Below are 54,661 nucleotides of genomic sequence, written 5' to 3' on the forward strand. Positions count from 1 at the left end.
AATACAATGCAAGATGAAGAATATTAATTACTTACATTAAAACTAAGTGAGCATTCCTGTTGTAAATATTAATGGTGTGGCAAATGTACATATCTAATTTAAAACATTAAAATTTCAATTACGAATGCCTTAAAAACTTGACTATGAAATTAGATAGGTAGTTAAAGTACATCTATTTTTAAGAATAACAAAGAACATATTTACAAACTATACATTGTAGGCATATACTTAATTACTAAGCAGTGTTTTACGTCTTAAGTACTTTATATCTTTTAAATATGTTTTCGTGTTAATATTGACTTCTAATTTGCCGAGTATTAGGGTCAAATATTAAAAATATATAGCTATTACTAAACTGTTTATAGCAGAGGTATGTATATAAATTAACAAATCCATCGTAGTTAACAGGAAATTAATCTGCACTAGTCTACAGCTACACACGTCTTCGTGTAACATATATAAAAGGTTCACTGACGTTTGCATAAATTTATATAACACAACTTAGACATTACAATTATAATAAAATGCTAGAAAAATAGTTCATTAAATTTGGAAGTTATAACTGTAAGTACGTCCCACTTAAACAAGGGGAAAGATAACCTTCGCTAGTTAACACTTTACTGCTGAAAAAGAGTTATGATTTATATTTTTCGAACGTATATTTCACTTTACGATACCACGAGAAAAATACATCAATTAATAATGAAGACTGCATCGACCGTCCAGTGGCGCCCTCACTGGAGGAATTGTGTTTTCTAACAAACCAAACGAAAACTAACCAACCAATCACGAAGGTATTTTTGAATAGTTCATTTGTAGTTTATTGATTAATTTTATTTATATACTTTTCAGTTATTAAGGATTGTATATACCATTAACTACGTTATTTGCTGAATTAATTTATTTATAAATAGTATACTATTGTTATTGTTCTCCAACTTTTGGTATTTGACACATAGTTTTATTTTGCTTATTTTTCGCTTTATCAATTAAATGGCAAATGGTGGCCAGCGGTGGCCACATTTATCCGTTTAGGTCAGGGGCCGGCAAACTTTTAAGAAGAATCAAACGCAGTCGAAACACCCGTTTTTGTAACCTCAAAGAGCTGCAAATGTTGTTTTCAGTGATGTAAGAACTCTCAAGGGTTAATTTTATGGGTGACTTAAAGAGCCGTAATTGTACATACTTCCAAAGAACCGCGGTTTGCCGACCCCTGGCTTGCTGGTGCTTATAAAGCAAAAAATAAGCAAAATAAAACTATGTGACAAAGACCAAAAGTTGGAGAATCAGTATTAAGACAACAATAATAGAATATGTACTGATTTATACATAAACTGGTTAATTCGAAAACACAATTCTCCCAATGAGGGCGCCACTGGACGGTCGACAGCTTGCGAAGGTTATCCTTATTTTGCACAAGGCAGAAGAATAGCATCAAGGATTCAACAGATTTGACAACACAAATAAATACTCGTATGTTTACATGGGTTGTTTAGTGTGTACCTACTCTGACGTATCTATTGATGCCATACTACTACCAAAAAGGCAGCAGCTCCAATATCCGAGCTAAATCACGATTGTACAACGTTGTACAAATAAATAAACCTGCTCTAAACAAGGATTGGCGGGTCCTGGCGCTGCGCCGGTTCTGTAAGGTAAATGGTCAAAGTCGTCAGTAAAGGGCTTTACACTTGCACCGTTTTTTTTGCACCACTAAATATCACAGTTATATCACAAATGTTTTTCCAGAGTCTATGCTCCGTCGCTGCTCGCTTCGTCCTCCGACTATTCTTATAATACCTCTTTTTAAGCTAGAACCTAGTCTAAAGACTAGAACACAAGACTATATCACAGGACCACAAACTATATAGAACCCCAAATATCCCAGAAATAACAGTGGCTTCAAATAGTCTATATACCTTATCGACGCAACATACTCATCGCTACTGTGTTGGATTGTAATTTCAAAGCCGAATATATTGAATAACTTATAAATCGCGTCACGTTTAATACCTACTTGAACTTATACATTATATTAGGTAATCTTGAACTGAATGTCTCAAGTCATTATGTGCCAAAAATATTATCATTACTGTAAAATCCAACAAATATATGCATTAATTTTGAATGTAGGAGAATCTTACTCAATTACTCTACGCCTCGATAGTTACTTTTTAGTCAACTTCGAATAATCATAATTTGGAGCACCTACAGCAATGATGAAGGCAATGGTAATAACATAGACATTTCATTCTAGGGTCAAGACAAGATATATAGATTATTAAACAATCTAAGACATAAGAAGTATATGCTGTCGAGCCTGTGAAAAAAGATTCGTTAGACAAGTAAGCAAATAGACTTTACTCACCGCGGTGCGCGGGCACGGCACACGGGGCGGCTCGCCATCTAGCGTTTAAATCAGAATCACACAATTAGAGAACAATCAACAACACCGCGACTCGACCGTCCATTTGGAAATCCGTCTTGGCAGGTTTCATAGTCAATCAATATTATTGCACTCAAGAGCTGTTAATAAACATCGTAACACAATCCCTTAGCACCCAATAGGTATTAGTCTAATCAAAATCCCTTTTTACCAAGTGTCATTTGTGAACCGAAATTCATGAAATTTGGTACCAAAAAAATTATTAATAGACAATCATCTGTTTCAAATTTTGCACATCGATAAAAATGTTATAATGATTTACCACTGAACCACTTTTTAGTTGTCTAAATGACAAGTGAGTTACCCAGCCTTCGTCAAACTGTTTTGCTCTTTGTGCTAATATTTTACTTTACTTGAATATTTGTAGATAATGACGGGAGAATTATATACATATTTACATTAATGGAGGCAATAACCACTGTAAAATAAAGTGATATGAAAAAACTCATTTATTCAGTGCCATGCCAAATATGTCCAACTAAGATTAAGGGGATACATCAATTAGGTTAGCGACTTCAATAAATATTGTGTAGGTACCTATGCGAAATAAGGCATCATTTCTGATTGTATTCAAAGTATCGAAATTATTTAATTAATAACAATACTATTTTATAATTTTATATTATCAAATTAATATCTTACTCAGTTTTTGGGAGGGTTAAATAACTGAATTAGTTTTGCGTCGTTCCCTATAAATAAACTTACTTTCGATGTACCCACTTAAGTATATATATTGTATATTAATATACAGTACAGTATTAACATAGAAGACAATGATATGATAATGTATGTACCGAAATATGAAACCCAAATACATATATAATAGTCAATAGGATAAATATAAATAGAACCTGGAAAACTGTTCGCGCCCCAATCCATTTTTACTAACATCAAATATAAAGAGGAGCTCGACGCAAGGTTGGAAACTCCTGAAGTACAGGTAGTACTAGCAGCGCCCTTAGCTGACCAGAGGGCCTACCGCGAACCACGTTCGATGTGTTGCCTCTCTGTCGCACTTGTAAATTCATACGTAAGCGTGACAGGGAAGCAACACGTAGAACGTGGTTCGCGGTAGGCCCTCAGAGCCATTTAGCTAGTTAAGAACTAAGGTAAATCGTCATTGTAACAACTCGTACGAAAACGTTTAGGAAACAAATTATAAATTAAATGTAACGAAACATAACATCGGTAGAAGTTCGAAAGACGAGAAACACTTGTATTCAAAGATTTGAATTTTTGAGTTCATTGAGGCAGAACACTATATGTATACTTAACACAGAAAATAAATTTGAATGAATAAAAGGAACCCGAAAGATTTTAACCACGCATTTCAGAGGTCAAAAGAAGGTAAATTTGATCCACGAGTTTAGGTCACCTTTGCCAAAAAAATTTTTTTTTTTTCTTTTTTAGATTTTTGTATTGTATTTGTACATAAATGTAAAAGTACCTAAATGTTGTTGGTAAAACTATCACTTAAAATGAACCGGTACTTTTTTTCGTAAAATCTAGCTTTTGCAGTGTTACTTGTCACTTTTTGATATCTGTCAATAAGGATATTTTATACTAGGCCCCATAGAGTGGCAACATCGCCATCAAAAAGGCATTTTGCACTTTTAACAATGAAATAATGTTTTGTTTTTAATTTGTACTAACTATGAAACTAGGCAAATTGCAGAAAAAAATTTAGTCTTTAAATATGATCAGGAAAGAAATACACTGTTAAAAACTTCGGGTTCCTCGTGAGCACGTTATATATCTTTGTTGCCAAGATGCTGCCCCTATTAATACCCAAAGAAGAGGTGTCAATGTATAAAAGAAATAAATAAAATAATATGTATTATTGCACTAACCTCAAATCCTGAATCTGTAAAAGAGATATTAGTAGTAATAAATAAATCAAAGATAACCCACCTAATTTCCCTCCTCTTGACCGACGACTTCCTTGTACCGCGCAATCATAAGCTTTTTTACAGTGTCGCGATATGTCTCCCCAGGAGTAGGTGTGTAAATGCCTCTCTTCTGCCCAAGACCTGCCAAGCTTGGCCTCTGCTCTGCCTCAATGGGAGCTATCCGCCCCTGTTCCGTTTTGCCCAAACCTCGTCCAGCTGACCAACCCATCTTCTGAAGCATTTTTCCTCCAATGGTATCAACAACGGATGGTGGTGGAGCGGCCTGTATGGGGGGCTGCATAGGCTCTGGTGGCTCATACCTCTTTCTGACCGGTGTCTCATCCTCTCCGAACTTCATTCGGCGCTCAGCTGCACGGTCTCTATACCCATTCATCTGCGGTGCTGAATCAGACTGTTTCCTGTGCGCTGCAAGATTCTGTTTATGTAGGTCTGAAAGAGTCTTGTGCTTTGTAAGAACCTCTGCAGAAGGGAACTTTCTTTTACACAGTAAGCATGTTAATTTTGTCCAATCAATAATGCCATCATCATTGTCAAACGCCGGTTCGGCTACTCTCTTAATCAAAAATTCATCAGGAGCAGTTGGGACAACAGTTGGAGGTGGGGATATTTCCCTCACATGTGTTAATGATGGCCCGGCTCCAAGCACTGAAAAGCCAATGTCTGCAGAGCCCTTGCTAGGCCCCGTGTCTTGAGGCTGATCCATAACATAGTTGCTCTTTGCATTTTCTTTCTTTTGATTCAAAGTTCTAGCCCATCTTTCCATATCTTTGGCTATCTTTTTTGCAACTTTTACTTTGTCCTCTTTATCTTTTTTCTTTTTCTCCTCCGGCTCTTTAATAATAGTGTTATCTGTGGTGACTGTTGGTGGACTAGGCAACTTAGGCTGATCAGTATTTTGTGTGGCTTGTGTAGCTGCAATATAAGTAGAACTAGTAGCATCCCAATACATATATTGATTAATTTGGCTATTGTAAAAGTATTGTGTGGTTCCATCATAGTACAGACCTGAAGAAGGATCATAGTAGTACCCAGATGTCTCATCATACATGAATGTCCTTACATCAGGTGCATTATACACTGTTGTTCCATCACCTGTGGGAGCCTTGATATTGGTTACTGCTTGTGCAGCTGACGTAACAAAAGTAGGGGCCGATGGAGTCCATGTGAGCTGCCGAGCCTGAGCTGCTGTGATAGCTGACTGGGCAACTGCTGCTGCAGCATTAACTCTGTCTGCTTCAGACAAAGCTGAACTGTTGGTGTATGTGGTCATTTGAGAATAATAATTAGAATAGTCTACTGGATTTGGAGCAGGTTTTGGAATCTTCTGGGGCTCATTGTAAAATGATATCAAAACTTCCCGGCTATCAATCTCAAGTGGAGGCGAAAGAGTCATCAATTCAGAATGAGCAGCAGTGGAATCTGCTATAGAATTAAAGTTTATATATGCGAGGCACTTGGACGCTCCAGTCAAAGTTTCTCTCCCTATTGTGATCCCTGCTATAGAATCTAAAATAGCCTTTGAGCACCTCTCTTTCAATGCCTCTAATATTTTTTCTTCGGTTGTTAAAGCATCTAATCTTCTAAACAAAAGTCTTTTTGTGATACCCATGCCTTCTGTCAAGCCATGCCTCTCGGCATCAGCTCCATAAACTGTCCCTTCTGATCGCTTTCCATTGCAGTTGCGTCTGTAGCATATTTGACGCCTTTTAAAATTGTATGAGCCACATTTACAAAACCAGTCTCCCGGGGAAGCATTGACGGCTTGTTCGTCCTTATTGTCATATGTAGAGCTGACACTGTCGAGTTCGCGGCTGGCAGAACGGCTACGCGATCGTGCGGTGGGCGGTTCAGGTGCACTGATCTTTGGCGGCGAAGGTGGCGCTGGGATGTCGCAGTCACGTTCGCGCTCGTGGCGGCGCGGCGAATGTCGCCGTGATCGAGAGCGAGAGCGCGAGCGCGCACGTTCGTGCCGGTCCCGCGAGCGCCCGCGTCGCTCGTCCCGCTCGTAACGGTCACCGCGATCACCGCGGTCGGTGCGGTCGCGCCGGTCACGGTCCCCGGTTCGGTCGTACCGGTCATAGCGGTCGCGGTGATGGCGAGGAGACCCTCGCGTGCGATCAGGAGAATCGCGGCGCATGTCCCACACGGGCGAACGTCCACGCTTCGCCCACGGGTCCGGCCGATCCTGAGTCTCCCACCGCGAGCTTCGGTCACTGCGGTCGTCTCGTCCACGCCACGACATCGCTAATCCCTGCGAACATCCACATAGATCAACAAACATTACTCACGAGCCTTCCCACGTCGCCGTCGCCGCCGATCCAATGGAGCCCTAAAAAATTCTTCGATCAATGACCCCTTCCACATTTTGTTTACCTGTAGTTGTCACTTGGTTAATATATCGTGATTCTGCGCTGTGAAACGATTTTTTTTAACACGGATTACTGATTTTCATACAAGTACTGTTACTTTAGGCAATATACATTTTATTAAATTCCGATTGGCAGACTAGAAAACCAGCAAGATATCGCCATATTGATTTCTTTTTTTAACTACGCAGAGCGTATGCGTATCTGCGTTTTGTTTCATCAAGAAAATCTGAATTAGAAGGTTTAAGTCAGTTTAAGTAGACTCATACAGCCAAGTGTAATTTTTTTATTATATTTAGTCAATTCAAGTCTTTTATTTTTAAACAAATATTTTGGTAACTATTATGGGTAAAAAGGCGGCTAATTTGAAAAATGTAAGTGCAAATTTACGGACATGAAACAAAAAAATCATTTCAGAATTAAATACCTTACGGGAATATAAAGAAAACTTTTGAAATTTGAACCATGAAATTTGTTTTGTTTCTTTCTACAGTTTTCTGCTTAAATTTAACCAATAATGCAATAGTTAGAATATAGCTTTATCAAGCAATAATGATGGCATATTCTACCTTAGGTAGGGCCTATACACATAATACAAATTGGCTTGCGAATTTTCGTTGGTCATTCCCAGGCCACGGTGCGCCGCACCAAGGTCGCGATGCGGTGCGGTAGTGTGTTATGGCTATAAACTCCACCACACTCCACGCCCAATAAGTACCCAATAAGTCAAGGTAGCAGATCTGCGAAATCGACTCCACACTTGCTCCATACTCGTATTCGCGGCTTCGCGCCGCGATTCGCGCACGAGTGTGGAAGAGGCTATATAGGTCCCTCCAGACTATGCGACTATGAAACTACGAGACTAAGAATCGCGGGCGAAGCCGCGAACGCGAGTGTGGAGTCGATTTCGCTGTCTGTATAAGTGTTTTGGCATTATCTAGAGCTGTAAACTTATACCTGTATTTATTTAAAGAATAAAGAATTAGCGATTTCATCAAGATGTAGCTTTATATATTTGAGTGTTATAAAGTTAGAATGTAACTGTGAGATCCTCGTATTTCAGCCAGTACAAGATTAGAACCTTTTTCATGTAATGTCATTGAGTTTTTCTTTATTGATTTAAATGCCATCTAAATGAGTGGCCATCTAAACCTTACGGTCACGTGATCGCCTTACGGTCACGTGATCGCCTTACGGTCACGTGATCGCCTTACGCTGTCTCGAGTTTATCATTTTTCCCACCTCAAAAAGTGCCCAGCGCCGCTAAAGAAGTTTTCACTTCAAAAACGGGCTTTTCACTGCACAATCGGCGGTCGAATTCGGAGAGCCAAATGGCGTTTGTGTCCGCACGGACAATTTAAGTAATCAGATTGGCGAAAAATTGTCTTCGTCTGGACAGGCCTTATTTTTTGTTCACTATTTAGCTTCCGTCCTACATGTCGGCTGCGATGTGTTGTCTCATTACAATTATCCCTCCATTCCAACCTGCTAGCTCGACTGGGCTAACCGTAACGGTAGAGTAAAAAAAGTAGAGGAGGAAATCAAAACATACACTAACTAGAATTAAAATAAAATTATGTATATTGGAAACAGCTGTTTGTTAAATGTATGTTACTTACGCTATTAAGAACATTCTATAAAGTATGAATTTATCAACCGATTAACATCTAATAGGGCGCAGCAAATCTTATAGCTTAATACGCGATTTCACAACATGGTTCTGCAGTCGCATTTATTGAAGCACGGAATGTTGTACTTACATATAAGTTTTATTTTCATAATTATTGAACACTAATTGCGCCGCTACTTGTCTGATTGTCTTGATCACTAACATAAAAATACGTTTTCACGAAACCGAACATCTTGGCCTTAAGCGCAACAAAATGTGTCTAACGCAGTAATCTGGCATGCCATGCCTTCCAATCGTAAATATTAGCTTCTATTGTTTGTTAGCTTGGACTAATTCAAGAGATTATGTGCCTCATGTTGGTCTTCCTTCGAGTTTACTCCTGTTGACCTGTGAGCAGGTGTTCACGTAGAGTGCAAATTTCTCGTTCAATGTTTTCACGCGCAAGGGGCTCAAGAAACTCGAACTCTGGCGTGTGATATAGCTTAGGGATCTGTGAGAACTGGTTCAGTACCTGTAAACAGAGACAAAGATTTCTAGTTAAAGTAAGTTACAAAGAATGATGAATGACACTAGTGCGAATGACACATGTAAGTAATTAAACTGATTTTTTTCAATTACGTCTTTTCATTGCCTTGTACCATTTGCATATTTTAACAGAACTAAAAAAACCTTATGCATATAGTAAATTCACATTTTACACACCCATAAAATATAATACATTAAAATATGAAGTGAAGTGGCTCGGTTGTCAGTTTTTATATTGAATTTTAACACGTTTTAATCGAGGGTAAATGCCACGAAAAAAACAGTCAGAAACTAGACTACCTATATTTGCGAGGGCTAACTATAAGCAAAACCTTAAAGTTGGCTTGATAGAAAAAATCATGAAAACATGTCTATTTTTCATTTATTTTCAATTGTACCTATATCGTAACCCTGCATACCATAGCATTATAATTTTATTATAAAATAGCTAATGTTACAGCCAAGGGACTTGATTAGCAAAACTTTATAAACGTCTAAAGCCGCGCGATCGCGTAATTTTCCATCGCAAGTCTCACGCGGCGCGCCGCGCGCCTATTCTTTTGTTCCTATGTATTGTAATTTCCTGATTTTACACTCCCTCTTAAGATACTGTCCCAGATTGAATTGCCTTCGGTCGGTAGATATTTTTTAGTTACCTTAATCCTTAGTTCCACGTAGTTCTTATTGCTCATTGCTGCGTATTCTGCGCGGACCAGCTTAGCATGGGCCTCGTACTCTTCACGGCTGGCTGCGAGGATGGAAAGCTCGCAATCACCAAATAGCTGTAGGTCTCTCAGCGGCGCAGGGCCCGGCGTGCCGCCGCCCGGCGAGCCCGCACCACATGCTCCACACCATGCGGCCTCGTCGTCTGTCAGCAGCGCCAGCACGTATGAGGTCAAGTCTTGCTGGATATAAGTATGGAAAGTTTGATAAATATATATGTTAAATATTCTCAATACCTGTTAATAATAAAGAGTTTAAATTGTTATGAGAACACCTATTTTGTAACAGGTGTGAAATAATCTCCTTGTATGATGATATTGATGATGACGATGGATCTGAGCAGATACATCGTCATCAATTCATCATCATTATCATCTGCTATAAACTGTTTAGGGCTTGGAGTTGTCCGAAAATTACGTAGCTGTAACGTATGTTAGCTGATATTTTTGCGATTATCTTGAGAGCTAAAGTCTATTTTTTTATTCGGTAGACTAAAATGACATTTCATAGTATGAGATGACACATGATGTTCATACTATGAAACGTCATTTCAGTCTACGGAATAAAAAAATAGACTTTAGTCCAGCCAGCCTGAATATAAAGGCGCGAGTTAATTATTGAGAGGAAATACTTACAGATTGTGGATGAAGGCGTAATAAATCTGCCAGCAGGCGTACGGTGAGATCTGTAGGTGTGTGTCTTAATACTATAGCCAATTTAAACGCCGCAGGTTGGATTACATCATCTATGCCTTTTGCTAGCAAGTTCTGCCACACACCAGCCTGAAAACGATGTATAAATAGAAGTCACAGATTAATGAAGAGACTAAAGTACCTACCTAGAGTTAGACCAAGCTAAATTGGCAGCGATTTTGATGGCCTGTGAAGGTGTTATATACGTCATAATTTAATAGAAGTTTGACGTTTAAAATAACCCTTGCACAGACCAGGCTATCAAAATCGCTGACAACTTAGCATGATCTAACTCTATTACAATGTACCTACCTATGGGAGACACAGAGAAAGTACATCTGTGGTTACATTTACATGTAGGCTTTGTGTGTAACTAGTACGAGAAATTTAAGAATGAAAAAGCAAATTTAAGTATACGCACTTGATATGCAACACAGTTGCGTAGGGAGTGCCAAACAGTGTCTGGTGGCGCAGTGTCAGAGATGCGAGTCCAAGCGGCATCAGCGTCGGGGCACACCAACACGCTGCAGGCCGCACGCCACATACGTGCTGCCGCGCAGCCTTCGCGCGCGCCCGCCGGTACTGTATGTTGTAATATTTAAGTATGCGTGTTTTGTATTGTCTCAAAATGTTTAATGCAAAAGATCAATTTAATTCGTTGATCGTACTTAATCGCTTCACACACCTTACTACATTCAATATCTCACGACAGGGACGCAGCAATACGTAGAAGTGAGATATAGACATATCTCTACTGTGTCTAATGTATAGCTGGCATAGCTGCGTCCCTGTCGTTTGTTACTGAATTAAGGAAGGTTTCGCCAACAATTATATAAAATCCATATAAAATCGCATGTCATTTGTTGAAACGTACAGACGTTTCAACAAATGACATGCGATTTGATCGTTTTATTTAATAAGATAGAAGCTTTAAAGAAACAAGTCTACTTAAACTTGTCATTAATCAAAACCTTTGCAGTGTCTGTCTACAGCTACACTAGTACTAAAATGGTAGGTTTATTTTTTTCATAAAATAAGTAGTTATATAAAATAGTACTTAACCGAGACCGGCCTAATATCAATGACTCACCTCCAGTATCTGGTTCTTTCCACCATGCCTTCGCCAGCTTGAATAAAATATGGCCGTGAAGCCAAACCGTCAGCTGTGAATCACATGGAACAATTATAAAAACTACCTACTAAGCTTACTACTAAGTATTTCTAGACAAGTGTTTGACAATCAATTTTGCATTTTATATATACAGTGCAATAACAAAACGCACTAGAAATCGGTCAATGTACTGAATGTACAACATCATGATTTACAACATTATTTACAAAGGTGACAAAGATTACTTGTCTTGTATTGTCAAGATAATTATTGCTTTAATTTAATTGTATAAAAAAACAAGTTCTACATTTTATGAAGATTAGATTACTCACTTAAAATTCACACGTATTTGATGGTTTAAATCGTACTTGGTTGAAAGAAATTTGTTTGTTTGATTACGGCGAACGAGGAGGGGCGCGCGCGACTGTCATGGTCGCCGAGGCGCCAGGCCTTTCTCATTGGGGAGGCCTATATAGTGCTGTAAAGGGCTCGATAGGTTTTTTCGATAACTGCTTACTGTGTTTCTTTTTAGTTGAGGGTTCCGTACCTCAAAAGTAAAAAACGGAACCCTTATAGGATCACTTTGTTGTCCGTCCGTCTGTCTTGTCTGTCAAGACCCTTTATCTCGGGAACGCGTGCCGGTAGCGAGTGGAAATTGAAACCATACTTATTTATACTCAAGTCTACGGTCCTTTGAAGTTAACGTAAAAAAAGATACTACTTACCAACTATGAAATTTGGCAAGTAAGTAATATCGTCTTACACTATAAATACAGGGAAAATCTGACAGGTACTTAACTGTAAATTTGTAAATAAAAATAAAGAAATAGTTAAATTTGTACGGAACCCTCGGTGGGCGAGTCCGACTCGCACCTGACCGGTTTTTTTGTTAAGTAAATTCGCTTAATAGGTTACCCATTTGTCGTTATCAAAATAGATAAAACCTGTGGTAAAGCCTGTCCAGTAATAGGGTCATTGCGCTAGTTTTCGTCCAGCTCTAGTTTTCGTCCACTTGACGAAATTTGAATTTAAACTTAGATTGCTGCACAAATTTGGACTTATTGCAATCCTTAATGTCTAAACCAGGGATCGGATACCGGTATTTTTGTATGGGAACGGAAACGGTATTTTTTCGTTCTTTGCTAATTACTTCATTTCTAATTGGGCAATTTAATAATACGAAGTCGTAACCTAAAAACACAACTGAGTCCTACATTTCGAGTATAAAATAATTCGAAAAATATGGTTATTTCTAAGTTTTGCAAAAAACCGGTTCCGATCCCTGGTCTAAACAATATTATAATATATCTATCTACATAAAAATGATATTTTTCAATGTAATAAATTATTTGCTAATCCGTCAAATGGACGAAAACTAGAGCATGGACGGAAACTAGCGCAATGACCATATATATGATCATTGTCAAGAGGGCGCTGTTTATTCTAATGTATAATGTAACAATTCAGTATAGTATGAAAAAAATTGTTCCAGTGAAATTCCGCAATATGGTGATCATATACATATATATTCCGCGCATATATATATTGCGCGTGGTCGGGCTTTACCTACCTCAATGTTTTTAGGTACCTACCTACCGACTGATCTAAATATTGCCTACCTACCTTAGTAAGGTGTATTGGGGTAGGTATTCGGTAAAGACGACTTCGTTCTCTTGCAACCGTTCGCATTCGCAATACGTCATGAAGGGTCTACCGCGAAAATCTAAAATAGCAATTTCGTTATCTGTCTCACTACAATGTTGTCAGGAATGTTAAAACGTGTTTTTAATCTTGTCACTTTGCGTATGTTCTGTTCTGTCCCTCACGGGCGCACGCGTACCTTATAAGTAGCTCATCTATAGGATCCTACCATCTATGCCAACCTGTCAAAGTTTATAACGAACTAACCAACCGGTTTATAGGACTACCTACACAGGGTTCTCAATTATGTAATCGTTTTATTTAATAAATAAGTTTTGCTCGGAACTCCAAAATGCGCGTTTTCCCAGAAATAAGACCTAGCTAGATCGATTTTTCGCCCCTGAAAACCCTTATATAGCAAATTTCATCGAAATCGTTAGACCCGTTTCCGAGATTACCGAAATATATAAATAAATAAACAAGAATTGCTCGTTTAAAGTATAAGAATTGCACGTTTAAAGGTATAAGATGTATACAAGAATTGCTCGTTTAAAGGTAAGTATAAGATTGTCTAACACGATAAATACATTAATTACTTATTGCAGTATCGCTCTTTCACTCGATTGTCGTAATAGCGAAAGAGATGGAGAGAGCGAAAGCGAAAGATATGGCATTATTGAACTAATTTTCTAGGCTTTCTTATTCTAAGCCTTTACTTACTTTTTTTACACAAGGTACCTCGACAGCGTGACATTTTGTAATATGAATATGTTTCGCTATCGATAAATGGAATGATAATTATTCGCATCACTAAAGCTCGGGGGATGGAAAAGCAAATACCAGCACGCATGCGCCCCCGCGCGTGAAGAGCCATTTTCATTTAGGTACCAATTTAAAAGAGTGCTAACGAAAAACACTCTTATTTCCATGAAGTATGGTTCTGTATACATGAAGAACAAGAACTATAAAGCCATAATTAAACCGACAATGTTATAGGGTCATTGCGCTAGTTTCCGTCCACGCTCTAGTTTTCGTCCACTTGACAGATTTGCAAAGAATATATTTGATAATTTTCTACTTGCGAATTATTAATTTGATGCAGATAGATATATTATTTTGCCATTAAGGATTGTAATAAGTACAAATTTGTGCACCAATGTAGGTATTCAAATTTCGTCAAGTGGACGAAAACTAGAGCTGGACGATAACTAACGCACCTACCCTACATATTATGTGTATGTGAGCATTATTTGCATAGTAGTAAGGTTGAATATATACTTTGGATTAGTATTTTTTTTTTCGCGTTTTCATTAGGTAGTCGTAAATTAGCGCGGGCGTTAGCGCCAACCGCTTTAAGGATCTTACCGACAGTAGTAAACACAATAAAACAATTTAATACCTATAGGTACATAATATTTATTTATTCTTAAGCCCTTGCTACACGGTCGTCGACAAGCCCTTCAGACCGCGTGGCCTTGGTCTGGACGGACCGTGTAGACACTAGACAGTTGTTTCCAACAAAATTTGACCAAAACTGACCAAGGTCAGACCAAGGACGGACGGTTAGAAGGCTTGTCGGCGACCGTGTAGCAAGGGCTTTAGATGTAGGCACATCCTGAGTTCGTGTCATAGTCAAATACAAAGATTTTAAAACTGCATGGGGTAGAGCTCGTCCCAGACTCGCAGCCGGTTCTCGTGCAGTTTCTCGTGCACGGAGAACTGCTGGTCCACCTTCAGGTACTTCCTGTCCTCAGGCTGCATGGCTGGCCAGTGCAGCGAGCACAGCTCCGGCAACTCGCCTTTACGAGGATTTGGATTGCTGGGAGTGGATAATCAAAATGTTTTATCTTAACAATAAGCTAAATAATTGTTATTTACGATACAAGTGCGAATTACCTATTCGCACATATATCGGACAACGTTTTACAGTACATATCCTGGTGTAGTAATATAGCACCAGATGTACTGTAAAACATTATTATGTACTCGTAAGTGGCCTAATAATCCTAATTATAACGAAATGGAATTATAATTACCTTCTTTAAAAAAAGGAGTAAGTATACAGGTTTTTAAAGGATCGGCAACGAACATGTAACAGCCCGGGAGTTGCAGGCGTCCATAGGGTACGGTGATCGCTTACCTACAATCAGGCGGGCCATATGCTTGTTTGCCACCGACGCGGTATTTAAGAAAAAACTACTTTAGCAGAATGATACCAGTTTGACTGACTATAAAAAAAAATATCCACAACAATTCACATGTCTAATTTGGGATGCTTATAGTTTACACACTTCGCATAAGCCATAAATATAGCCAACCAACTTATCCTCAATGGGGTTGACCGGTCGAAGTAATATATCAGATGGCGCCATCATAGCTTGCCCTGTCAATCTATAGAATTGTGTCAAAATTTTGTTTTTTTAATGCCCTGGATACCAGCCCTTTAAGCCAAATCTCATAGAAAAAACCGGCCAAGTGCGAGTCGGACTCGCGCACGGAGGGTTCCGCACCATCAACAAAAAATGAAGCAAAACAAGCAAAAAAAACGGTCACCCATCCAAGTACTGACCCCGCACGACGTTGCTTAACTTCGGTCAAAAATCACGTTTGTTGTATGGGAGCCCCACTTAAATCTTTATTTTATTCTGTTTTTAGTATTTGTTTTTATAGCGGCAACAGAAATACATCATCTGTGAAAATTTCAACTGTCTAGCTATCACGGTTCGTGAGATACAGCCTGGTGACAGACGGACGGACGGACAGCGGAGTCTTAGTAATAGGGTCCCGTTTTTACCCTTTGGGTACGGAACCCTAAAAAAGGGGCAAGCTATGATGGCGCCATCTATGCAAACCTTTGACAGTTGCCAACCCCTATGACATGAATAAACATCCGTACAATGTGCTTACCCATGTTTGGCGAAGGTGTACCAGATGGCGGTCATGCGCTCCACCATGACATGGTCCTGCGGCGCGGGCGGCGGCGGCGAGCGCGCCTTGATCGGAGTTCGGAAGTAACTCATGGAGAACAGGTAGATCAAGTCGTCGTGGTGGGCCGCGCCTGTAATTAACATTGGGATGAATTAAACCTACATGTGTCGTCAGGCGGGACTCTGCCTTCATACGCAGAGAGAAATGGAACGAAAGCACTATCGTTCTGTGCTGTGCATGGCTGTTGCGCCGTCGTGGTGGGTTGGGAACTATACATTTTATTATTATTATTTATTTGTTATTATTAATACATGAAATAAACTTATAATCTAATACAGTTCCCTGCAAAACTTTTTGCACAGTTTGACTGCAGGCGCGAGTCTCTGTAGTAAGTACTTACATAATCAACGTAACATATTAAAAACAAAAATGAAAACTAACATCGTAACTTCACTTGAGTGACATTTGCAGGCACAGGCATACAATTGTTACCCAAGTGTTTTCAGTAAGTGCAGCATTAGTGCTTTTTTCAATTTAATTTTATTGGGCTCGAGCCTGATATTTTCAGGCAGACTATTTAAAAAATACGGCAACCTTTTTCTTAATGTTCTGTCTCCATAATTAGTTAGTAACGCGGGGTATTTCATATTTTTGCACAGTCACTGATCTTGTATTATGTTTATGTTCTAATCGTGTCGAGATATGCACCCTATTGCTATGGTTGTTAATTGCTAAGAGATATTTGTGTTTTAAACTGACCGGGAGTATTTTACAAATTTTAAATAGTTTATTATAATTACCTTTACAGCTGTTTCTAGTTTTTTTATTGACCAGTAACTTTAAGAATCTAATTTGTAGCGCTTCTACTTTATCCATGTACGATTTAAAAGTGAGACCATAGCAATCAAGAGCATAGCTTAACACGGATTCAAGCAAAGCAAATGGTCAAGCAAAGCTTGTCAGTAGAAAAAGGCGCGAAATTTTAATTTTCTACATTTTTCAAATTTGCCGCTTTTTTCTACTAACAAGATGTGCTTGATCATCTATATATTTTATACTACTCTTTGGTTGGGACCATAGATTTATCCATACTAATATTATTAAAGGAAGTCTGTCTGTCTGTTACCTCTTCACGCTAAAACCGCTGAACCGATTTAGATGAAATTTGCTACAGAGATTGAGTCCCGAGGAAGGACATAGGATAGTTTTTATCCCAGGAATCATCCCTTAAAGGGTTGGAATTGTTTATGGAGACCCAACAACAACTGCATAACAAACTTTGTCGATAGGAACTGTCTCGCCCGTGCGGTCATGCGGTGTCGCACCGGCGCTGGTGCACGATTTAGTTGAAATTTGGTACTTACAGAGATAGTTTGAGTCCCGGAGAAGGACAAAGGGTAGTTTGTGTTCAAGAAATCGCCCTTTAAGGTGAAAAGGGGGGTCGAAGATTGTATGTTTATCAACAAAATGCAGATTGGATAAAGTAATAGCTACCTAAATTACTAATTCCACGCAGACGAAGTCGCGGGCAAAAGCTAGTAGCATATAAAGAACTTTTTTTTTATACGTCAGTGACTGGGACACATTATGGACCAAAGAGTATATCTAGTAAATATTTATGGACACATTAGTTATCTGCTTGGAGGATATATATTTTTTTTATTCGTCCTTCTGGACAGGCTAAGACCATAGGCCTTGGAGGATATAATCAAACGGAGACGCCATGTCTGTAATTTTCTGTACAAAACAGTCTGCCGATTTTTGCGGGGGAGGGGAACGTCAAATGTATGCGTAACGTAAAAATAGCCATGTCAGATAAACGTCAGTCCATACATTGTGTATGACCGTTGGCCGCCTATTTTCGACAGAGGGGAAAGCCTGTTAATGGCTACTCCGTTTGTTATCTGACACTTAACAGATGTCAAATAGATTGAAGGTATTTTCGTATTTTCCTAAGAATCTTTCCATTTTTGTCTTGACACGCTGTTCGTTTTCGCCACCTGGGCCTAAACCCGTAAACGTGTAAGTACATATATATAGTCCCGTTAAACCAGTCTCCTTCCATGGCTTTAGAACTCACCGGCTGGCTTGCCAGTGCGCGGATCCTCGTAGAAGCTGTTATTGCCAATGTAACTGAAGACGCTGTACCATACCGGCTGCGGTGAATGTCGACACATCAAGTTCGCCATTCTGCAACAGAACATTATAATTAACATTATATGTAGTAGGTCACATGCGCCGGATCTGCATTTAAAGTCATGACTCATGCTCCGAGACGGGATACAGGAATGATAACCTACTCTGTTCCGAGCTGCTGTCAATTACCCTCATAAGGCCCAAGGTCCTACCCATAGTACTTATTAACTTTGTTATTCAGACAGCTCCTTCAACAATCGTGTAGTCATAGCGTACCACGGTCCTACCAGTAGGACTTAATATAAAACCCATCATTTTGTTTTCACATTTCGTGCTAATCGAAATTGGTGTGTACGAACTTCTAAAGGACTGTTTTGTTTTGCCTGTGAGCCCTTTAACAAGTTCGTAAAAAAAAAGTGCTGTACAAGGTGCAGTAGGTATAAGTACAATAACATTTAAAAAAAAATCTTCTAAAGTACTTGGGTCTGAGTGAGTATAAAACAATAGTACTACTGGTAGGTACTAGGGGCCGTACTGACTACATACTCAATTTTTCGTTGGGCCTTAGGAGGTTAAATACATTACAGAAGACCGGTTAAACCTGTGCGTATTAAGTCCAATCCAGCTATCCCCATACAACTTCCCTAGTCGTTTATTACTGTCAGGGGTGTCTGCAACTGGTTTGCCGCCTAGGTACGCCTCCTTGAGACGACGACTGGCCGCTGCGGAGTTCTTATCCGGAAGAGCAAAAGAAATCGGCGCTATTTTCTCCCATTCGGCATTCATACGATCACGACGAGTTTTGTTTCTTGTGACACCTGTGAAGAAACATGACGTATAGCGACATAAGTGTACACAGACTTGTCATTCTCGCGCTCGCGCTTGACAGACAGCTGAAGTGTGCGAAAGGGAAGCCATCACGTATATGAACATCGCATGAGTGCGAAAGAGTCAGACTACAAATGAGAAAACGTGACCATTTTTGAGTTTGACGACGGCCGCGGACGGCCAAGAGCGTATCACGGTAATTTTCAATTTGAAAAATATACACAAATTCGACAGAAAACAATTTGATAAAGTAATACAATGAAGATAGTGTCTTGTAGTGTACCGGATTTCAGTATGACAGGGCCAAATAAACCTAGCAAATACTCATTTCAGAGGAATAATGATATGATTCTATGTAAGTGTATGAATATTAGTTTCATGTCTGAAGCTAATAGTCGCATTCATACCTACTGATATAAGCATATCTCGCTAATCTAATGCAAATTAATCTAAAGAATGGCGAAAATCTGGATGAAAGATTGCAGTGCGGGTGTTTTCTTTAAGTAGGTAATTATTTTGAAAAATATGACATTATGTGTCTGTCGTAGTCAGATCGTATAATCCGCCGTATTACATTACGGCTAGCCGTTTTACAAAACAGGGGCGTTTTGAAATGCGGCGGTTCGACGATTAGCCGGATTGTCATTGCGATACGTTCTTCAATAAGGCGGCCTACGTTTAGCCGCATCGTATCTACTATTTAGATTGTAGAGTGACCAGTTCTTTTGGTCGCCTACGTAACCGGAGTTTGACAATGTTTGCAATTTAATTTATTTTTACCATGGTCGCACCGCACTACATGTGATTCTTTTCCAAAACATTTCCTTTACAACTTAAATAGACGGAGCCCCGCAAGCGGGGCTCCTATTTCTGGGCGGTTTGCCCTTCGGGCGTCTAAAGCTACCTAACGAACCTAACCTACTTACCTACCTACGCTTTTTCCCCAAAGTGTAATGTTTTCACGGACATCTCACTAAATCAATAGGTAGGTAGAGGTAGGTTAGGTTCGTTAGGTAGCTTGAGATGCCCGAAGGGCAAACCGCTCAAGTTGCGATGGAAATGTTTTTTGAAAAGAAACAGTCCGACGAACTCTAGATTTGATGGACACCCCAGCATTTTTCATAGTTTGTTGTTGTTATGCCAGGCAGCGCCACGAGTGTTAAAAATGGGAACTAAAAACTGTCAAAGCGGCGGCTAATGACTCGCTGTATTACATTACGGCTAGCCGTGTTGAAGAACGTATGGCGCCGAATACATTCCGGCGGATTTTCATTCAGCCGCATTCAATCCGGCTAATCGTCGAACCGCCGCATTTCAAAACGCCCCTGTTTTGTAAAACGGCTAGCCGTAATGTAATACGGCGGATTATACGATCCAACTGCGACATGTGTATATCGAGTTGACTGTTACATATATTCTTCCTTTGAAAGTGTAACTTACTGAATGCCAGCCAGTAGAACTCATCCTCGGTTTGGCTGATAAGCAGCGGCACTGCGTGCATGTGTCCCTTGCGTACTGCCTCATCAGGCTGCACGGCGAGGAAGCGCGGCTGGCCTACGTCCGGCTCCACTATAGCGTTCCAGAAACCTACAACATCGAAGGTGGATTCCTGAAAAAAAAAACAACGGGTTGCACTCAGGGAGTGCCGGCAGAAGTGTAAACTCAATGACTAATTAACGCATTACTGTTAGTACTCTAGTTATACTAATAACAGTTAGAGCGAAACTCACTAGATGGCATTTAAATCAACAAAGAAAAACTTAATGACATACATGTAACAGTTTTTCGATCAGGTCACGTGTCCGTTTTACGGTCACGTGATCGTCTTACGCTGTCTCGAGTTTAACATTTTTCCCCACCTCAAAAGGTGCACAGCGCCGCTAAAGAAGTTATCACTTCAAAAAACAATACCATAATTCATATAAATAAACCCTCCCAATATCAGTAGGAACTCAATTAGATAATGGCTAGAAAAATACTAAAAATACAAGTCAATAGAGCAATTACGATTAGGATAAAAACATGTGAACTGACATCCCAGAATTCTGTAAGTGAGTTGCCGATTTCCTGCCAGGACTTGGTCTTCAGACAGTCGACAATGGCTCGCGAGGAGTTGGTAGGACAATTGAGGATCTCTGCTTGCTTTTGCGCCAAATGCATTTGGTGCGAGGGTAGTGGTTCCTTTCCCATGGGGGAGGCGGACATGGCAATACCTCGATGGAACAATCCTGAAAAATATCATAGAAATATTAGATGTGTTGTTATCAGCCAAACGAAACCCTGAGATTCTATATTGGATCAGTATCTCTTGGCGATCGTTAACGATTCTATAGTTTGCATTTGGAGTTTAAATTACATTGAGCAGTGACTTGGTTGGATTAAATAATTCCCAAAATAAAGCCTTGAGGGGTACCTTTAGACATTGGTGAAATCATGTGTAACATAACACTGATGGATCCAGCACTGCATCCAGCGATGGTGACTTTTCCCGGGTCACCGCCGAACGCAGCAATATTTCGTTTCACCCAACGAAGCGCCGACACTTGGTCCTTGTAACCGTTGTTACCGGGCGCTACTGCATCACCAGTGCTCAGGAAACCTGAAAAAATAAGCGAAAAATAGTGATTTGAAAAAATATCGTACCTTTGAGGCACACACCCACCACAAATCAGTACCTACATAGTTTAAAGCAACCTTTACTGCATGTAATAAAAAATATATGTTTAAATTTGAACTTTAATAGCTGATCAATAGAGTTGAATATCATATCCGCCATATATGGCTCTGTATGCGGTAAGGGGTTATCAATGCGCGAAGATACCGCTTATCTTACCTTTATACAGGTGTATAATATTTTTGGTCTTAGGCCTCAAAATTCAGTAATGCAATCAGTTATTCTTGCCACAAATACTTTAAATTTATTGATCAGAAAGAAATTATGTAAATAAATATTGTGGTTACCAAGAGAGGCCAGTCGGTAGTTGATGGTAACCAAAACGATGTTTCTATCAAGCAGGTAATGAGGCCCAAAGAGGTCCGAGCGTCCCGTCATCGAGTAGAACCCTCCCGGGTGGATGAAAAATATTACTGGCAGCTTACGGGACCTGGAAACAAGCACAACCAGATTAGCAGTAGCAGCAGCAGGAGCAGTTCAACTCTGGAAAGGTATGGACTAGCGAAATAATCGCTCCAATCCACCGATTAAAGGAACTAAATATGTTATATAAAGAAAGGCCTTTGGTAAAACTAAAAAGATAGTGTTCCTTATTACCTGTTGTTTTTTGGAGTGTAGACATTGATCCGGAGACAGTCCTCGTCGACGTAATACTCGCCGGGTGCGACGGGCAATGGGCACGCCGGTCCGTCTGCGCTGGCGTCTACTTCTGATGGGTATGTCGTCATGTCGACTGGGGGCTGTAAAATAGAGGGGTTTTATGGTAAAGGAAAACGGGACTGACGGGATTGTTCCCGAGTTTTCTTCGTGTCCATATTAAGCGTTTAGGCCCCATATGTTACCTAGGTACCTATAGTTTTTAGTTTGTTCATTATATAAAGTCATAGTTGTGTTGGTGACACAGATACGACAACAAAATATACTAAAAAGTCCACTCGCATTCGCTACACGCTACAGTATGTAAAGTTACCTAGAATAGGATAGGGAGCTAGGTGTATCATGCATGACGTCGTCATTGTAGGAAAACCAAAGTACCGTAAACCGGGGTGACTTTCAAATGCAGGGGCGACTTCGATATTTCAGTTTTTCAGCCGTTACATATTTTTATTCGGATTTTTTAGTAGTAGGTAAACAAGTATGTATAATAATCTAACTTGTTACACGAACAGTTCGAGAAAATAATGAATAATGATAATTTAGTGGCAGTTTTAAAACTATCAAAGTATCCCCAAAATTTCCTAAAGTCACCTCGTTTTACGGTAGCTATTCTTATCGGTTAGGTGAATTGTTTTTTACCTTTTCTTACCTACCTACCTAACGATTTTCTGTAGGTACTTAGCCAACCTGTTTTATTTCAACTGAAACAATACCGGAGTTCACCAAGAACAGTAGACGGAGAGCTAGCCATACTATACCACCTATATTTTATAACTTTTCTTGTCACCTGACAGCTATTCAGCGGTGGAGGTTCTAAATCTACACTGACTACTACTACCACAGGAGAACAAACCTGGAATCGTAGCTCTCCTACGGGTGGTAGCGCGTAGTGAATGCCGCGGTAGGCCTGGAAGCGACGCCCGAGCCGCGAGTCCATCCACGAGCCGCGGATCGCGCCCGCCGGCGTCACGGTCACGGGGCCGGGGGCCGACGGCTTGGTGGGAGACTCGGGTTTAGGGGTGGGCTCGGGCTTTGGACAGGCTGGAACGTATTGCACAACATTAAACAAGGGAAAGGAAATATAGATAGGTACATAATTATCCTTCAATTTTCTTTGCAGTTGGATCCATTATCAATCAATACAATTGCATCCAATATCAATATCATATAAAATTATAATAAGTCTTCCCATTATTAAAACACTTGTAAATAATGAAAACAAAGGTTTATTTTTCAACCGCTAGACTATTAAGTAATACCTACGTACTTTAGTGAATATAGAAATGTATACCTAAACTGTTAGGTACCTACTGTTAATTATTTACACAACTAACTACGCATTTGAATGGTATTTATTATTACGAATATTGTTATTGTTATGCCATTTTATTATTTTATTATTTATTTAGGGTTCGATCTAAATTGGACATTTCATAGCCTAAGTATTGAACTACCAATTTAGCTAAGACCTTAAATGGCTCAACAACCACGGAGCGTGACTGTAATTACTAGTAGGTATTTTGTATGAGTAGGTTTGGTTATTTATTTTAACTTTATTGCATAAACAAAAACAATGTAGAGATGGCAGACGTAATGCCATATATTTTACCAGTTAATCATAATGATTTTAAAATATACAATATCAACATATACACCGTGGGCGTTAATAACCCGAAAGATTTAAACAAACGATTTTAGAGCCTAATTAGAGTATATAAAGTTATATAACATATAGTCCAAAAACCCATAATTTAAGAGATATTAATTATTTAAAACAAATCACAAGTTAAAAAATCTCAATTCTAACACACCCTTATGCAAGACGTAGCCACCAACTAATTTTACACGCAGACGCACTAACTGCATGGTTTTTAGCCAGTTCCACTTAATTAAGTTTGGTATCTATCCTACAAAAAGGTTTCACTACCGAAATTTTGTTCTGTTCTCAATCGCGAGAGTGCAAACTATTTACCTTCACGATAACTGGCTGATAGTTTGAAATTGATGTCAATAAAATGACATATTTCATATTATTATTGATTGTCACGCAAGATAAATTTTAAAAATTTGATTGACTGTAATAAATAATATTCGCCATGCCGCATTATCCTCCGGCTCATTTAGCGGATATTGACATTGTGTACGGATTTAGAAACCCGAAGAACTATGTGGTTCCGGCACGACGTACCCACTTCAGTCTAGAAGTTCGTAAATTGGCTAGGCGAACAATAGTATTGTTATTGTTACAATACCCTGAGAGGTGGATTGGCCGTGGAAGCAACGTCCTAACCTGGCCCGCCCGGTCACCCGACTTAACGCCATTGGTTTTTTTTTTATGGGGAACTCTGAAAGATAAGGAATACTCAACACCAGTGAACTCTGGAGAAGAATTATTAATAAGAATTTAAACGGCTTCCGAAGAAATAAAGAACACTTTTGTAAACCTAACTAATTGTGCTGAAAACGGTGGTACACACTTCGAAAACCTAATTCATTAAATTAATAAAAAAGCGTAATTGTTTAACATAGTTGTTTATTTTACTTTACTCAATATAAATCAATACATCGAGAATTTAAAATACGTAGTGATAAGCATGATCGATATTTTAACAAAAGGTCATTGATTTTAACAAAGTAATCATCCCTTTCCAGCTGTAGTATGAGTTAAAACAATAAGAGGCATGATTTCTTTCGGATAGAATCATAGTTAATGGCTTTGGTTACCTCAGTCAAAGGAAAAGATTTTATCGCAAAGTTTCTACAATAATAACTGCACTGTACTGTTGTAGTAACTAATGAAGTTTTGATACAATTTGTGGTATTTTGAGGTGCCATTAAAATTGAAATATGTAATTTCAACGTAAACATCATCCTAGACATAACTTGACACTTCTTGTCATGGAACACAAGTCACTGCATTCGCCGTGCATCGTATGATATCGGAGTGATTCGTGAAATGTCATACTCGTTCTCTGTTTCTCTACTTGAGATTGAGATTAATTAAACTCGCTCACTCTCTGGAGTAAAGGTTTGTTCACAAAGAAGCGGTAAATTAATATGATTTAATTTGTACTGAAATAGTAGTTTAATTAAAACACATAATTGGACCCATGTTGATATAATATTATTTACTCGTACTGTCGTCAAAAATTCGTGGTTTATTAAATCCCGCGGTGTATAAAGGACAAGTAGGTATGGAGAAAATGTTAAAAACAATAATCTAAACCTAAAGGGTAAAAACGGGATTCGACCCTATTACCTACTAAGACTCCACTGTCCGTCTGTCTGTCCTTCGCCAGGCTGTATCTCATGAACCGTAATAGGTAGAGTTGAAATTTTCACAGATTGCCGCTATAACAACAAATACCTACTAAAGAGTACGGAACTCTCGGTACGGAACCGACTTGCACTTGTCCGGGTTTTTTGTAAAAATGGCCTCCTCTTACAAAATCAATTAAAAATTGTTTGTACCTAGTTAGGTACCTATGGGTAGGTACCCTAATACATCCCTAATACCTATAAGTAATCAGTCGTATTGTAAATACGGATCGATCTACACCTCATTCAATAAAATTGGCACAGTTCGGTATAACACACGACATCGACACTACGGCCGGGTACCTACCTACCTACCTATAAGCCTACCGCCAATATCGAAAAATCAAAAATCGTTAACTGCCTTTCTATCCCTGTTTGCATATTCGGGCGACAGACAGATAACGAATTTTCCATTTTTAATGTTTGCAGTTGGCCCTCTGGTGATCAGCTTTGTTAAAATGTATTCAATAATAACCTGCATGTTCGAGGTGTTGATCCGCCAGCGCACACGCCATGGCTGCGCAAAACAGCAGCAGTTTATTGACCATCTCGCTCACTTGATTATTGTATTACTGTTTTTTTATTATTACTTATAAGTGGACTACTATTAGCGATGTGGTGTGCGCGACTGCGTTGAGCCCACTGGTCGCGCAGTCTGCGCGCGCACTATATAAAATTATAAACTAGGGGTGTCTTCAGTCCTTCATCATGCAAGAATCGTGATTAATTTAAAATGGAAACCACCAGTCATTCGGTAACACAAAGCACGTCAATGAGGTATGACTAGGTACCTACTTCTTCTGGAACCAGAATTGAACACATCGCTATCGCCGGTGATACTACTTTGTTATGCGTTTCAGGATTTTCCGAATGACATGACAAATAGCCTAACATTCCCTCTAAATATCCTAAATTCCGCGGGGCGTGAGCATTTTATATGTAAAAGCGGCGCGCCCCGCTCACGCCGCGCCCGGAAAACGCGCCCGTGTGACGAAGCCTTAAGTGTAAGGCCTGAGTGGACGCTCGAGTTGGGCGTGCAGCGGGGCGGGGCGGGCGGCGTGCATTTTAGACAAATGCAAGCGTATAGGAGCGGCCTTAGTGCACGCTGCTCAAATCACTTGTGAGCCCGACGCCACGCTGCACGCCCCGCAGAACGCTCCACTCCGAGCGTCAACTCAGGCCTTACACCACTACACTTAGTGTATTTGCAACTAGGATAGCAATTATGGTAAGGCCATACAAATACGACATTATATGTGTAAAACTTTAGTAGGTACCTATTTAATTAGTTATCTATTGTAAAAAGAGCATTTACGGAATATCCAAATGCCATATTCCGCTGGAACTGGTTTAATCAGCAAACCAAAGTGAGGACCGAGGTCATATCCCTTTCTCTCTCACTCTTGCCATGACCACTACACAACCTTGAATGAGAAGTTTTATGACCCCGGTCGACGGTCATCAGTTTGGTTTGGGCAGGCCTATGGAACTCTCCGCGCGAGCTCGGATTTATACCTACGATTCTGTTCCCGTTCACGGTAGAAAAGCAAGCCAGTTGGTTGCCACACGCGCTCACGCACGCACGTTACCGCGCGCCGCACTGACAATTTTTACGATAGTTACAAGCTACGTAGGTTCTATTGAATTACTTTAATTAAACATGTAGTGTTTATTACGACAAACGTACCTATAGTACTATAGTTAGATATCTATTTGAAATAGGTAGCTAACTTGGTAAATGATCATTTTACCGACAGTAAGATCTTAATTTTACACCGGAAAATAGGTACTCATTTATGCTCTGGTTATGTTATAATTAATTACCTGTAATCATGGGTTCTCTATTATTTTTCTTTATTGTTTACACAATCTATATCTGGTTTTAAATTACACGAAGTTTTAAAACGAATTCTTGCTGGGTTCATTGCGTGGTTTATAAAACGGCGTAAACACTGCGGTCACTGCAGGGACATATGAGTATTTCGCAAACACTAACCTAACCTAACGCATAGGTAAACGGAATATTATAAATTATTGCAACTTAACTTGCTTAAATGTAGTTATTTAACGCTATGCTGTTATATAATTTATGGCAAGTTCTAATGTTAGTTTGATAGTATGATCAATCGAATTAGAGACCGGTCTTCACACGTATTAAAATTTCTAAGCGTCGCGTCGGCAACCCTAGCGTTGTGCCGGTGCGCGCGGTGCGGGAAGCGGCGCGCTGAAGGTCACTCCATTGTATTTTTGTGTAGGTATCTAAACGGTAGGTATTTGCGTTTTCATTGAGAGATAAGTATCTGTTCGTAAGAACTATTATATAATCTGTGATATTGCGCTGAAGCGATAAAAAAGGAAATCTTACATTTCAACCTTAAACCCGTGATCAGCAAAACTTTTTTTTGCCGAATTTATATAATAACTAGACGGGCCCGCAGCTCCGCTCGCGTCAAATGAAATAAAGAGTTTGTCTTATGTTTAGTTATATAAATACCGATATTATTATGTATTGAACCTTGCCAGGGTTTATAACTGTGGTAGGGACTTTCTATTTGTAACCGATAGGTATTTGGATAACTAATTCGCAAATTTCTCAAAAAATTATGTGATTTGATAAAAGGCAAGATTGTATTTTTTCATCTACGTAGGTATTTATTTAAAACTTGTTTCAACATAAAATTATTATTAATTTTTATAAGCCCAATTGCAAAAACGTTCATTAGATTAATTTCCGATATATATATCTGATGGTGACTGTTCAGCAAGAAAAAAAAATCCTACCTGATCGAGTCGTATCCAGTGTTGCCAGATCGTACCTTTTAGTACGGTTTTCCGTACTATTTTGGACCCTTGCGTACCTTTTTTGTAAGCAGCGTACATCGTACTAAAACCGTACCTTTTGATGTACGATTGTTTATCAACTTTTTTTTTCGTTGTATTGGTTCAGGATGGTTTGTTCAGGGCAAAATATCTAATCTGACAACAATAGCCACCATAAAAAAGTACCATGTACTATAGAAAATACACGTTTCTTTAGTTTCAGTCGGCAGTTGTGTCTTTCGTACCTGTGCTTTGCTAATAGTAATAGTAATATCGTTTATTGCAAACCATGTTAACCATGGTACAATAGAATGGATGTTACAATGGAAATAGATGACATGGCACCCTGGTAGGGTATTGGCAATTATCCATAAAACTACATTAAATAATTTATGTGTAATATTATTAATATTGCTTTGTGATTGCTTCTAATGCAGTGCAGTTGCTCGAAGAATAATAAAAACGCTAAAAGAAGTTAAAAAAATTATAAAGAATTTGTTCTCGGGCTGTCAGGTACCTAAGTCATGTCATGTCCATAAGTCCTACTTGTTTATCTTACCAATCTTATTCACATGCATTTCTTTTTAATTTATATATGTATGTACATTTGCATATCCAGTAGAAAGTTACTTAGTCATCTGAGTGTATTTCGTTTTATTTGGCATTATTATCCACATTACAAAACTCAGGTAGTCAAAATTCAGCCGGCCATTTATAGCCCGTCAAACAACTTAGTCAGTATAAAATAGCGCGAAATTTAAGTTTTCTATTGGACCATAACCCATCGCACCTTTTTTTTTTAATTTTGCTGCTTTTTTCAACTGACGGAAATGCCTGACAAATTTTATTTTTCATGTACCTATCTATATCAATGCAAACAAAATTGGTTAACTATAGCTGGTCAACCAAATCTTGTCAGTAAAAAAAGGCGCGAAATTCAAATTTTCTATGGGACGATATCCCTTCGCGCCTACATTTTTCAAATTTGCCGCCTTTTTCTACTGACAAGATCTGGTTGACCAAGTATATGACGTGTACACTACACTTATAGTTGGTCAAATCAATTTGTCAGTCCGTAACAATCAGGAAAACTATACTCATGTCTCATCCACCCACCATACCCCCCACCCACACACCCACATATAAATATTGTTTCTGTAAGAAAATTATACTAATAAAAAAAAAACCGTACTTTTTTTATCAAAATCGTACCTTTTTTGACGTACGACCGTACATAAGCTGGAAGCGCTCTGGCAACACTGGTCGTATCGTATTACGCGAGAAAACAGTTCCCGAATTGCTTATATCTGTAAAGTCATTAAAGTATAATTAACATACACACATTATTACGGGCTGGTGCCCGTGGTATCCCTTGAACTGATGGGCTTCATATTAACATTAACTTGCTATCAACTTTGTATTTTTGATTTTGGCCCATCTCGGCAGCCCGTTCCCCGGACGAATGGCAATGTTTGCCGAAGCCGTGAAAGTCAATCTGAATAAGATAACTCAAAAAGAAATTTAAAATAATAAAATACAAATTATTAACACGATAATCATACGATAATACTAATTTGATTGATAAGTCATATATGGCATAAGTCACTCGGATGGGCATAGACTAAGGTTGAGGTTGACAGCACTTTTTATTTTATTTCGTATAAGAAAACACCGCAATAACTGTATACCAACATGACAAACATAAACATTTGGGTCATTTGGTATGTCTGTAGCACCACATCAAATAATTTTGTCTGTAGCACCACCGAAACGAAAGCAACCGAATGTTGCCGAAAATGGTCGATCATCGTAAAATGAAGATTGTTATGAAAATTTCTTTTCGTTATTGTAAATTAAATACGCATCGTAAGCGATAGTTTTTATGCTCTAGTTCTATTCTCGTATTTAGATAATAGATTTAAACAGTTTTTTCTTATCATACGTGCGTCGTATTCGAGAAACGTGTCAAAAACTTTTTTAGAAATTTGTAAGGCGCCATCTCGCTTCTTCCCTCGTTTTTTATCCCGTTCTGGTTTTTCAATTTTATATATATAGAAGATTCAAGGTCAACAAATTGTCAACCTACATATCTGACAAAAGGAGGGAAAATAGACGACTCTCGTGCTGGGAATTACATTCATTAATCATTAATTATGTGGAACACCTTGCACGAGTTGCACGCTACTCAAGTACTTGGAACCTACAGCACATAACGAATTACATTATATTCACGTTTAGGGAATAAATCAAACTATCATAATATGTATTAAATATTTTATGTTCTTAACTTTTGGCAACAAATCAAATTATTTATTAATTATTATTATCGAATTAAAATTAAAAAATTAATTATAAATTGCAATTAGACAAATTCTTATTAATTAAGTATCATAAATATTACAGGAAAAATATAATATTAGTCAAACACTAAAAAACTGGCCAAGCCCTTTATAGTTCTTCCTAAAATATTGTGAGATCAAAACTGCATGGGGTAGAGCTCGTCCCAGACTCGCAGCCGGTTCTCGTGCAGTTTCTCGTGCACGGAGAATTGCTGGTCCACCTTCAGGTACTTCCTGTCCTCAGGCTGCATGGCTGGCCAGTGCAGCGAGCACAGCTCCGGCAACTCGCCTTTACGAGGGTTTGGATTGCTGGGGAATGAAAAAACTTTTTGTAGAGAAAACTCTTTGATGCATCGTGACTTTCGCAATAGTAAACAATTCCATGGCACTCCTAGACATACAAGTAGTTAACTTGCTCACCCGTGCTTGGCGAAGGTGTACCAGATGGCGGTCATGCGCTCCACCATGACATGGTCCTGCGGCGCGGGCGGCGGCGGCGAGCGCGCCTTGATCGGAGTTCGGAAGTAACTCATGGAGAACAGGTAGATCAAGTCATCGTGGTGCGCCGCGCCTGTAATTAACATTGGGATAGATTAAACATACATGTGTCGTCAGGCGGGAAACTGCCATACGCAGAGAGAAATGGAACGAAAGCACTATTATCGTTCTGTGCTGTGCATGGCTGTTGCTCCGCCGTGGCGGGTTAGGACCTATATATTATACTACTCTTTGGTTGGGATCATAGATATAAACGTGTCGGAAGCCGGTGTTGCTCGAAGGATATAAAGTACTCTTTTTTATACATCAGTGGCTGGGACACATTATGGCAAAGAGTAGTATACTATCTGGGTGACCGAGCTTTGCTCGGAAAACATACAAAAACTCAAAAATGCGCGTTTTCCGAGAGATAAGACCTAGCTAGATCGATTTTTCGCCCCCCAAAACCCCCATATAGCAAATTTCATCAAAATCGTTAAAGCCGTTTCCGAGATCCCTGAAATATATACACATATAAATAAATAAATAAACAAGAATTGCTGCAAGAAGATTATATAGGACATGGACAATGTTATGAACCAAAGAGTATTTATGGACACTATGGACACATCAGTTATCTGACACTTAACAGCTGTCGAATAGATTGAAAGTATTTTCCACTGATTTTCCATGTATTTTCCTAAGGATCTTTCCATTTTTGACTTGACACGATGTTCGTTTTCGCCACCTGGGCCTAAACCCGTAAACGTGTAAGTACATATATAATATATATAGTCCCGTTAAACAAGGCTCCTTCCATGGCTTTAGAACTCACCGGCTGGCTTGCCAGTGCGCGGATCCTCGTAGAAGCTGTTATTGCCAATGTAACTGAAGACGCTGTACCATACCGGCTGCGGTGAATGTCGACACATCAAGTTCGCCATTCTGCAACAGAACATTATATTTAACATTATCGTAGGTCAGATGCGCCGGATCTGCATTTAAAGTCATGACTCCGAGACGGCATACAGGAATGATGACTTCTCTGTTATACATTACAGATCACCGGTTAAAAACCACTGATGTAAATAATAATAATTGGGGGACATCTTACACAGATCAACCTAGCCCCAAACTAAGCAAAGCTTGTACTATGGGTGCTAGGCGACGATATACATACTTATATAGATAAATACATACTTATATACATAGAAAACATCCATGACTCCGGAACAAATATTAGTGTTCATCACACAAATAAATGCCCTTACCGGGATTCGAACCCAGGACCATCGGCTTAGCAGGCAGGGTCACTAGTGTCACTACCCATTAGGCCAGACCGGTCGTCGAATGTTATAACATAAGACCAATCGACCGAAGTTGTAAGGTTGTGCTACGCATAGGTACCTGTGCGTATTAAGTCCAATCCAGCTATCCCCATACAACTTCCCAAGTCCTTTATTACTCTCAGGGGTGTCTGCAACTGGTTTGCCGCCTAGGTACGCCTCCTTGAGACGGCGACTGGCCGCTGCGGAGTTCTTTTCAGGGAGAGCAAAAGAAATTGGCGCTATTTTCTCCCATTCGGCATTCATACGATCAAGAAGAGTTTTGTTCCTTGTGACACCTGTGAAGAAACATGACGTATAGAGACATAAATGTAGGAATATTAGTTTCATATCTGAAGCCAATAGCCGCCGTCATATACTTAAGCATACTTATACCTATCTCGCTAAGCTAATGCAAATTAATCGAAAGAATGGCGAAAATCGGGATGAAAGGTTGCAGTGGCCTAGACCAGGTTTTTTCTTTAAGTACCTAATTCTTTTTCAAAATATGACATTATGGGCCCGATTCGGATTTTGAAATAGACATCTACTAGATAATCTTTTAGATGTCACCAAGATACGATACCGATATGTTTAAGATCTAACCTGTCAAATTTGTCATTTCTGCGATTCTGGAGATACTCTTGAACGATTTCCACAAGATATGACTTAGAGATCCAATTCATATCTAATAGATATCTAACACTATCTAACGTAAAAGTGACATTGGTTGCCCGAATTGAGCTGCAAAAGAGAACTAGTTGAAATTTAAAGTAAGATCTAACCTGTCAAATTTGACATTTCTCCGATTCTGGAGATACTCTTGAACGATTTCCACAAGATATGACTTAGAGATCCAATTCACATCTAATAGATATCTAACACTATCTAACGTAAAAGTGACATTGGTTGCCCGAATTGAGCTGCAAAAGAGAACTAGGTAGTTAAAATCTAAACTATAACGTATCTAGAATGGATCTAGTACGTGTCGTCTCTTGTGAATATCTTGAAGTTCGAATACGGCAGTATGTGTCTATCGAGTTGACTGTGTAACTAACTGAATGCCTTCCAGTAGAACTCATCCTCGGTTTGGCTGATGAGCAGCGGCACTGCATGCATGTGTCCCTTGCGTACTGCCTCATCAGGCTGCACGGCGAGGAAGCGGGGCTGGCCTACGTCCGGCTCCACTACGGGGTCCCAGAAACCTATGGGATCCCAGCCGAATATCTGAAAAAAAAAAACAATAAATATTAGTACTTAACTAAACAATGGCTTGCCTTACAAGACATTAACTACTAAAAATATGTACTAAAATTAGCTACAAGTCAATAGAGCAATTACGATTAGGATAAAAACATGTGAACTTACATCCCAGAATCCTGTAAGTGAGTTGCCAATTTCCTGCCAGGACTTGGTCTTCAGACAGTCGACAATGGCTCGCGAAGAGTTGGTAGGACAATTGAGGATCTTTGCTTGCTTTTGCGCCAAATGAAATTGGTGCGAGGGTAGAGGTTGCTTACCCATGGGGGAGGCGGACATGGCAATACCTCGATGGAACAATCCTGAAAAATATCATAGAAATATTAGATGTGTTGTTATCAGCCAAACGAAACCCTGAGATTCTATATTTGATCGATATCTCTTGGCGATCGTTAACGATTCTATAGTTTGCATTTGGAGTTTAAATTACATTGAGCAGTGACTTGGTTGGATAAAATAATTCCCAAAATAAAGCCTTGAGGGGTACCTTTAGACATTGGAGAAATCATGTGTAACATAACACTGATGGATCCAGCACTGCATCCAGCGATGGTGACTTTTCCCGGGTCACCGCCGAACGCAGCAATATTTCGTTTCACCCAACGAAGCGCCGACACTTGGTCCTTGTAGCCGTTGTTGCCGGGTGCTACTGCGTCACCAGTGCTCAGGAAACCTGAAAATTAAGCGAAAAATAGTGATTTGAAAAAATATCGTACCTTTGACGCACACACCCACCACCAATCAGTACTACATAGTTTAAAGCAACCCTTACTGCATGTAATAAAAAATATATGTTTAAATTTGAACTTTAATAGCTGATTAATATAGTTGACTATCATATATGGCTCTGTATGCGGTAAGGGGTTATCAATGCGCGAAGGGTCTTAAGATACCGCTTATCTTACCTTTATACAGGTGTATAATATTTTTGGTCTTAGGCCTCAAAATTCAGTAATGCAATCAGTTCTTCTTGCCACAAATATATACTTTAAACTTATTGATCAGAAAGAAATTATATAAATAAATATTGTGGTTACCCAGAGACGCCAATCGGTAGTTGATGGTAACCAAAACGATGTTTCTATCAAGCAGGTAATCAGGCCCAAAGAGGTCGGAGCGTCCCGTCATCGAGTAGAAACCTCCTGGGTGGATGAAAAATATTACTGGCAGCTTACGGGACCTGAAAACCATGCACAACCAGATTAGCAGTATTAGCAGCAGCAGGAGCAGTTCAACACTGGAAAGGTATGGACTAGCGAAATAATCGCTCCAATCCATATTTCCATAATAAAAACATGTTCTATAAAGAAAGGCCTTTGATAAGAAGATAGTGTTCCTTATTACCTGTTGTTTTCTGGAGTGTAGACATTGATCCGGAGACAGTCCTCGTCGACGTAATACTCGCCGGGTGCGACGGGCAATGGGCATGCCGGTCCGTCTGCGCTGGCGTCTACTTCTGATGGGTATGTCGTCATGTCGACTGGGGGCTGTGAAAGTAAGATTAACCTCAGTTAAATTAATAGAGGGGTTTTATGGTAAAGAAAAACGGGATTGACGGGATTGTTCCCGAGTTTTCTTCGTGGGCATATTAAGCGTATAATGTTACCTATATTTTTTAGTTTGTTCATTGTATAAAGTCATTGTTGTGTTGGTGACACAGTCTTATACAACAACAAAGAAATACTAAGAAGTCCACTCGCATTCGCTACAGTAGGTATGTAAATGTACATAGAATGTACCTAGAATAGGATAGGTAGCTAGGTGTATCATGCATGACGTCATAATTGTAGGAAAACCAAAGTGAATAATTAAACTATTCTTATCGGTAAGGTAAATTGTTATTTACCTTCTTACCTACCTACCTAACGATTTTCTGTAAGCACTGCGTATGCTCGTAGTACGTTACCTACGTAGATACTTAGCCTACCTAGTTGATATCAATTGAATCAATAACGGAGTTAACCAAGAACAGTAGACGGAGAGCTAGCCCCAGAAAAAGGCATTACCTAGTTAAACAATTTATAGAACAATGAAATCCATTTGAAGCTTAAATAGGTGAGGGTGGGGAGGGTCGATCCCTAGGGGACACTTGGTAAACTTCATTTTTAATCAAACCAAACGAGATACAATTTTTTGCGCTGGTAACACTCATTCATTCGTTCCTAACTTCACGTTCTGTCATGGCACTGTATCGGAAAAGTCAGTGGTTCAAAAATGGCGGACGGTGAAAGATTTTCTGCGTACTATATTCAATTTTCGGTAAGCTTTAACTGGATTTATTTTATAATATGAGATGGAAATGATGTTAGTGAGTGTGCTTATTTTATTTGTTGTTTATTGAAGTGATGATTAACTTGGATTACATTGATATACGCGAACACATGTTTCGAGTACGGCACGTTTTATAATCTTACTATGTATGGGGATACTTTGTCTTTTTCTTCAGGGGAGATATGATTCCGGGATCATGTCACCCCCAAAGCGATCAAGTATACATTGTAATAAATATACTTACAAAATGATTCATAGAGCTATCATAAATATTTTCTTTTCTTTAGTAAATCATGCCGCGAAAGTACTACCAGAGAAACACTGATTTAAACTTTCAAGGTTTTTGACTCATTATTGTTTATTAAAACGGAATTTAATGGCGTATAATTCAGTTTTCAATTATACAACCGACTCCGAAAACGGAATTATCCCCGTGGCCTTTGAAAAAACTGACTAAAGTTGACATCAACATTTTACGAACTACCCGTACTTGGTCTTTTTTATCAAGTTAAACGTTTTACACACAGGGGATGTTACTCGGTCGACAAGAAACACTTATAACGATATTTGGTTTTCAACCGGCGATATTTGTTTTTATGGATGAAATGCTATTTCAATGGCTTTCCGACCTTATGTTAGTACATAACCGACCGAACCGACCGACGAACCGACGGTCCATAGAAAGGATTTTAGGATTATGCAGCTCAAACACTGTCCTCGAAACGTGAGCAGTAAATTTCTAAACTTATTTATTATAGTAAACAATAACGACCAGTGATGGGTAAAAAAATTAAAATTGCTGTAGGTATCTGACGCTAAAAATACCTTCATAAGAACTTTAAAAAAATTAGCTTGTTACAAGAAATTTTATGTTAATAACTTAGATTTTTGTTTTTTTTTTACTTTTTTTTTGGTACAAAAATTGATTCCCTATTTTATGTTGTTTTATAGATAATACGATTATATTGTTTTTTAAAAGTATAAGATTATGGATTAATATGTGTTTGATATCTTCATATATTAATTTTCTGTAGATAAAGTGAATAAATTAATGTAGATACTACCCTCGAAATATGACATTGCCCCTTAAAATCTTTTTACCAACTGTCCCCAAATCTGGAAGACTTGATCCCTTCGGCTTAGACATCTGATTACCGGAAATACAACTTCAAAGCATGGAAGATGCAATATATATATGTTTGCTGTGTATTTTACAAATTATAGATGCATTGCTAATAGCGATCCGAGTTATATAATCAATGAGAATCTGGTATGGGGAGACATGGTAAAAATATGTTTACCATGTGTCCCAAGAACCAGGGTCACTTGATCCCCCTAGGATCAAGGCTCCCGACCAGGGGTAAACAAGTCTCCCTTACATAGGGGACACATGGTAAAAGTCAACAGTATGGGTTTTCATTAAATAATGATCTAATTTATTGCACAAATCTGTTCTAATTCAAACTATTAATGAAGAGATAAATTCTGAGTCGTATGTTCTATAAAGTTTTTCAATACTACAAATAGTTAAGAAAATGTATGCTAAAAACAAAAGGGGTGATCAACCCTCCCCAGTTTCCCCTACTATACCAATACCACCTATATTTTATAACTTTTCTTGTCACCTGACAGCTATTCAGCGGTGGAGGTTCTAAATCTACACTGACTACAACTACCACAGAAGAACAGACCTGAAATCGTAGCTCTCCTACGGGTGGTAGCGCGTAGTGAATGCCGCGGTAGGCCTGGAAGCGACGCCCGAGCCGCGAGTCCATCCACGAGCCGCGGATCGCGCCCGCCGGCGTCACGGTCACGGGGCCGGGGGCCGACGGCTTGGTGGGAGACTCGGGTTTAGGGGTGGGCTCGGGCTTTGAAGAGGCTGGAACGTAAATTGCACAACATTAAACAATGAAACGGAAATATAGATACAAATAAATGAAAGATAAATATCTTTCAATTTTCTTTGCAGTTGGATCCATTATCAATCAATACAATTTGGGTCCAATATCAATATCATATAACATGTCTTCCCATTATTAAAACCCTTGTAAATAATGAAAACAAAGGTTGTTCATCCGCTAGACTAAGTACAAACTTAGTGAGTATACAAATGTACCTATACCTAAACTGTTAAGTACCTACTGTTAAGTATTTACACAACTAACTACGCATTTGAATTGTATCTCCACTTTGGACTTCACGGGCCTATAAATCCCGGTCTTTTGATAGGCTTGCGTGGGGATATAGATCCAACACGTAGAGGCCCTTTGGAGAGCTTTAATGTCATGTAGAACGCCTGCTGGAACCCGTTCACAGGTGTAACAACCCATGAACCGGTCGCAGCAGGCATTGGGACTATTGTAGAAAAAGTGAACAGTAGGTATACCGGTCTATGGATTGAAGTTTGGGTGGACATGATACTGAGCTATTGTAAAGTATTCCGGACACCTGCCATAACAATTCTAGCACACGTTATCGAGGCAGGTGTTGACTTGCCGCTGACTAGATGGGCTCCTGAAACTGAGCCCGTCATGAAGACGACCAGGAGCAACATCGATGTGAGCGGCTCAGGGGTGTCGAGAAGTGTGCGCCGCTTTCTACCATTTATTATTACGAATATTGTTATTGTTATGCCATTTTTTATTTATTTAGGGTTCTATCTAAATTGGAGATTCCATAGCCTAAGTAGGTATTGAACAACCAATTTACCTAGGACCTTAAATGGTTCAACAATCACGAAGCGTGACTGTACTTACTAGTAGGTATTTTGTATGAGTAGGTTTGGTTATTTATTTAACTTTATTGCATAAACAACAACAATGTTGAGATGGCATACGTAATGCCATATATAGATGGTCAACCAAATCTTGTCAGTAAAAAAAGGCGCGAAATTCAAATTTTCTATAGGACGATATGATTTCTTCTGTCATTATGATTAACTGGTAAAATAAACTTGGTCAACCAGATCTTGACGGTAAAAAAAGGCGGCAAATTTGAAAAATGTAGGCGCGAAGGGATATCGTCCCATAGAAAATTTGAATTTCGCGCCTTTTTTTACTGACAAGATTTGGTTGACCAGCTATATAACACACGACATCGACACTAACATACCTACATAGGTAGGTATTTACATAGCCCTATAATTAGGGCTTGCAATTCGAATATTTGAATATTCGAATTTGTCGAATATTCGACCTGTTTTGATATTCGAATATTCGGCCGCTCAGGTTTCGAATATTCGAATATTTTTTATTACTATAAAAAAATCTATGTCATCCGCTGTAGTTACAGTTTCTGTGTGTTTTACGGGTATTTACAGTGAATGAGGAACGGTAGGTACCCAAACACGAAGGAAATAATATTTTTACTGTATTCCTCTCGATAGACTTCGTGAATACAGTGAAACCTAACTCAATTTAAAAGAAAACGAAATCAAAAAGTATGTTATTTTTACGGTCCGTAAGTTTTAAGTTAAAGGGTCATTCTGTTTATTCAGTACAAGCGTACGTTAAGCGAATTTTTGAAGTGTAAACCTTGCCACTTATCGCAATTCTCAAATTTAATCATACCAAACCTGCCCAACTTGGTAATCTAACCATGCACCTTTAGCTGACGAATAATCCACCCAGTACTCAACTAACTTTTTCCCTTAAATATTCCAATAATATATTATTAGCCGACCATTAGGAATAATAACTTGCCAAAACAAATAAAGTCAATAAAGATTCAAAATACCATGAAATTAAAGACCTTTTTACAGGCCTCTGAGTGATTACAAGTTAATTTAAATCGGAAAATAATTACTTACTAAAAAAAATATCTTACATACCTAGGTGTTTGGATGGTTAAAGTTATATTATTTCACGCAACGACGACGCATTTATAACAAGTTTTATCTAGAAATATTAAATACGTCTAATTTTGGCGTTTTACTTGTTTTATAAATGTGGGCATCTTGTAAATAGTAGGATGATAAAATCTAGTCAAATAAGTGGATTTCTGCCAAATATCCTTAGTTTTAGCAATATGTGAAAAAAGCTTTTGAATAAAACGATAATGAACCGATTTCTCGTTCCTTTTCTTATTTTTTATAATATTCGAATAATTATTCGAATATTCGAATACGTCGTCAGAAAAAGTCGAATATTCGAATATCTGAAAGTTTCGAATATTTGCAAGCCCTACCCAGTCTGGCGAAAGTCTCCTTATAAAAATCGTTGTATGAAGTTTAAGCTATAGTCCGTCAACCAAATCTTGTCAGTAGCAATGTAAAGCAAACTAAAGTAGGGCAACACTCAAAGAGCAGTATTGCGCTAAGAAAAGCAGCAATGTACATCGAACCAACAGTTTTTTTTTCCGCTGAGCGCGCCCTGCGTACGTCAATTCAAATTGTCACTCGCGGTTTATTGAAAAAAATTGAAACATGGACGGACAATTTAAAAGCGATGTTAAAACAATGTTAATCAAAATGATGAACAAATTTGAAGATATCAAAAACAACTGCTTATATTCTCTTTGTTCCCTATCTATGTCTTCTAAGTTTACTAAAATAAAATCATATCAAAATGCAGATAATTAGATAGTGCATATATTTGTTATTTACAATATAATATGCCACTTGTTAATGTAAATTAGTGTACTGTTCTGGATGAATATGACATACCTGTGTAATTTTTTTGATTGGTATATATTGTACAATATACATATTAAAAATAAAACAACTGATATTTGGGTGTTTATTTAATTTAAAGGTAAATAAGATACGGGTCACTTTTCGACTTGGTTGCGTTGTACACGTACATAAACCGCCATAGGTAAGTATTGTCTGAAAAGATACTACCTACTACGAACGCCTTATATTGGGCAAGATTTAATCCTGCAACAAACATGTATGGATTAGGTAGATATTGCGAAAGAACGGCGATATAATCAAGGCTCTTAATACTGTTTAAAAGGTTTACCTTTGTAAATAGTCACAACTGATTGCTGAAAATATTAGACATGTGGGCCTATGGACGGTTTCCAGGACACAATTTATGGTCTTGTTGGATAGATTTAGGCATACGTTTTAATTTTATTTATGCCTTTTACCCCTAAAACAAAAAAACTGAACATAATCTTAAAAGTTCGAAAGAGTTCTTCCAATACTTGTCACTCAATTTTTAGTAATGTTTACCATCAACGAGCATGATTGTACATTGTAGGCCCCTTAGCTTTGCTTATTATTATTTAATGTATTGGTATTTAATGGTGACAGCAGAAATATCTCTTGAAACAGAAACGATTCAGAATGAAAACCAAATGAAAACAAATAAGGTGACGGCTGTCATTCACGATCCACATTCCACAGATAAAACACAGATGACACGCGTTTTGGAATTATTTGAACACAGTGTTGCTAACCCGCGATTTTTCAAATTTGCCGCCTTTTACTACTGACAAGATTTGGTTGACGGACTTTAGCTGGTATGGCGGATATATATATCTTGCTCTAACAGCGGCATCCCTTTCTCACTTACCTTCACATCCGCCATTGTCCGCCATGATTTATGTTTACTGTTCGCCGGGCTTTTTGAATCGTGCATTTTTGTGTTTAAAATCTGTTGATATTTACTGATTTGACGTAACAGTTACAACCATAACTTGGTTTGAGCCCGTGAATGTGTACCTATTATGTGATCTAAAGCAAATATGCACTACAAAACGTGTGAGATTTGCGGTTTAAAGGCCGGTCGTCTTGGTGGTTGGTGGTCAAAAACGAACATTTATGGCTAAATTTCCATTGGATGAAGATAGGTAAGTTCAAAATTCTATTTGTTTTTCTACATAAAACACATAACGCATGTTTCTTTAGAAATTAAAATAAATTCTGGAATAAAATAATATCATTGTAAAAGTTAGTGCGGTAGTACCCAGATAATATCGATATTTTTTCTGACCAGTTCTTAGGTCCATGTTATTGAAAAATGTTTTGGTTTCCCTTGCCATGGGTATATATAAATAGAAAGAGACGAGCAAAAACACTACTTGACTAAAATAACCCGAGTATAATATCTTTCTATTAATATCGAAAAAAATTGCTCCTTTCTAGGTGTAAAAGATGGGTTCAAGTGACGGGTAATGAAGATTTAGCCTATGTGCCTATTGAAAATCAAGCAACCATGACTGACCAACTGCTGAGGCGACTAAGCCTCTTATTAATCAGAAACGAATGCCGAATTAAAAATAGATCTTTCGCGGAATTAGAAGACCCCTTAGTAGACACTGTAAAAAAAGGTCAACAACAGGGTATATCAAAGTAGTAAATATTATTTTAAAAGATCTAATAAAATTAATTAATAAAAAGAAAACTGTTGTTATCATTTATTACAATCATACTTTTCGTAACTTCTAAGTAAAAAAATAGTAGTTACGAAAAGTACTTATTGCAAAAGTTTAATAATTAGTCTAAAAGCAACGAATTTTTTTTTTTCAAATTATCGATATCGATAAAAAATATCTATCAGTGTGTGAAGCACATCCCTTTTTGTTGCTCATGTTGGCAGCAGTGCCGTCCACATCTGCTGTCATCAAGCTGTCATAATTTCTGTCCTATTGGTACAGGATTCTAGCATACGCTTCATACTACTCAGAATTTCAGGTGGCTAGTATGGAAGTCCCGTCTCTTAAAACGTAGTGATTATATTCTCTTTGGCCCTACCTATAATGAAGACCCTTCCCATAACCGTTATCGTTAACTGCCTTTCTATCGCTCTTCGCATATTCGGGCGACAGACAGATAACGAATTTTCTATTATTAATGTTTGCAATTGGCCCTCTGGTGATCAGCTTTGTTAAAATGTATTCAATAATAAATAACCTGCATGTTCGGGGTGTTGATCCGCCAGCGCACACGCCATGGCTGCGCAAAGCAGCAGCAGTTTATTGACCATCTCGCTCACTTGATTATTGTATTACTGTTGTTTATTATTACCTATTACTATAAGTGGACTACTATTAGCGATGTGGTGTGCGCGACTGCGTTGAGCCAACTGGTCGCGCAGTCTGCGCGCACACTATATAAACTAAAGGTGTCTTCCTTCATGCAAGAATCGTGACTAATTTAATTCAGTCGGGAACACAAAAGTACGTCAATGAGGTACTTCGTGTGGAGCCAGAATTGACCACATCGGTGATATTACTTTGTTATGCGGTTCAGGATTTTCCTAATGAGGATCCGCTCAATAAGATCACGTTTATTACGATTTCCCACATATGGGTAGTGTTTACAGCATATTGCGCTGAAAGCTGAAGCGATAAAAAAGGAAATCTTACATATCACCGTACCTACCCACCGTAATAGGAACTGTGATCGGCAAAACTTCTTTAAATTTAACATAATAAGTCAAGGACAACAAATCGTCAACCAATGTCTGCCAAAAGGAGGAAAATGGACGACTCTCGCGCTGGGAATTACGTTCATTAATAATGTGGAGCACCTCTTGCACGCTACTCACGTACCTACAGCACAGAACGAATTACATTCACGTTTAGGGAATAAATCAAACTATCACATGTATAAAATATTGAATATGTTGTTTTTAAGTAGTTATAATTTATAAATTAATCGATTTAAATTAAAAAATATTATAAATTGTAATTAGTCAAACAATAAAAAAAGTGACCAAGCCCTTTAAAGTTCTTCCTAAAATATTGTGAGATCAAAACTGCATGGGGTAGAGCTCGTCCCAGACTCGCAGCCGGTTCTCGTGCAGTTTCTCGTGCACGGAGAACTGCTGGTCCACCTTCAGGTACTTCCTGTCCTCGGGCTTCATGGCTGGCCAGTGCAGCGAGCACAGCTCCGGCAACTCGCCTTTACGAGGATTTGGATTGCTGGGGAATGAAAAAACTTTTTGTAGAGAAAACTCTTTGATGCATCGTGACTTTCGCAATAGTAAACAATCCCATGGCACTCCTAGACACACAAGTATGTAGTTAACCTGCTCACCCGTGTTTGGCGAAGGTGTACCAGATGGCGGTCATGCGCTCCACCATGAGATGGTCCTGCGGCGCGGGCGGCGGCGGCGAACGCGCCTTGATCGGAGTTCGGAAGTAACTCATGGAGAACAGGTAGATCAAGTCATCGTGGTGCGCCGCGCCTGTAATTAACATCGGGATTAATAAAACCTACCTAAATGTATGGTCAGGCGGGAAACTGCCTTCATACGCAGAGAGAAATGGAACGAAAGCACTGTCATTCTGTGCTGTGCATGGCTGTTGCGCCATCGTGGTGGGTTGGGACTTGGGACCTATTATATTAAACTACTCTATGGTTGGGACTAAAGCATAAAAACATATAAAGTACTCTTTTTTATACGTCAGTCAGTGGCTGGGACACAGTATGGACCAAAGGTATATGGGGGTTTTCGGGGGCGAAAAATCGATCTAGCTACTCTAGCTAGGTCTTATCTCTGGGAAAACGCAAATTTTTGAGTTTTTATAAGTTTTCCGAGCAAAGCTCGGTCTCCCAGATATTATTATATTATATTGACGAGATTAATGAAAATATTATATTATATTGACGTTACGTTTTGATGATTTTGAAAACATTGCCTCTATTTGTTTTTGGTAGAGTAGCTAGCTGGTTGGTCTCACTTCAAGAAAAAAAATGTGTAGTTCATTAGCCAGATTGTTCGACGCTTGTTTTAATAATGTTAAGCATAGTAGTGTACCAGCAGGCTTGCCGGTAACTGGATCCTCGTAGAAGCTGTTGTTGCCGATGTAGCTGAAGACACTGTACCACACCGGTTGTGGGGAGTGACGGCACATCAGGTTTGCTAACCTGTAATGGTAAAACTACCATTAGGTATAGCTCTTTACTTTGTTTATTTTAGAAACTAACTAATGCATTATAAATTGTAATTATCAAGGCAGAAGCATTTTTCTTTCTAACTGCCATCTGCGCCTAAAATAATTAGGTAGGTACCTACCTGTGAGCATTAAGCCCAATCCAGCTATCTCCATACAACTTCCCAAGTGCCTTGTTACTTTCAGGAGTGTCTTCAATCGGCTTCCCACCCATGTAAACCTCCTTGAGCCGACGGCTGGCCGCCGCCGAGTTCTTTTCGGGCAGATTGAAAGAAAGGGGCGCCACTTTTTCCCATTCTGCGTTCATACGTTCGCGTAAAGTCTTGTTTCTAGTCACATCTGGATGATAAAGTATGGTAAGTATATAACTTAGGTAAATTAGCGCTCAGTATTTGGAATTAGCTGCTAAGAAACTATACGAGTAGGTATTCGTATAATTTTACTGTCGTAAAAGTGCGTTACCTTATCAGCAGAGATCGGACAAATTTGCGACGTTGCTCGCAATAATGTAGACATGACTCCAAAATTGATTAAATAATTAATCATTTAATTAATTTCTTACCTGAGGTTTAATTTTGATTCCTAATCAATAAAAAACACAAAGATTTCTTATAATGTAAATTTATTAAAGAAATTAATCAGTATGTTTTCCAAATTTTCTGTAGGTACTCATTTTTTATATCAATATATTTAAGTGCTATTTATTGACGAGGGAACAAAATTAAATCTCAAGTAAAAAATTAATTAAAATAATTAAATGATTAATTATTTAATCAATTTCGGAGTCTTGTCCACATTATTGCGAGCAATGTCGCAAATTTGTCCGATCTCTGCTTATCAGGTAGCGTTAAGTCCTCACATTGATAAGTATTAAAAACTTACAAAACGCCTTCCAGAAGAATTCGTCCTCAGTCTGGCTGACGAGCAGCGGCACAGCATTGAAGTGGCCTCTCCGCACGGCCTCGTCAGGCTGCACGGACAAGAAACGCGGCTGCCCCACGTCCGGCTCAACCACTGGAGTCCAGAAGCTGATGGGATCGTAGCCAAAGCCGAATTTCTAATTGAAAATAAATTGAAATTGTAAGTACCTACCTATAAATTATAATCCTCTCAGATTAAAAAAAAGCGGAAGGAACAAAACGTAGGTTGTATCTACCTAGTTAAATACCATGCAGTAACCCACTTTGTTGTTATAGTGTCGAGCTGTGTTAATTTTATTTCGTGCCTCTTCCTCAAATTAGACTGCAAAGTTGCAAACATTTACCCCATGGCGAAGAAGTTAAACTCTTTAATTTTGATCGTACTCACATCCCAGAAAGTCTCAAGCGAATTGCCGAATTCCTGCCAAGGTTTGGTTTTCAGGCAATCGACGATGGCGCGCGACGAGTTGGTGGGACAGTTCAGAAAACGCGCCTGCTTCTGCGCCAAGTCTAGCTGGTGCGACGGTAGTGGTTCCTTGCCCATGGGTGACCAGGACATCGCAATTCCTCGATGAAATAGGTCTGTAATACAATCATTAATATTTATTCCAATCCACTAGAGAAAATAGATACTTACCAGAAACTGAAACCAATTCTTAGGGAATTACAGAACTTCAAAAAGGCACACCTTTGAGTTTTTGGCCAGTACACTGACAGGAACTAACCTTTAGACATGGGCGAAATCATGTGCAAAACCACGCTAGATGAGCCAGCGCTGCATCCCGTTATGGTAACTTTGCCCGGGTCGCCGCCAAATGCCGCCACGTTGCGCTGCACCCAGCGCAGCGCTGACACCTGGTCCTTAAAGCCGTTGTTGCCAGGTGCCACGGAATCACCAGTGCTCAAAAAACCTGGGAAAAGAAATGTGAGCCATGAACTGTTGGAAGCGGAAAGTCTAAAGAGAAAAGGATGTCTAAAAATAAAGGCTATAAAAGGAGACACTGTACGTACTTATTAGGACACACATTAAAAGAGATGACAGAAAAATACGTCAATATTTACCAAGTGAGGCCAGTCTGTAGTTGATTACGACAAGTACTAGATCTCTGTCCATCAGGTAGTGGGGGCCCAAGAGGTCAGAGCGACCCGAAAATGAGTAGTAACCGCCAGGGTGAATGAATACAACCACCGGCAGCTTACGCGAGCTAGACAGGTAAATACATGTTATAGTTTTACCAGACATTTTGTAAACATTATTCATAAGAAAAGATGTTAATTATACCAAAAGTGATTCATCTCTATTTACTAAAAAGTTACCTGTTATTATGGGGAGTGTAGACATTGATGCGGAGACAGTCTTCGTCGACATAATAATACTCGCCGGGGGCAACGGGCTCCGGGCAGCCCGGGCCCTCCTTGCTCGCGTCCACCTCAGATGTATACTTCTCCATGTCTACTGGAGGCTGAAAATATCATATATATCCTAAATTAATAAAAATGTGTAGACCTAACAACCTCTATAACACCACGGGACGATGCGCCGCTGCTTGCGTAATCTAATAGATTTTGGACTCTTCAGGCAATTTTTATAGATACATATTTTATCTTAAAAGGTGATGCGAGTACATATCGTGATCGCTGAACCAGCTCTTCTTTCCACGCTATGTCAAAAAACTTAGGTATCCCTTGTCCCAGTGTTAGAAAGCTATATAGAGCAGAACAAACTTGGAATCGTAGCTCTCCTACGGGAGGTTGCGCGTAGCGAATGCCGCGGTAGGCCTGGAAGCGACGCCCGAGCCGCGAGTCCATCCACGAGCCGCGGATCGCGCCCGCCGGCGTCACGGTCACGGGGCCGGAGGCCGACAGAACTGCATGTGCAGGCTTAGGGCCGGTCTCAAGCGTTGTTGATTTTGTTATCGCATGGCCTGAAAATGTTTTACTTTTATAGTGGTTAAAACCAACATTAGATGAACAATTTTTATTGTTGTTTCTGAAAATAGGTACCTCACTTTCTTGACTTAGAAGCAAAGAGTTAGTAATAGTTAATGAGGTCTAAAAAAGTTTCGTGCTTCAATTTTGATAGGTAAATTCAATAAGTAAGTTACTTACCATAAATGCGAATAATGTAAATTATCTCTACCACTTAGGTAATGCAATTTAACAACTGCCTAATTCAAAGATTTAAGTAAGTAGGTAGATATAAGTCGTACTGTCGAAATACACACAATATCTAAACCTAAAAGTCATAATTACCGGTATCTACATGGTTGTGGTGCTGCTGTGCGGCCAAAGCGCACGCCGCGACAGCCAATAGCAGCAGAAGCTTGATCATGCTTCAGTAAACCTTCATGTACTTATTGCAGTTACGAGTAGGTAATTAATGTTGTTTATGATGTAATTATTGTGGTTCTCGCTCAGCGGCGTTGACCTGACTGGATTCGATGACTGTGCGTTCGCTTTATAGGGCTCTTGAAGATCTGTGAGAAATATATGCAAGAACGTCAGTAATTCTATACTTTAAGTTACTTACAGTTTCAAAATATACAGAAACAATAGGATGGAATATGAATATAAAGTTTAAAATGAAAGGACAAGAGAGAGACTAGACGATACCTTTTTTGGATACGTACAGTCACCTGCAATATTATGTTACAAAACGAAGGCCGCAAAAATATCTGACACGATCTTATTTGTAGAGCCATAAGAGCGTGTCACATATTTTTGCGGCCTTCGAAGAGTAACATATTATTACAGGTGACTGTACCTAAATATGTAGAAGTTGTATAACCTACTTAGGTATTTACTTATGTCTATATGTATTTAGCACAATGGTGATAAATAACAAGGTGGTAAACAAAAAAAAAAGATGGACCTGTTTTGTTAAAACGAATATTTTTCCACAATATTTTCCTGTTTTTGTCATTGAAAGCCAGTTGCTGCCGCCGTCGGTCTGATAACAGCGATATATTATGATGTAAGAACTGTAGTGAACACTTTATCAGTAGGTTAAAGACCCGATAACCTCAAGGTTCAAAGTCACTCAGGTATCTTTTGTCTGTAAAGTAAGAAAATTCGGTGCCTAAATATTCGACATCTACCTCTAAATATCACCAGATGTCATCTGGCACGTAGCGGCCAAGATCCAGGTGTACAGGTCGGCTGCTGCAAAATAGCAAATGTGAAGAAACTTCTAAATGGGGGCACAGCACGGAACTGACTTTAGGTGCAATACAAACACGCTACTTAACTATACTTTAAGAATATAGAGCCGCACAATTTCGTCCGAGCCGAGCCGTTTACTTGTGATTACAAACCAACCGGCTGTAAAGATTACCAGCCGGCTGGTTTGTTGTTGTTGATAACTCATAGCAGGAAAACGATGCTCTGAGCAAGGGGATCCCCGAGACCATAATAGGTAATGGAGCAACTTGAACGCTAGTCACGTATATTTACTTTATTGTAACGCTAAACGTGTCAGGTTTTTTCTTACAAATTAAATACATCATTTGACCACTGATACATTCAGAGAATATGCTGTATTATATTTATGATTTTAGTTATTAAATATGAAATTATCCTTTTAAACCTTCCAATGATTTAACCGCTTTCTAGATTTTACTAACACATGAAGTAACTCTGAGTAAGTTAAGTACCATGCCAGCCGGTTAATCAAAGAATACCTACTAGTGTCCATCCATCATCCATGCTATGCTAAGTCACCCGCCAAGTCTTAAGAACTAATTTAAGGGCACAAGCTTTGGCACAAGTGTGGTGCAAGCAAACTTAGCTATTATTATAGGCTTTGTTATTTGTACGCTAAGGGGCTGTTCATAAATTACGTCGTCTATTTTTGACGAATTTGTACCCCCCCCCCCCCTCCCTTAAAATCATCCAAAAAAATCATGCTTCAAATGACCCCGCTTCCTCCTACGTCATGCTACCATCATCCGATGTCCAGACCCCCACCCCCCTATTTGACATGACGTAATTTATGAATAGCCCCTAATACAATTATTTATTTTGAAAAACTACTACTTAGAGGTGACCTATGGCAATTATGGGTTTTCTATCACTTTATTGTTACCTCGTGGTCACTTTATTGCTACCTTTTGTTAAAAAAATCTGGGTATAGATACGCTCATTTGATTCACATACGAAGTAAGTATAAATGTTTCATTCAGAACCATTGAGATACTCGTACACTTGTATTTTTTATTGTACAGTTACGACCACCAGTCAGGTTCACGCAGCTGAATGAGCGACACCGTTTGAAGAAACGGGTACCTTTTCTAAATTAAAGTTTGCTAAATTCTAAACTAAGTGAGGTAGCAGTATGATGAAGGTACTGCTGCTGCTGTGTGCTGTAGCGTCGGGTGCGCTGGCCGACCACCTCCATCACCCAGGTTAATTATCTTATATTACCAATTTTATAGTGCAGCTTCACGAAATCAAAGCAACCTTCAAAATTCGGGATTCAGGGTTAAAAATCGGGACTCTTAATAAATACTTATGTAGGGGGCAAGTGCTGTACCTGTGGACGGTTATACTTTTGGACTAGTTTGGACACTGCTGGTATTTAAAGAACTACTTACGATAGACACAGTGTAGGTAGGTATTTGAAAAAAAACAAGCAACAACGGTTGCACTCCGGGAGTTCCGATAGAAGTGAAAACTCACCTCACTATGTTACCGACACCCGGTAACACGATACATACGTTTAGTGGAGGTATTCTATTTATTTAAGTATTATATATTATTATCATTCTCAAATAAGATCACACTTTTTCATTGACATGTTTATTTACATACTGCCATGACAACGTCAAATTATTTGAACATAGGGTGCCTTACGGGGCTTACGGTCACGTGATCGCCTTACGCCCCTTACGGTCACGTGATCGACTGTCTCGAGTTTATCATTTTTTCCCCACCTCAAAAAGTGCCCAGCGCCGCTAAAGAAGTTTTCACTTCAAAAATATTTTTTCTTATATTACGAGTACTAACACTAGTTATTCACCACATTTATAATTGTACAGGAATAATATTATTCGGCTCTGAAAAAATATGCCAATAAGTAAACTTTTATCCTCATAATATAAATGTTTTTTTGTGAATTCGATAAATGATACAAAAGCACACAATAATGTTCAGGTTTCATTGTTGTTGTTTTCGCATTTCGCCAGGTGTTTTAATGATGACTATAGTATGAAAGGAGGTAGAATAAATATTTAGAGTCAGCTGCAGAGAAAACAATTTCAATTGCAATATTTACACAATAAATTGCCATTTCGAAATTAAAATAAGCACTTAATTCTATATAAATATGTAGGTACTCGTATGATGAGTTTACAATAATTTACAAAACAAGTTTCTATAAAAAAAAGAATATTAATTATATAGAGATAGATAATTTATGATTTCAATAGTTTATGATTTATTAACAAAATAAGGACGAAATCTGGAAAATGTCCACAGCACTTGCCCCTACCTGCTTATTTGTTTGAGGGATTTGTAATCAAGAAAATAAATAAATATAAGTATAGATCATAGAATTCATAGATCCTATACGCTAAATAAAATTAAAAAAAAAAACAATTGTTCGATACTAATAGAAAAAAGCCGCTTATTATTTTATTAGGTATGGTGGTTATTAATTAAAATTCGGGACAATGTTACGTCCCGAATCTGATTCTCAAAAATTTAGTATGTGTCTAAAATAAATACCGAAAAAGTCGGGATGTCTGGTTGGTACTTAATTCTTTTGGCACAAAATATTTTGAGCTTTGAAAGATAATTTTACTATTGTAACAATTTTACATCGACTCACCAAGACTCTACCTTCACAGGTGTACCTACACACAACACATTTCTTACTACTAGCCAAGCATGGATTTGTTATTTAAACACTTTTAAATTATTGTTTTTCATAAATGACAGTTAACCTTTTCGACGCCGTGTCAAACACAAAAGCTGTCTCGCAGACGCCACGTCACCGAAGTGTCAAAACTGAAACTGAACTTTATGCATATGCACCTAGGTCTATGTTGCTCTGTGGTCTATGACCGTTTAGTACGTCTTTGGCGTTGGACCTGCGGTGCGTATAGGGTAAGTAATAGAACGTATACAAACCTATAATAGATTGCTCAGAATATATAAATTCAATTAGTATAATTTTGAATGGCATAACGTGCAATAAGTATAAAGTGCGATACGTATAACAATGAATTCTATAATTTTATTATGTATAATGAACTTTACATATAATATCGTTTATGATAAGTATATACATACGTACCTACATAAAACAAACGGTTAGGTTAGACCAGCGGTTCTCAATCTTTTTTTTGACGGAACCCTTTTGGAAAGCGAAATACTTGATGGAACCCTACAATAAAACAATAGTTTTTAGAAGTGTATTTTTGAAGTGAAAACTTCTTTAGCGGCGCTGGGCACTTTTTGAGGTGGGGAAAAAATGATAAACTCGAGACAGCGTCGCGGCGATCACGTGCTGACCGTAAGGACCGAAAGCCGGCTTCCCACGGCCCGTGTTTATTACAGGCCAGGCCGGATCGCGCCACGCCTGTGGATGCCTGTGCGGTTGATTAAGCCGGCTTCCCACGGCCCGTTTTTTCACAGATCTGACCGCGCCTCTACAGGCCGACAGATCGTGGGAACGGTCGCATCCGACGAGGCCTGTGCGCTGTCCCAGGTGAAATGAACCGACGCAGACGCGCCCCTACAGGCACCGTCGCGCCGCGCCGCGACGCGCCTTTGAAGTTACCGACTCCCGACGGATCGGACGGGTGACGACAGGCCTCGTCGGATGCGACCGTTCCCACGATCTTCGGCCTGTAGAGGCGCGGTCAGATCTGTGAAAAAACGGGCCGTGGGAAGCCGGCTTAGGCGCGGAGGTGGACAGCCTCGCGCGCCGCGGTAGGGTGCCGCGCTTCAATAGGATAGGTTTGGTTAGGTTAGGTTAATTTAGATGGCATTTAAATCAATAAAGAAAAACTCAATGTTATTTGACATTTATGTTGCGGATTCCTTTTCGAGACTCTTTACCTATGTTCAAATAATTTGACGTTGTCATGGCAGGTTGTAAATAAACATGTCAATGAGAAAGAGTGATATTATTTGAGAATTATAATAATATATAATAAATAAATAGAATACCTCCGCTAAACGTATGTATCGTGTTACCGGGCGTCGGTAACATAATGAGGTGAGTTTTCACTTCTATCGGCACTCCCGGAGTGCAACCGTTGTTGCTTGTTTTATTAATAATCATAATTCTAAATTCTTGCGGAACCCCTGCAGGGGAACACACTTTGAGAATGGCTGGGTTAGACAAATGACAAATGGCAATGGTAAATTATAAGAGTTCCTAATACGACTTTTTGACTAGAGCAACTTGAAATTCAAACAAACCCTAACAAACCTTTTTTTAGAGCTTTGCAATTTTTACAGCTCACGCAAGTTGCCAGTGGTAGTGTTCATCCATCCGGGTGGGTTCTACTCGTTCGCGGGCCGCTCCGATCTCTTCGGCCCGCACTACCTACTAGATCGCGACCTGGTGCTTGTCACTCTCAACTATCGCCTTGCGTCTCTTGGTAAGGATAATTGTACTTATTGTAGTAACGAACTAAGTATCAACCCGTGTCCAACTAAAGTGCCCGTTGCGACCTGCAGTTTACAACCAATCTCTGTCGACCATCATCGGTATACCTACCGAATTTTTAATGGATCAAGATGAATGATGTTAATAACATTCCGTGATCAAATTCGATTCTCAGTTAATATGTACATACTTGTAAGTATATAACGTGTCTCGCTATCACGCAATTTCCTTTCTTTTCCCAGGTTTCTTGGCTACTGGCGACGCAGTAGCGCCCGGTAACAACGGCTACAAGGACCAAGTGTCGGCGCTTCGTTGGGTGAAACGAAATATTGCTGCGTTCGGCGGTGACCCGGGAAAAGTCACCATCGCTGGGTGCAGTGCTGGATCTAGAAGCGTCATACTGCATATGATATCGCCGATGTCTAAAGGCAGGATGTAATTTATTTAACACTTTATATACCCATTTCCATTTTGAGCCTTTTTAACCCCCGACACAAATAGAGGTGTGTTATTGTTATATGTTTGACGCCAATGCCTGTCTGTCTGTCGTATCTATCTATGGCATCCTAATTCTCCAACGGATGGACCGATTTCGATGCGGTTTTTTAAGTGAAAACGAGTTTTCTTGCGATGGTTCTTAGGTATGTATGATAGATATCAATCCAGCAGTTTGACGAGTATCAGCTCTTTTCCAAAATGATGTAGGTAAGGCATTTTTGGCATAAAATGGATTTTTTAGCGTAGGAGTATTTTTTTAATGTTATATTTATATTTGTTCTTATAAATTTTCACAAGGTTTCCTGAAAAAGTTATTTTGCGTTCAGGCTTGTTTCACCGTGGCATCGCGATGTCAGGCTCCCCAGTAGGGAAGGCAGCCGTGCCGCCGCACCAGCTCGACCTGGCGCAGAAGCAGGCTGCCCTACTGAACTGCCCCACCAACTCCTCGCGCGCCATCGTCGACTGCCTTAAGACCAAGACCTGGCAGGAGATTGGCAATTCGCTGAACGGCTTCTGGACAGGTGTAAGTTTCTGGTAAAATAATTTAAAGTCTTGTTTAATGTGCAGCCAGCTGAGTTTTTGAAAAATAGTAGCTCTTTTTAACAAGCTTTTATTAGGTCGACCTGTATGTAACTATGTAATGAAATCTAAGGTAACTAATTTAACCATCTTCCAAGGATCGTAGCGTCATGAAAATTGGC

At 39.1% G+C, this 54,661-nt stretch overlaps 6 protein-coding genes across 6 annotated transcripts in view; 1 reads left to right on the forward strand and 5 right to left on the reverse strand.

The window, feature by feature from the left end:
• Positions 1-1,413: 1,413 nt before the first annotated feature.
• On the reverse strand, positions 1,414-6,807 carry LOC134658971 (RNA-binding protein 5-A-like). The gene is made up of 3 exons (XM_063514579.1): positions 4,358-6,807; positions 2,369-2,406; positions 1,414-1,648 (listed from the first exon to the last, which is right to left on the reverse strand). The coding sequence occupies exon 1, from the start codon at positions 6,635-6,637 to the stop codon at positions 4,358-4,360; it is 2,280 nt and encodes a 759-aa protein (XP_063370649.1). The 5' UTR covers positions 6,638-6,807; the 3' UTR covers positions 1,414-1,648; positions 2,369-2,406.
• A 1,787-nt stretch (positions 6,808-8,594) lies between these two features.
• On the reverse strand, positions 8,595-11,862 carry LOC134655397 (uncharacterized). Its single transcript, XM_063510859.1, has 6 exons — positions 11,803-11,862; positions 11,383-11,488; positions 10,714-10,874; positions 10,236-10,382; positions 9,534-9,782; positions 8,595-8,863 (listed from the first exon to the last, which is right to left on the reverse strand). Exons 1-6 carry the CDS (start codon positions 11,860-11,862, stop codon positions 8,726-8,728), a joined length of 861 nt encoding a protein of 286 aa, XP_063366929.1. The 3' UTR covers positions 8,595-8,725.
• A 2,824-nt stretch (positions 11,863-14,686) lies between these two features.
• On the reverse strand, positions 14,687-23,302 carry LOC134659052 (esterase FE4-like). Its single transcript, XM_063514662.1, has 10 exons — positions 23,121-23,302; positions 22,208-22,350; positions 21,898-22,040; positions 21,350-21,535; positions 20,971-21,164; positions 20,377-20,545; positions 18,710-18,926; positions 18,053-18,162; positions 15,952-16,102; positions 14,687-14,863 (listed from the first exon to the last, which is right to left on the reverse strand). The coding sequence occupies exons 1-10, from the start codon at positions 23,202-23,204 to the stop codon at positions 14,692-14,694; spliced, it is 1,569 nt and encodes a 522-aa protein (XP_063370732.1). The 5' UTR covers positions 23,205-23,302; the 3' UTR covers positions 14,687-14,691.
• Positions 23,303-30,870: 7,568 nt separating this feature from the next.
• LOC134659041 (esterase E4-like) lies at positions 30,871-43,073 on the reverse strand. The gene is made up of 11 exons (XM_063514652.1): positions 42,937-43,073; positions 37,769-37,956; positions 35,151-35,293; positions 34,844-34,986; positions 34,294-34,479; positions 33,915-34,108; positions 33,605-33,773; positions 32,629-32,845; positions 32,057-32,166; positions 31,165-31,315; positions 30,871-31,053 (listed from the first exon to the last, which is right to left on the reverse strand). The coding sequence occupies exons 1-11, from the start codon at positions 43,007-43,009 to the stop codon at positions 30,882-30,884; spliced, it is 1,746 nt and encodes a 581-aa protein (XP_063370722.1). The 5' UTR covers positions 43,010-43,073; the 3' UTR covers positions 30,871-30,881.
• Positions 43,074-43,756: 683 nt separating this feature from the next.
• LOC134659030 (juvenile hormone esterase-like) lies at positions 43,757-48,187 on the reverse strand. The gene is made up of 11 exons (XM_063514641.1): positions 48,098-48,187; positions 47,570-47,769; positions 47,162-47,307; positions 46,907-47,049; positions 46,570-46,755; positions 46,233-46,426; positions 45,807-45,981; positions 45,047-45,263; positions 44,789-44,898; positions 44,065-44,215; positions 43,757-43,949 (listed from the first exon to the last, which is right to left on the reverse strand). The coding sequence occupies exons 1-11, from the start codon at positions 48,174-48,176 to the stop codon at positions 43,778-43,780; spliced, it is 1,773 nt and encodes a 590-aa protein (XP_063370711.1). The 5' UTR covers positions 48,177-48,187; the 3' UTR covers positions 43,757-43,777.
• A 1,990-nt stretch (positions 48,188-50,177) lies between these two features.
• Positions 50,178-54,661, forward strand: part of LOC134656403 (juvenile hormone esterase-like) — a 13,505-nt gene continuing 9,021 nt past the window's right edge. The window contains exons 1-4 of the mRNA XM_063511933.1: positions 50,178-50,247; positions 53,293-53,454; positions 53,705-53,890; positions 54,287-54,483. Coding sequence (XP_063368003.1) covers positions 50,178-50,247; positions 53,293-53,454; positions 53,705-53,890; positions 54,287-54,483 — 615 coding nt within the window. The remainder of the gene's footprint in view (positions 50,248-53,292; positions 53,455-53,704; positions 53,891-54,286; positions 54,484-54,661) is intronic.

This window comes from Cydia amplana, chromosome 2, assembly GCF_948474715.1.
Source record: "Cydia amplana chromosome 2, ilCydAmpl1.1, whole genome shotgun sequence".
Lineage (NCBI taxonomy): Eukaryota > Metazoa > Arthropoda > Insecta > Lepidoptera > Tortricidae > Cydia > Cydia amplana.

Excerpts from the sequence above, each read along its gene's own strand:
- LOC134659041 (XM_063514652.1), bottom strand. The coding sequence starts at position 43,009 with ATGGTCAATAAACTGCTGCTGCTTTGCGCAGCCATGGCGTGTGCGCTG. Across the intron at positions 37,957-42,936 it reads TCAACACCCCGAACATGCAG|CCTCTTCAAAGCCCGAGCCC; the intron begins GTTATTTATTAT and ends TTTACGTTCCAG. Across the intron at positions 31,316-32,056 it reads GCGCACTGGCAAGCCAGCCG|GCGCGGCGCACCACGATGAC; the intron begins GTGAGTTCTAAA and ends TGTTAATTACAG.
- LOC134659030 (XM_063514641.1), bottom strand. The coding sequence starts at position 48,176 with ATGATCAAGCTTCTGCTGCTATTGGCTGTCGCGGCGTGCGCTTTGGCC. Across the intron at positions 45,264-45,806 it reads ATTCTTCTGGAAGGCGTTTT|ATGTGACTAGAAACAAGACT; the intron begins GTAAGTTTTTAA and ends TTTATCATCCAG. Across the intron at positions 44,899-45,046 it reads ATTGGGCTTAATGCTCACAG|GTTAGCAAACCTGATGTGCC; the intron begins GTAGGTACCTAC and ends TTACCATTACAG.
- LOC134655397 (XM_063510859.1), bottom strand. The coding sequence starts at position 11,862 with ATGAGAAAGGCCTGGCGCCTCGGCGACCATGACAGTCGCGCGCGCCCC. Across the intron at positions 10,383-10,713 it reads GCAACTGTGTTGCATATCAA|GCTGGTGTGTGGCAGAACTT; the intron begins GTGCGTATACTT and ends CATCGTTTTCAG. Across the intron at positions 9,783-10,235 it reads TACGCCTTCATCCACAATCT|CAAGACTTGACCTCATACGT; the intron begins GTAAGTATTTCC and ends ACTTATATCCAG.
- LOC134658971 (XM_063514579.1), bottom strand. The coding sequence starts at position 6,637 with ATGTTTGTTGATCTATGTGGATGTTCGCAGGGATTAGCGATGTCGTGG.
- LOC134659052 (XM_063514662.1), bottom strand. The coding sequence starts at position 23,204 with ATGGACTCGCGGCTCGGGCGTCGCTTCCAGGCCTACCGCGGCATTCAC. Across the intron at positions 22,351-23,120 it reads TAGGAGAGCTACGATTCCAG|CCCCCAGTCGACATGACGAC; the intron begins GTTTGTTCTCCT and ends TCTATTTTACAG. Across the intron at positions 21,536-21,897 it reads CTACCGACTGGCCTCTCTTG|GTTTCCTGAGCACTGGTGAT; the intron begins GTAACCACAATA and ends TTATTTTTTCAG.